Source organism: Triticum aestivum, chromosome 4A (genome assembly GCF_018294505.1).
Source record: "Triticum aestivum cultivar Chinese Spring chromosome 4A, IWGSC CS RefSeq v2.1, whole genome shotgun sequence".
Classification (NCBI taxonomy): domain Eukaryota; kingdom Viridiplantae; phylum Streptophyta; class Magnoliopsida; order Poales; family Poaceae; genus Triticum; species Triticum aestivum.
The window spans coordinates 16,372,601-16,444,689 of NC_057803.1; the positions used below are offsets into that span (position 1 = coordinate 16,372,601).

At 44.1% G+C, this 72,089-nt stretch overlaps 4 protein-coding genes across 5 annotated transcripts; 2 read left to right on the top strand and 2 right to left on the bottom strand.

Annotated features, from left to right (window-relative positions):
- The first annotated feature begins 17,418 nt into the window (after positions 1-17,418).
- Positions 17,419-20,995, top strand: LOC123084827 (mitochondrial fission 1 protein A). The gene is made up of 5 exons (XM_044506337.1): positions 17,419-17,627; positions 18,533-18,662; positions 19,455-19,576; positions 20,044-20,107; positions 20,663-20,995. Exons 1-5 carry the CDS (start codon positions 17,535-17,537, stop codon positions 20,761-20,763), a joined length of 510 nt encoding a protein of 169 aa, XP_044362272.1. The 5' UTR covers positions 17,419-17,534; the 3' UTR covers positions 20,764-20,995.
- Positions 20,996-21,094: 99 nt separating this feature from the next.
- On the bottom strand, positions 21,095-22,998 carry LOC123084826 (annexin D3). 2 transcript variants are annotated; one of them, XM_044506336.1, is made up of 5 exons: positions 22,639-22,998; positions 22,378-22,569; positions 22,086-22,301; positions 21,587-21,676; positions 21,095-21,466 (listed from the first exon to the last, which is right to left on the bottom strand). In XM_044506336.1, the coding sequence occupies exons 2-5, from the start codon at positions 22,561-22,563 to the stop codon at positions 21,266-21,268; spliced, it is 693 nt and encodes a 230-aa protein (XP_044362271.1). In that variant the 5' UTR covers positions 22,564-22,569; positions 22,639-22,998; the 3' UTR covers positions 21,095-21,265. The 2 variants fall into 2 exon arrangements, with proteins under 2 accessions (XP_044362271.1, XP_044362270.1); XM_044506335.1 differs by lacking the exon at positions 22,639-22,998 and having other exon boundaries at positions 22,378-22,615.
- A 2,506-nt stretch (positions 22,999-25,504) lies between these two features.
- Positions 25,505-26,916, top strand: LOC123081588 (annexin D4). The gene is made up of 2 exons (XM_044504145.1): positions 25,505-25,694; positions 25,812-26,916. The coding sequence occupies exons 1-2, from the start codon at positions 25,505-25,507 to the stop codon at positions 26,723-26,725; spliced, it is 1,104 nt and encodes a 367-aa protein (XP_044360080.1). The 3' UTR covers positions 26,726-26,916.
- Positions 26,917-28,772: 1,856 nt separating this feature from the next.
- Positions 28,773-35,426, bottom strand: LOC123084828 (histone-lysine N-methyltransferase, H3 lysine-9 specific SUVH1). The gene is made up of 3 exons (XM_044506338.1): positions 35,185-35,426; positions 29,740-32,386; positions 28,773-29,094 (listed from the first exon to the last, which is right to left on the bottom strand). Exon 2 carries the CDS (start codon positions 32,278-32,280, stop codon positions 29,776-29,778), a length of 2,505 nt encoding a protein of 834 aa, XP_044362273.1. The 5' UTR covers positions 32,281-32,386; positions 35,185-35,426; the 3' UTR covers positions 28,773-29,094; positions 29,740-29,775.
- Between the last annotated feature and the right edge of the window lie 36,663 nt (positions 35,427-72,089).

Sequence of the window (72,089 nt, forward strand, 5' to 3'; positions counted from 1 at the left end):
GCGAACCTCTCCTCCATCCAGGGGTCGCTCTCGCCGGCAGTTGCCGGCCTTGTTGTTTTCGCGAAGACGTCTCATGAGGCCTGGACCATCCTTGAGCGCACCTTTGCAGCGCAGTCCCAGGCTCGTGTCTCTGCACTCCGTCGTCAGCTTGGAGAGTGTCAGAAGCTTGACTCCACTGCCACTGAGTTCTACAACAAGGTCAAGGGCCTCGCCGACACATTGGCCTCCATTGGACAGCCCCTCACCGACTCCGAGTTCAACTCGTTTATTGTCAATGGTCTTGATGAGGAGTATGATGCCTTAGTCGAGATCATCAATGAGCGGGGCAACTCGACACCCATGCTGGCACACGAGGTTTTCTCTCGGCTCCTTCTCACTGAGCAACGGGTCGAGACTCGCCGCACCAGGGGCACTGGCTCCCTCTCGACCAACGCCGCCACCAAGGGTGGCCGCTCTTCTTCATCACCCCGGTCTCCCTTGGGGCTGCCACCGTCGCCCGCCTCGGCCCCCCCACCTACTGCGACCTTACCGGGGGCTGGCGGTCCACGTGTGTGTCAGCTTTGTGGCCGCGATGGGCACTGGGCCTCCAAGTGTCATAAGCGCTTCCAGCGAAGCTTCCTTGGTCTTGGCAATGATGGCAAAGATACACGCAACAATGCCCGTCAGGTTGCCATGGCTGATCATCCCGCGCCGCAGAAGCAACAGGGACACACTCAGTCCTACTCCATCGATCCACACTGGTACATGGACTCTGGGGCGACAGAGCATCTGACCAGCGAGATGGGGAAGCTTCACACTCGTGAACCCTATCATGGCTCCGACAAGAACCACACCACCGATGGAGCAGGTATGCACATCTCTCATATTGGTCAATCATCTCTTCTCACTAGACATGCCAATAGGAGTCTTCAGCTTCGCAATGTTCTTCGAGTTCCATCTGTGACCCGTAATCTTCTTTCAGTTCCTAAACTCACACATGATAATAATGTGCTTTGTGAATTTCACCCTTTTGATCTTTTTATTAAGGATCGGGGCACGAGGGACATTCTTCTTAGTGGGCGGTTGTGCCAGGGCCTCTACCGTCTGGAGCATCCTGGTGTCGCTCGTGTTTTCAGTGGAATTCGGGTCTCTCCGTCACAGTGGCATGCTCGCCTTGGTCACCCGGCCACACCTATTGTCCGTCATATTTTGCGTCGTCATGAGCTTCCTAGTTTGTCTAGTAATAAAGATGTAGCAGTGTGTGATGCTTGTCAGCAGGGGAAGAGTCATCAACTTCCTTTTTCGGAGTCCAGTCGTGAGGTGAAACATCCTTTAGAACTTGTGTTTTCAGATGTATGGGGTCCTGCTCAGACTTCTGTCAGTGGTCATAATTACTATATCAGTTTCGTTGATGCTTATAGTCGCTTTACCTGGCTTTACCTTATTAAACGCAAATCTGATGTGTTTGATATTTTTGTTCAGTTTCAAAAACATGTTGAACGTCTTCTCAAGCACAAAATTGTTCATGTCCAGTCGGACTGGGGGGGCGAGTATCGCAACCTCAACTCTTTCTTTCAGTCGCTTGGGATAGCTCATCGTTTAGCATGTCCACATACACATCAGCAGAATGGTTCAGTCGAACGTAAGCATCGTCATATTGTTGAAGCTGGTCTTACTCTTTTGGCCCATGCATCTGTTCCGTTTCGGTTTTTGGAGTGATGCTTTCACCACTGCATGCTTTCTCATCAACCGTACTCCTACTCGTGTTTTAAACATGAAGACTCCCATTGAGGTTCTTCTTAATGAACAACCTGATTATACCTTTCTCAAGGTATTTGGGTGTGCTTGCTGGCCGCATCTTCGTCCATATAACAAGCGCAAGCTTGAGTTTCGTTCTAAGAAGTGTGTTTTTCTTGGCTATAGCTCTCTTCATAAAGGTTACAAATGTCTTCATGTTCCCACTAATCGTGTCTATATATCTCGGGACGTCGTGTTTGATGAGCATGTTTTTCCCTTTGCCAACCTTCCTGTGTCCACTGTCGAACCACCATCCCTGCATTCATCCTCTGCTGCTTCTGACCAATTTGATGATGTTGCATACTCTCCTTTGCTGTTACCTAACCATGGTGCAGGAACCGGACGTGGAGCTCGTTTGGAGCTGTTGGAGGATTCACCATCATCATCATCGTCTTCTGGTGGGCACGTCGATCGCCCTATTTTGCATGGCATAGATTCGCGTGCCCATGCATGGTCACCCGACGAGCCCGTCGCGCCGAGCATCTCCACTGCTCGGTCCGTTTCGCCAGCGGCCGCCGAGTCGTCCGCGGCTCGGCCCGTCACGCCGTCTTCGCCTGCGGCTCGGCCCGTCACGCCGTCTTCGCCCGCGGCTCGGGTCCTCACGTCGCCTTCATCAGCGGATCGGCCCGCGACACCGGCCACGCCACGGCCCACTATGCCGAGCTCGCCATCGGCCCGGTCTGTGATGCCGGAGTCGCCAGCTGCTTCGTCTGCTCTACCGGTTTCGCCAGTGGGCCGGCCTTCTTCACCGACCGAGTCCGAGGCTACCGTGACTGGCTCCTCGTCACCGGCTGACTCGTCAACGTCGCCGTCCTCCAGCCCGTTGCAGGCTGCTCCGTCGACCTCGGTGGTTCCTGTGTCCCGACCACATACACGCAGTCGCAGTGGCATTTTCAAACCTAAGGAACGTAAGGATGGTACGGTTGCTTGGTTGGCTGCTTGTTTGGCTGCTGCTGTTGCGGATCCATCTTCCGAGCCTCGCTCATATCAGGCTGCCCTGCGCATTCCACATTGGCGAGAGGCTATGGAGCAGGAGTTTCATGCTCTTCTTCGTAACAAGACATGGACTCTCGTTCCTCCACCACCACGGGTAAATGTTATTGACTCAAAATGGGTATTCAAAGTGAAGAAGCATTCGGATGGATCTATTGAGCGTTACAAAGCGCGACTTGTTGCTCGCGGTTTTCGGCAGCGTCATGGTCTTGACTATGAGGACACCTTCAGTCCTGTCGTCAAGCCTACCACTATTCGGCTTCTTCTCTCCATTGTTGTTTCTCGTGGTTGGTCACTTCGTCAACTTGATGTGCAGAATGCTTTTCTACATGGATTTTTGGAGGAAGAGGTTTATATGAAACAGCCGCCTGGTTTCTCTGATCCTGATCGTCCTGACTATATCTGTCGTCTTTCCAAAGCACTATATGGTTTGAAGCAAGCTCCTCGTGCCTGGCATGCCCGCCTTGCCTCTGCCCTTCGTGCTCATGGGTTTGTGCCGTCCACTGCTGACACTTCATTATTTCTTCTACAGAAGCCAGAAGTCACTATGTATCTTTTGGTATATGTCGATGATATTATCCTTGTCAGCTCTTCTCAGTATGCTGCTGATGCTCTTGCCTGCTCTCTTGGTGCTGATTTTGCGGTCAAAGATCTTGGGAAGCTTCACTACTTTCTTGGAGTTGAGGTCACTTCTCGTGCTACTGGTCTTGTCCTTACGCAGAAGAAGTACTCCTTGGAGTTGTTACAAAGAGCTGGCATGCTGAAGTGCAAACCGACCACCACACCCATGTCGTCTACCGACAAGATAACAACTGTTGATGGTGAACTTTTGTCTCCTGCGGATGCCACAGAGTACAGGAGCATTGTTGGTGGACTTCAGTACTTGAAGATCACGAGACCAAATATCTCTTATGCTGTTAACAGGGTTTGTCAGTATCTTCAGGCTCCCAGAGATACTCATTGGGCTGCTGTTAAACGCATTCTTCGTTATGTTCAGTTCACCCTGACATTTGGTATGCATATTCGGCCGACTTCCTCTCGGGTCCTTTCGGCCTTCTCTGATGCAGATTGGGCTGGTAGCCCAGATGACAGGCCATCCACGGGGGGTTATGCAGTATTCTTTGGCTCTAATTTGATCGCCTGGAGTGCTCGGAAACAGGCTACTGTGTCACGTAGCAGTACTGAAGCTGAGTACAAGGCTGTGGCTAATGCTACTGCAGAGATTATTTGGGTGCAGTCTTTGCTTCAGGAGTTGGGTTTGTCTCAACCACAGCCTCCTATTCTTTGGTGTGATAACATCGGTGCTACATACCTTTCTGCAAATCCAATATTTCATGCCTGAATGAAACACATTGAAGTTGACTATCACTTTGTACGGGAACGTGTATCACAGAAGCAACTCCAGATCAAGTTTATCTCATCTAAGGATCAACTTGCAGATATCTTCACTAAGCCTTTACCGCTGCCACAGTTTGAGGCTTGTAGGCGCAATCTTACCCTTCTCAGTTCTTTAGAAAGTGGCTAAGATTGAGGGAGGGTGTTAGACTATGTATAGCTTCTGTACCTATGTATGTATATTGTACGTATTGTAACACAACCATTATATATAATGAGATAAGCCACCCCTAGAGGGTTGTGCTGGTTCCCCAAAACTTATTGTCTTACAATGGGAATCGAATGGTTAGCATGCCAGGCTTTCGCTCCTCTTCTTCTTGTGATGTGTGGAGTGTTCTTTTCTCTTTTTTTTGTTGAGAAACACATGTAATTTATTCGTACTTATAACAATTACAGGTACACTGATTTGGATCTAAAATCTAAGAAAATACAAAGCAACTCCTATGACTAAGAATTGCAATGAAATCACTTGGAAACATCATCTTCACCGTATCAATCTTTGCTGGAAGAAATACTCCAAAGACATCGGTAAAGAGGCTCAATTGGATTAGAGCAACGATGTTATCACCCTTACACCCGCACGGACATTACCAATAATGGTTTCCTAAAGCGCCTTGAGTCGTCCATCCAAAAAGATGGGAGGCCTTGATCGATGAACGTACTTGTGTCGGGGATGATCTCCTAGAAGTGCAGGACGTCGGATCATCATATCTTCACCATGATGTCGATGAAAGATTTCAACTTTACAAAAAATCAAAACAACAACAAAAGTTTGACACCACAACATAAACTCATCAGATCCGATTTGGATTTGTCAGGACAGAAAACTCTCTAATCTCATGACACCGCCAAATTAACGAGAGTAAATTTGCCCTCACAAAATACGATAATCATTAGACGATGACGAAGAACATAGAACTTTTGAAGATGTGAGGGCCCCCCACCTCTCAGCGTCAAGATGGCAGCCAGAGGCGAGGGGACCAAAAATTCCCTCGTGATGGTGGCGCCGGCTGCAGCTAACGAAACCCTATAAACTCTCGGTTGGTCTGGTTGTAGAGTGTTCTTCTTGATTAATGGACAATTGCACGCACAATATACTACTCCCTCCGTCCGAAAATACTTGTCATCAAAATGAACAAAAAAAGATGTATCTAGAACTAAAATACATCTAGATACATCCCCTTTTATTCATTTTGATGACAAGTATTTCCGGACGGAGGGAGTATTAGAATTATCGGGCCAAGTCCAATAACTACACTTGTATAGTTATCTATTTTTTCTTCGGACATTTTCTGTATTTTTTACTTCAAAATAATGAAAATACACAGCGGAAGAGAGCTCCTATGTGGCACCTTAGACCTCTCCCAATGCATTAGTGCTAAAGTGGGGTGCTAAATGCATTAAGATGCTTAGCAACTAATGTCCCTAATGCATCGGTGCTTAGATTTTGTAGCTAAGCCTTCTCTATTTAATTGTTTAATAATAAAACTCCTTCATGTATTGGTTGGTAGTCTTTTTGCCTAGATCCACGTGTTTAGCATTGATTTTTATTAGGGTCATTATAATGCTCTCTCTTCTTTTTAATTGCTTTGCCACATCATATTTCTTTCTATATGACACCCTTAGTACCTATACACCGTGGAGCAATGGAAAGGGTCTTATGCACCAATAGGATCAACTGGCGCTCACACGCTGCCTATGTGGGCCGACCCACCAACGCGAGCTGGTGGATAGCTCGGGTCGCTTCATTTACTATGTTTTTTAGTTGTCGGTTGACTTGACTAGGCTGCCATTGACTAGATGTATTGACCTTTGACCTGACTTTTTGCAAAGAGTATTACACACTCGAAAAGTTCATACATTTAGAAAAACTTCATGAATTTGCACAAAAAGTTTGTTGGTTCCAAAAAAAGTTCACGGATTTGAGGAAAAAAGTTCACAAAATATGAAAAAAGTTAGGGAAACGCCAACACTCTGCCGGCTGGTCGCGCGGAAAGTTCCGTCACCCAAGCAGTCGTTGGATCGCCCTTTATACACGTGTCCTTACACACACTTGCACATGTTCGTGATTTCACCTGCCAAGCACGTGCCCCTTACCTTATCTTGCAATAGCAGCAGTGTTGCAAACCACAATGGTCACAACTTAGACAAGCCTTTATAACATCTCTCTTGACAAAAATTTGCAACAAGATCTCTCTTGCAAAAAAGTTCTGCAACAAGAACTTCGTTGCAAAAAGATCCTACAACATAACCTATGTTGCGAAAAATCCACAACACAATCTCTATTGCAAGTGTTTCTGCAACAAGGTGTCAGTTGCAAAGTAGAGGAAAATGTTCAGCGCTAGATTGGGTCAAATCCAACGACTCGCAAGGCGGCGGATTTTTTAAAAAGATCCATCAACCGACGCGTAGCAGTCCCCAAAAAGTTAACGCACTTGAAAGAAATCCAAAAACTACAGAAATGTTTTTGAATTTGAAAAAATCACAAATTTAAGTAAAAAACATGAATATTAGAGAAAAAAATCACGTATTTAAGAAGAAAACAAATCAAGAATTTGAGGGGAAAACTTCAAAAAATCTGATAAAATTGTTAGTGAATTTGAAGAAATTTCACGAATTTCAGAAAAAATATCACAATTTTTAAACAAGTTCATGAATTTGAGGGCAAAAGTTCAGAAAATCTTGAAAAATCAGGAATTTAAGAAAAAAAGTTCAAAAAAATGAGAAGGAAATGCGAATTTATGAAAGTTTACGAATTTGAAAGAAAGCACGTATTTGAAAAAAAATGAAAGAGAAAAATATGGAAATGAAAAAACCGAAGAAAAGCTGGTCCGGAAAACTGAAAAAAGAAAAAACAACGGTCGAAAGCTTACAGAAGCTTCGTAAAACCAGCCCAAAAACGCGTCATCCCGCTCGTCTTACTTGGGCTAATCTGTTAAAATATATCGAAGGAGAATGGGTTTGCGCCAATTACCAAAATGGCCTATAACTGACGCTTAAGGCGGCAAATTGTTTCGAGAGATCCTATTCAGCGCTTGGAGCGTCGGGTGGCCGGCCCAACTGCGCGAGCAGTTCACGCACTCTATCGCTCCCCCGCGCTTCGTTCGCTCGGGTGACAGGTCAACCTTGTTGATTGGTCGACTTATAGGGAAAAAGAATCTAGAAACATTTGTAAGCTAGAAAAAATAAAAATAAAAATCTTGAATTTGATTATTATTATTTTAAAAAAGATCACAAAAATTGAAAAAAATCGTGGATCTAAAAAAGTTTATTGAATTGCAAAAAAAAAAATGGTTATTTTTAAAATTTTGAAAAATTTATGAATTTAAAAACTTTGTGGATTTTGAAAAAACGTGAATTTTAAAAAATCTCATCAATTTTCAAAAAATATCTTGAATTTTGTTATTTTGTAAATTCAGAAAATGTTTGTGGATCTGAATATATTTTGAAAAAAATCATGGATTTTTAAAAATGTTCAAAATTTTGAATTTTTCACGTGTTTTTTTTGCTAACTTAAAAAGAGTTCACTATTTTTTTAAAGGATCAGAAAAAGGTAAAAGATGAAAAGAATGTTGTCCAAGCCTGCTAGCACAGAACAAAACGAAACAATTGTTAAATACGTACCCACCCCCCCACACACACACACCCACCCACGCGCATGCGGTGAAGTTAACAGTTGCATAAGAACTTATTTATAGCCATCATTACCATTCATTGGCCAACACAAAAGGTAAAGAAAAGAACAAAACAAAACAAAACGAACTGAGTTCTTCTATGGACAACATCAACATTCCTTGACGGGCATAAAAATAATCAAAGAACAAAATGGAACAAAATAAATTTGATTTTCGTGTGACCTTTTGAAAGGAACTATCAAACACATGCAAAAAGAAGCTCATAAGGCACGCAGGAGGCATACTTGACGATATAGACAATCGGATAGAACCAGCGATGTCGAGTAGAAAGCAAACAACAAAGGGCCAAATCTAAGCAATGTTCATTAATTTGGCAGGCTCACCAGCTGGCCAGACCGCGCATACCACGATTGGACCATCCAATGTGGAACAGAGAAGGTCAACCAACACCCCAACAACGGATAATGAGCACATGCCCATCCGCTGAACAAACAAAGATGACCGCCAACAAGGCACAACAGTCGGATGGGATACACAAATGAACAAGGCAAATCGTAGCTATTACCCGGCACCGGCAGGCGAGAAAGCGCACACAAAACATAAATGCCCGCACGAGGCGTACCAGCTGGGTGGAGTACACAGACGACCCGACGACCAAAATGATGGACCAACGCAAAATACGTCGGACGACCAAGACCTGCGACCCACATGTCATGGACCGCCAAGCCACTTGGAACGGAAAGTGAGGTATGGTTACACGATTGGACGGCATAAGGGACACCACGCGGGCATCGAATGCGTCGCTGACGGATCGGACGGTGTGGAGGCCGCCACCCTAACAACGGGGCGCGGCGTGGATGGATCGGACGGCACGGAGGCGGATGCCCGGGGAGGCGGGTGCTCGAGCTCCGTTGTCGTGCCTCGCTTCGCTTGCTCGTGGCAACCGTGTGGCAACTCCGACTAGTTGGCCCATACCTTCCTTTCTACTCCCTCCGTCCGGAAATACTTGTCATCAAAATGGATTAAAGGAGATGTATCTAGACGTATTTTAGTTCTAGATACATCCCTTTCCATCCATTTTGATGACAATATTTTCGGACGGAGGGAGTACTTTTTGTTTTTTGTTTTGTTTTTTGAAGCTACCTTCCTTTCTACCTTAGCCACCAAGGCTCCATTCCCGTGACAAAGCAAAAAGAGGTAATAGCACCAGGAGTCCCTGAACTTGTCATGGATGTGATGTTTTGGTCCCAAACTTGCAAAATGCAACTATTGAGTCACACAACTTGCAGCCAATGTGCAAGTTTGGTCCCAGCCAATCAGAGCTCGACAAGTGGATCCTAGTCAGCACAGCCGTCAGCCCCAGCGCCTTTTGCATTTACCCCCCTGGACTTTGCACTAATCAACCCGCACTACACCGCACTTTTCACCTGAATTTATTGGTTCTCCCTCCCCTGGCCCAATCATTCGTCGCTCTCTCCCCCCTGTCCGTGACCGGCCGACAGGCCGTGCTGGCTGCGCTCGTGAGCCATGGCCTCGTCGCCGGACTTCACCGGCGGTGTGCCGCCGCCGCCTACCGCGCACCAAGTTCGGCCCTTCGCTGTCAACCCTTCGGATTATGGTTAGTTCTCTCTCTTCTGTTCCTCCTCTCTGCTCTGTTCCTCCTCTGTGTGCTCGATGTTGTCAACCCTCTCGGTCGGTGTTGTCTTCCTGGTTGGATCGACCAGTTTTGAGCTCGTTTTAGCCGCATTGGTTGGTAGTTTGTGGTTGTAGTGCTTCCCGCGACCTCATACTGGTTATTTGGTAGTCGATTGTAGCCGCCTAGGGTTTTGGGTGAAGTTGGGGATTTAGGCAAGAACCTAGGGTTCTTGTTTGTAATCCTTTTCGGCCAGACTTTAGGTTTGTGGCTAGTATGTACATACTGTTTTGCAAATACAAGTGCCAATTTGGCCTAGGGTTTGTGCTTAGGGGGCAGCATTTGCATTTTAAAAAATGTAAACTTTGTCTGGCCAATGTAGGCCAGTGTTTGAGGTAAGTAGTTTATGGTTTGTGCTTAGTACTTAGTTTGAACATTAGCCATGCTAAATCATCAGTTTGTTACTGCTTATGTTGAGTTAATTTGTAAGCTGTAGTTAACTGAATTTCTTCTGTTAACTGAACTCAGTTCCAATTTACAGTTAACTGAAAAAAGTTCAGTTAACTTAGTTCAATGTATTTATTCAGTTATTTTTATTGATGATTGTGCTTACATTCTGCACTGTGTTGTTGTAGTTTGTGATTCAGCAATGGGACTCAGTGTGGACACCCCTTTCTTCACATTGGAACTGGAACATGGTGGGATTTTCTGTGGACCAATCAATAACATGGAGTACTATAATCCTTCAGTGGAGGTGCTTGACTATGTTGATGCTGGCACATTCTCATATGCAGTCATTGAAGAGCACCTGCTTTGGTTGGGATATTCTGTCAGTGAGCACATCATTTATTGGTGCATGCCTGACAAAACAATTTCAGATGGTATGCTCAGAATCAGAGGTGATGAGGATGTGCAGAAAATGATAACAGCTAGTGCTCAGCATAAGGTTCTTACAATCATGGTTGATCATGCAGATTTCATCAGTAATTTCAGGCAAGATTTGATATGTACAGTGGGAACAGTAGAGAATCCTGTCAGAGTGGTAAACCCAAATGATGTTGCAGCCAGTGCAGCTAGTTCTCACAGCATCATTTCAGTCAATGCTGAACATCCAAATTCAGACTTTGCAACACAGGAGACAGAAGCTAACAATTTGCTGGTTAATCTTGCAGAAGAAGAGCTTTTGCTGACTGATGCTGCAGAAGGAGAGCACTTGCTGAATGATGTTGCACAAGGAGAGCAGTTGCTTTTTGATGTTGCAATAGCAGATGAGTTGCTGACTGATTTTGCTGAAGAAGATCACTTGCTGACTGATGTTGCAGAAGATGTAGTGCTTTCAGATACAGATTTCAGTGACAGTGATTATGACATAGATGATGGAGATGATGATCTTTATGAAGATAACATTGACTTTGATGTTGATGAAGTTGAGCAAGAGGAGGAAGAGGTGGAACCTGAGTATGAACTTGATGATGAAGATTTGAATCTGTCAAGAGAAGAAGAAGAGCAACTGATGTACAAGTTCAAAGCTTTCAATTCCAAGGTGGACATGAGAAACCCTGTATTTAAAGTAGGGATGGTCTTTGCTGATGTGGTTGAGCTGAGGAAAGCTATTACTTCATATTCAATAAAGAACAGAGTGCAAATCAAAAAGTTGAAAAATAACAAGATCAGATTTCATGCAGTTTGTCAGAGTGATTGTCCATGGCTGCTTAAGGCTGGCAATGACAACAGGACAGGAGGATTTGTCATTAAGGCCTACTATGGTGATCATATGTGTCAGAAGAAGTGGAGGCTCAAGGACATGACAGCTAAATTCCTTTGCAACTATTTCATAGAAGAATTCAGAGATGACCAGAAGATGTCACTTGGAACATTTTCAAGGAAAATAACAAAGGAGTTTAATTGCACCCCTAATAGATGGAAGTTAGCTAGGGCTAGGACAGCAGCACTGAAGGAGATCCATGGTGATGAAGAGGAGCAATTCAGTAGACTATGGGATTATGGACATGAATTAAGACAGAAGAACCCTGGCTCAACTTTTTTGCTGACAACTGGACTGGTCAGAGATACAAAATTTCCAATGGGCAGAAAATGTTTGAAAACACTGTATTGGTCATATGATGCCTGTAAGAGAGGATGGCTTAAGGGCTGCAGGCCTATTATCTTCATAGATGGTTGTCATATGAAAACTAGGTTTAAAGGTGTGCTGCTTAGTGCAGTTGGCATTGATCCTAATGACTGCATTTACCCCATTGCTATGGGCTGGGTGGAAGTAGAATGCACAAGTTCTTGGGAGTGGTTTCTCACAACTTTGAAAGATGATCTGAACATCACCAACACTGCTCCTTTCACACTTATGAGTGACAAGCAGAAAGGTCTGATAAATGCTGTCCACAAAGTTTGGCCAGATGCAGAGCACAGGTTTTGTGTTAGGCATATTTACCAAAATTTCAATGAGAAGCACAAAGGAGAGGTACTGAAGCAAGACCTGTGGGCCATTGCCAGATCACCAAACAAGTTGAAGTGGAGAGAGAACTGTGAAAAAATGGATGGTCACAGCTCAGCTGCTTTCCACTGGACTGAAAGACTTGAGTGGAAAACTTGGTGCAAAGCATTCTTCAGTGAATTTCCAAAATGTGACATCCTCCTGAACAATAACTCTGAAGTTTTTAACAGTTATATCCTAGAGGGTAGAGAAATGCCAGTGCTAAGCATGCTTGAGTACATTTTTTACAAGATAATGCATAGGATGGTGAGTAAGCAAAGAGAAGCTATAGAAAAGTGGGCAGGGCAGAGAATATGCCCAAAGATCAAGAAGAAATTGGACAAGAACACTGAATTTGCTGCTAACTGCCATGTATCTGAAGCTGGACAACAGATGTTCAGAGTTCAGTCAGGTAACAATAGCTACACAGTTGATCTTGGTTTGTACACATGTGATTGCAGGAGATGGCAGTTGTCAGGAGTACCATGTGGGCATTCAATAGCTTGTTGCAGGGAGGAGAGGATTGACCCAGAGACATTTGTGCATGAGTGCTACACTGTGAGGACATATCTGAAAGCATATGGATATACTCTTGTCCCTTTGGAAGACCCAAATGTGTGGGAGGTACAGAATGCTTACAAGGTGTATCCACCTGTGTTTACAAAACAGTTGGGAAGGCCCAAGAAAAACAGGAAGAAGACTCCTGAGGAGAAGATGAAGAATGGTGTTAGGGTTTTGAACAAGAAAGGTGTTACAATGCACTGCTCAATTTGTGGTAGAGCTGATCACAACAGGAAGGGCCATTACAGATGGCAGGAAGCTCTCATTGAAGAAGGTGTAGAGCTAGTTGATGAAAACTATGATGACCCCACATTTCTTCAGGCTACTGAATTTACTGCATTTTACTGTAGTTCTCTGAATTTACTGAAATCACTCTAGTGCTCTGAATTTAATGTAGTTCTCTGAATTTTGCTGTACATATCTCAATTGCTCAATGTTTTTGTGCAGAACATATTCCCTAGTCAGGCTGATCCTATACTGGATCCAATGCAGTCACCAACCAGTATGGTCTACAGCATGAGTCAAAGAGAACTTTTAAGAAGAGCTCCAAATAGAGTTCATGGCCCACTACCGGAGCAGTCTTCATTTGTTCTTGCTGCAGGTGCTGCAATACCTCAGCCAAGAGTCACTACAGAAATGAATGCAGGTAGGCAAACAAGGGCAAGGACAGTAGTTGAGAGAGGAGAAGGCTCTCAAGCTTCTGGTAGGGGAAGGGGGAGGAAAAGACAAAGGAACCCAGCTTCAGGCAGAGGAAAAGGAGAAGCAGCAGCTTCAGGCAGAGGAAGAGGAGCAGCAGCAGCTTCAGGCAGAGGAAGAGGAGCAGCAGCAGCTTCAGGCAGAGGAAGAGGGGCAGCAGCAGCTTCAGGCAGAGGAAGAGGAGCAGCAGCAGCTTCAGGCAGAGGAAGAGGGGGAAATGCAACTGCAGGTGGAGGGAGAGGAGCAACTCATGTTGCAGGAAGAGGAACAAGGTGGATTGGACAGGAAGAGGAACAAGGTGGAGGGAGAGGTATGCCAGATGATAGGGCATACTGGCTACTGTTTGGAGAGGACAGGAGAGTGGAGATTCCAGACCTGAATGATCCTCCTGAAGAATTTCTGGCTCCCGATCCCTGAGATTGTGGGACATTAAAGTTCCATCTTTTTGTAGAGGCCTAATGTGATGTAACACAATGACTGGCCTAACAGTGGCTTAAGGTGCCACTTTTTGATGGCAAAACATTTGCTTAAGTTGCCACTTTTTGATGGCAAATATTGGCATTAATTGCCTTTTTTGTAACTAAACTATGATGCAAAACTAGGGGATAAGTCAATGATGGATGGCAAATGAATGTTGGACTGAAAAAAGGCTTTTCAAATTTGCAGTGTGAACTGAATTTTACAGTGTCAAATGAATTTTAAACTGAATTTTACAGTGTCAACTGAATTTTGCTGCTTTAAACTGAATTTTACAGTGTCAACTGAATTTTGCTGCTTTGAACTGAAAAAAAAGATATAAAAAAAGTTTTGCAGTCAATAGTGTTGTTGTTAACTGACTAATCTGTTTTGGAGTGAACACTACTGTAGTTAATTAAAAATAATTAGAGAAAAAAAATTGTTTGCCCTGGGTATCGAACCCAGGACCTTTTGTTTGATAACTTGAACTCCTTGCCAGTGCGCTAGTACTAGTGATCTTGGTAGATACTCATTGCCACAGTTGTTATACAAAATAAACTGTATGTGCTAATCAGAGCGGTGCCGTTCGCTCTTCCACTCCAATTAAGAGGCCACCACCCACCGCCCACCGCCCCCAGTCACCACTTCCGTTTCACGATGCCTCGGGCTCTACGCTCCCCACCCCCCACTCCACCCCAAGAAAACCCTCGCCGGCCATCTCGACGCCGCCGCCGACGCCATGGACAACCACCCTGCATGGCAGAGGATGGTCGACGAGCTGGCAGGCGACGACGAGGTCGCGCGCGCGGAGCTCCAGGAGATAGGCCGGTGGTTCCCCAGCGTCGAAATGCTTGCGAACCACGCGCGGGGCCTCATCGACGTGATGACCAACGACGAGAAGAGGCGCGCTCTCGTGGACGGCCCAGGTACCCCTCCGGCCAACATCCTCCGCTTCGCAATGGCGGAGACGCGCTCCGATGATCCGAGGCAGCGCGCGCGTTGGTGGATGTACAGGTCCGCCACCACGCCACAGCCGCAGCCGGATCCGAAGCGCGTGTGGTCCAGGATGCAGCGCGTCCAGGACATGGTTCTTGCCATGCCTGCGCCGGCGCCCCTCGTCCACATCGACGACGACGACGTCTCTCTGTCGTCCGACTCGGAATACTGCAAGGTGAACTCCGACAACGACTCGGGCTACAGAGGAGATTCGGACTCCTCTGACTCGTATGCGTCGTCTGACATGGTCGAGATGTCGCTCGTTGTCCTGTCAGATGACGAAGAAGAGGCGGAGGAGGACGAGATCCAAATGGTCGCGCCAGTCCACAATGGCAGGGAGGGCGACAGAGACCTCCCGATTGATGTGGAGGTTCTCCCAGATGTGCCTGACATCGTCAAGCAGGAGCTGGTGGAGGAGGAGCCCAAGCAGGACTCGGCGGCGGAGCCGGCAAGGATCGGCAAGAAGAGATCTTCTCCAGTGGAGGTGCACCGCTCCGAGCGTCTCAAGCGACTGAAGATGTGAAGAACGACTGAAGAAGGAGCGAAGAAGAAGGTCAAGTAGTTAGGTATGCTGCTTATAAGTTCAGCATATAAGTTAGTGTAGTGCTATTTTGCGTTTAGTTAAGTTAGGTGTGCTGCTTATAAGTTCAGCACATAAGTTATTTGTAATCTGCTGTGGGAACTGGTGCAACGTTATGCTTGATCAGATGCTGAAACTTATGCTGCAATGCTGCTATGCTTGCTATTTTGTTCTGTTATTTTTGGTTACAATGCTGCTGTTGCTGTATTTGCCATGCTGCTGCTGCTGTGTTTGCTATGCTACTGCTGCTGTGTATGGCATGTTGCTGATGCTGCTGTGTTTCAATTGCTGTTGTAGGTTTCACTCTTTTTAGTTAACTGAAATAAATTCATAATCTTAACTGAATTTGCAATTCACTGAATATTCAGTAAACTGGATATTCAGATAACTGAATATTAACTGAATCTTCATTTAACATGTTAACTGACACATCTTAGGTTTAACACATGTTAACTGACACATCTTCAGTTAACTGAATCTTCAGTTTAACATGTTAACTGACACATCTTAGGTTTAACACATGTTAACTGACACATCTTCAGTTACACTGTCAATTCAACCAAGTTAACTAAAACTTCAGCCAAATTCAGAGCAGTCATACATAACTAAATCTTCAGTTAACTAAACATTAAATTAAGACAAATTCAGAGCAGTCATACATATAGGAAATAAGTTAACTTAGAGCAGTCATACATCATCAGTGCCATGGAAATTAACCAAGTTCACTACAGGAATACAACTAATTAAAAGGTCTTCTTCAACTAATTACTCAAATTCATCTAAGATCTCCTTCAACCTCCTTATCTTGCTCTTGTTCTCCTCCTTGTGCCTGAATAAATCACCAATCATGTACTCAAGTTTCTTCTTCTCCTTCTTCAGGTCATCCCTCTGTGACACAACTATGTCCAACTCTTCCTTCATGTTGTCCATCTGTTCCTTCATGTTGTCCATCTTTTGCTTCATGCTGTCCATCTTTTGCTTCATCTCATCCCTCTCTTTCTCTGCCTTAGCCCTAAAAACCTGATGAATGGTAGTGCTAGATTTATCAGACATCTTCTTCTTCTCAAGCTCTTGCTTCAGGTCAGAAACAACAAGTCTTGCATTGCCCAATTCAGTAATTGCCTGCTCCTTGTCAGCCACCATCTTAGCAAAATCTAGTTTAAAAAACCTCAGATCCTTTTCCATCTGTTCCTTCTCTTTCACAACCCTAAAATTCTCTTCAGCATTAACTACATTTTCCCTGAGCCTTAGCTTGTTCCCATCTTCATACATGCCCCAAACCCTGGCTAAACTCATCTTCAGAGTGGCAGGCCATTCAGGATCAATCCACTGCACAAAGTTGCATTTAGGTATTTCCTACAAAATAAGAAAGAAAACATTTTTAGATAAATGGCAAAGCTTGTACCACTATTGATCTACTAATACAACACTATCATAATTCTTAGCATAACCAAAACTTCAGTTGACTAAATACTGTTTTCTTAGTGAACTGATTTTGCTCAATAAACTATATTGATGCACTAATCCACAGTTAAATGCCACACTACAAGATTTGATGGCCTTAATTAGAGATCTGCTAACCTTTTGTGCACAAGCAAGATACCTCCTTCCACTGTCAACTGATTCAAAGGAAACTAACTTCTCACAGACACACTGATGTTCACATCTAGCTGCAAGATCTGGAGCCAGGCCTCTCCACTCAGAGCAGAAAATGACGGCAGGAGCAGGAGCCTATAAACAATTGTTGTCAGCAAAAATTCCCCATTGCTAACCCTAAATGCAAGTGAGTATGTTTATACTGGATCTGGAGCTAACCTCACTTGTGATAGAGTACCCTTCGGACGAAGAGCTGGATCCTTCACTCCAAGACACCATGGCGGCGAGCTAGACGGACGGCGGTGGCGAGCTGGACGGCGGCGACTAGCTGGACGGTGGCGACTACCTGGGGAGCAGGAGATGGTCGAGAGCAGAGAAAGGCGCTGGGGCAGCAGAATATCCCATGCAGCTGTAGTGCGGGTTGATTAGTGCAAAGTCCAGGGGGTAAATGCAAAAGGCGCTGGGGCTGACGGCTGTGCTGACTAGGATCCACTTGTCGAGCTCTGATTGGCTAGGACCAAACTTGCACATTGGCTGCAAGTTGTGTGACTCAATAGTTGTATTTTGCAAGTTTGGGACCAAAACATCACATCCATGACAAGTTCAGGGACTCCTGGTGCTATTACCTCAAGCAAAAACCTCCTATAAAACACGGCTCGCCCGACCAAGGATCAAACGGCCCCGGAAAAACACCCAAAAAAGGCGGCGGAAAGGGGAGAAGGGAAGAACATGGACGGGCACGTCGGCCAGTTCTTCCAGTCGGTCAGCTCGATCTTCCGCGGGAGCGACACCCTCCCCGTCTGCGACCGCGACATCATCGCCGTAAGCACCCCCTACCCCCCGCCCCTTCCTCGAGAAATCCCCACGGACGGCTCTGGCCCGGACCTTCTCTTACTCCGCTAGCTCTGTTGCTGCCCGTTTGTTTGGGGATCCCAATTTCCGCTGGAGCGTGCGGGGATTCACGAATTCGCCGCGTTTTGAGTGACAGTCCCTGTCGGCTTGTAGGTTCTAGCGCCAGGGGGAATTGCGTCCCATCATGGGGATTTTGTGTTTGGGCGGAATCGATACTGCTGCATGCTTTACTCTTCGTTCATCTAAATCGCTGTCTGTCAAGCTATTTTCGGTGGCGTTAAGGGATCATTCATGTTCAGCAACCAGACGTTTTGTGATTTTTTTTACTGTACTTGATTACTCAATTCCCATGCGCAACCTAGGGCAACCATTATCTGACTGATTGAGCCTGGCTTGATGTCTAATTGCCTTGCGTTTGCGGGCGAATTTCCGGGATGTGACTGAGTTTATCCAATCAGAAGCATTTGGACAACCCGTGCCAGTGCCACCATGCCACTCCTTGATTCTCAGCGGATTGCAGGGGAATTTGGGTGTCACCATGTGGATTTGGGGGTTTGCCGAATCCCCAGTTCATGCTGTGCTTTCGTGAGACGAGTCTTTGTTACTCCCTCTGTAACATAATATAAGACGTTTTTTGACACTGTCAGGAGGGAGTATTTCGTTGACTGTACGCATTTGATGTTACTTAACTGATCAATGGATTCTGAGACAAGATCTTTGTCTTCTGTTGAATCCTTTCCACCCTCGTGCCACTATATATGTGAAGCGTAGATGAACCTTTTTTTTTTGTATGCTTCCATATCCAATTGGATTGTGCTTGATCATGCACTCATTTGTGTTTGTCTAATCTACTATTGTACGTGCTTTTGTCTCAGGGTTGTGAGACAGAGGTTGCTGAGGCTGCAAATGAAGAACAGAAGAACGACAGCCTCATGAGGCTGTCATGGGCGCTTGTTCACTCTAGGCAGCCCGAGGATGTCAACCGTGGCATTGGAATGCTTGAAGGTGATGCATCCATTATGTATACTTAATAGTTTTATTATTCCGAATTTGTTAATGATAATAGGAATTGACTGACTTGAGTAGTACTTTACTACTTCCAAGATATGAGTGTTCATCGCATCTTCTGAAATATTCCTTGAAATAATGCATATTCCTTGGTGAACTAAATGGAGTCATGTAGTACTTGAGTTATTTGTGTGTTTGTTCCACATGTTCATTTTGATTTTCTTTCATATTGATATATTCTGATTCTTCAATTTTCAACGGTCGAGTGCCTTTTCTTAGAATCTATCACCTGAGAACATTTGTTAAGTTGGAGGGCCACACCCACATGACTGTCATGGCATGTTGGAATGCTGTAGATGTCTTGAATTTTGAGTTTTGATCTTCTCTTTTATGGATAGATCAGAGCATCATCTACTGTATTTGATTGTGCTGTTTTTCTCTCTTCTTAAAGCAGTAATGCATAAATCTTATTTGTGTTGTTGAAAAGATATAAAGGGTCCTGCCATGTGGATATCCATTTCAGTGGTCCTGTCAGTCTTCTAACAGCCCCATCATCTGGAAGACCCAGTTGTAGTGTCACTAATATGTGATTTCCATTGCTTAAAAAAAAGCATCCTACTTAGATGTAGGCTGTGCTCATGCTAGGCTTCCAGTCTTGCACATTCATTTGAATCAAGCCAATCCTGCTTATTGTAGCATTTTGTTTCTCACTTAACACTTGTACTTTTCCTATCTGAACTTTCTGCTTTCCCTGGGGCAGAACTCATGATTTGTGTTGGCATTTCTCAGCTTCTTTCGGCAAGTCTAACAGTCCGCTACAAACAAGGGAGAAGCTCTATTTGTTGGCCGTTGGACACTACAGAAATGGGGATTACACAAGAAGCCGTGAGCTTCTGGAAAGATGCTTAGAGGTTTGATTACTCAACATATCATTTCATTTCTCGCTACCATCATTACCATTATGGACAGCACTTGGTTTTACTTAATTTGGAAAGTTTCCGGGGTATTAATCAAGGCAATTGAGAGAGTTTAAATGTTATCTTAACATTGTGTTTTTATTTCCTTATTAGAAAGCTCAAATTAGGACTCATATATGGGTTATGAACTTATGATCATGTTTATTAATTTTCTGAAAAATGAAGGAATTACACTGGAAAACATGCCATTAGACAATTACTATCTGGAATTACTTCATTTTGTATAAACTGCTACCGAATTGGCTGAATGTAATGTAATTTTCTTTCTTTATTAAAGTTTTGGTAATGATAGTTTGACTCGTCATGTTTAGTCTATAGCTCCACTTTGTGTCCTTTATATGGCATGCTCCTGAATTTGAGGCTAAATTGCTAACCAATTTGCACTATCACGTTTTCTCCAGGTTCAACCTGACTGGAGGCAAGCTCTTACTTTGGAAAGGCTCCTTGAAGAGAAAACCAAAAGAGGTATAGGACATGTCATTGGACATGCAGTGTCCCATCTCAGACTATATGTGTAGTCCATTTGAAATGTCTAGAAAGACAAATGTTTGGGAATGGAGGGAGTACTATTTACTGTACATGTCAAATACACTACTGCAACAACAAAGCCTTTCAGTCCCAAACATATTGGGGTAGGCTAGAGTTGAAATCCATAAGATCTCGAAATCTAATCAAGGCACCCCTGTCCATTGCTGTTTCTTTCGTGATATTGCAGTCCTTCAGGTCTCTCTTTACGGACACATGTCAAATACACTAATCAAGGCAAATGTTCTTTAGTACCAAATGCTCTTCTAGTATACTGCAAGAATAGGATCCCCCGAAACCCATTCCTGCAGTGGGTGCCCAGTAAAGTTGAGAAGGATCGACAAATGACACGTTAAGAGTTATACGAAACTGTTTTCTCACATGCCACGAAATTAAATGTTGGGCCGTCCTCCAATTATTTGACATACCACTTGTGATCTGTACCACGTGGTTCCTTCGGAAGAATTAACATGACTGACTGATGTTTAAATGCAGATGGTATGATTGGCATGGCCATTGTGACCGGCGCCTTTGGACTTGTGGGGCTTGTTGCTGGTGGAATCATAGCTGCTGCTTCATCGTCCAGGAAGAAATGAGGCTCCGGTATGCGGTGAATAAGATGATTAGATGAGCAAGAACTTGATGTGAAGTTGCGTAATCTTACCTTGGCACTCTTGCGACCATGCATGTGCGCACTTATCCTTGTCCTGTCCTGTTTCCATGTTGGACCAACCTTAATCGCACTATTAGTAAATACGACATTTCAACTGTCGGATCGAAGAATGTATGTTAAGCTAATGCTAGATCATAGACTGTTGCATTGGTTCATATCATTCTGATAATCCATCTTACAAGCATAAGAGGAGCTGTATCTTATGCCAACGTAAGATCGATGTTGACGCGAAAATTTCAGAAGAGCATAAGATGGAAGGAAGAGAATTATTTTTGGTGTTTCCACATCTAATAAAGTTACGCTTTTATGATTTGTGGACACGATGTTCCCAAACAAACAACATGATCAGCTGTCTATTAGACGTTTATTTGATGCAAGCACCAATATCTTGTCTCGCAGTAGAAATGAAAAAAATATTTCAATCTTCACTCCTTCCCTACCAAGGCCAGCAAGATATCCATGTAATACCCCGAGGTATCACCGACGACATCGTCCGTCACCGTCGTCTTGAATCTTACCCTGTACTCTTGCTTGATCTTTTTCGTGTCGATGTCGGCCCTGGACACGATCGCCCTGGTGAGCGCGTCCTCGTCTGTTCCAAGTCCTAAGATGGAGTACCTGATAACCTGAACAACGAACACAGAGCGTATACATATCATCTCACAGTGAGGACTCGTCTCATCTCCCCCACCACATGATAAGTGAAGATTCCCACGTGTTTGATTGATCTGCGTGCCGTGACGTACCTCTGCAAAGTGCTTTTCAGGAGATGTGAGGCACCAGACAGCAATCTTGAGCATCCTCGCAAACTGGCTGCTGCTGTACTGCTTCATGTCCTGCAACAACAGCAGCAACAACGACAAGAACAAGTGCTTCAGTTCACCAAATTGTTCCAATCAGTTCACATCGAAGAGTAGTTATTAGTAGATATGAAAAGAGCTTAGGCGTCATTTGGTTCATAGGATAGAAATGTTGTAGGAATAGGAAAATCATAGGAAGTGAGATGATATACATCTCAATTCCTATAGAGAAAGAGATGTCATTTGATGCATAGGATAGAAATTTTTCCATTGAGTCTTAGCTCATGTTTTTTTTCTTCCAAAATGTGAAGGATTGATTTCTATCCTATATATGAATAGAAATTCATTCCTACAAACCAAAGGGCCTCAAAAGGAAATTTTTCTATGGAAATCCTATCCTATAGAAATCCTATGACATTCCTATAAACCAAAAGGATTAATAAACCTCTTCGATGTCGCTGCCATGTTGTTCCTTGTAGCACCGGAACGTGGCGGCGAGCTGCGGCTTGCTCCTGGTGCTCACGATCCGGACGACCTCGCCGCCGTGCGGCTGCTTCTTCCTCCGGATGGCCTCCGCCAGCTGCGCGGCCTCCTGCTTCGCCACGGCCATGTCCACGCTCCCCTCCGCGCACCGGTACGACCTCACCAGGCTCACCAGCAGCTGCAACAACCAAGAACATTATACAGTACATACTACTCTGGAATGGATTGCTCGGTTCTTCTCCTGGAGTAGTCACCTTCCTGAGCGGTTCTTGGAACGCAGGGCAGGCGGCGACGCCCACCTTCCTGAGGAGGTGGTCCGGCGTGGCGGCGCAGGCGGCCTCGATGAGCACCCACGCGTCCCTGTCGTCGCCCCGCCTGCCCAGGGCCTCCCTCGCCAGCTTCGCGTCCCTCTCCGCCGGCTCCGTCGCCAGCAGCACCATCGCTTTCTTCATTAGCGCAAGAACACATCGTCATCATAAGTACTGCAGCAAGCACAGATCATCGAGAGTACGTGCCTGGAAGTGGCCGGAGAGCTCGCCGTGGAGGCGGGTGAGGAGGGACTCCTTGTAGAGGCTGGGGTAGGCGCGGCGGATCTCGGCGCGCTGCGCGGCGGTGCGCCGGCCGAGGATCTCCACCAGGGCAAACTTGAGCGCTTGACACAGATCGCGCAGACATTAAAGAGACGTCCACCCTGCAGGCGGGTCGTATGCACGTTACCTTGCACGGCATTCCTGAGGCTCTCCGCGTCGGCGGCCGGGGATGGCAGGGGCGTCGGGACGGCGATGGTCGCCATCTCTCCCGCGCTGGCTGCTCTCTGCTCTCAGACGCACGCACAGAGGATGATGATTCGATGGAGGGAGCGAAAGAGGAAGGAGCTGCAAGTTTTTCTTGGTAGGTGGGAGCGTGCGGGCCGAGGGCGTGCGATAGGGACTCTGGATCGAACGGTTGGGCCCCGCGGTTCAGTTTTTCTTTCACCGTCTCTAATGTTTTCAAAGTGTGCATTGATCTTGTTTTTTGAATAACGTTCCCTTTGTCAATTTCGCAAGGCAAAGTTCCCTTTTCTGTTAGGCAAAACGCTTCGTCCAATATTACGTATGTTCTCCTCTCCCTTTCTTAGTTGGGGCGTGCTATGCACCAGCTGACTAATCTTTTTAAAAGATCGTCCGGGTCAGATCTAATGGATGAGCGGTCGAGCGGCGCCTCCATCAGTGCAACACGGGTCTTGTTGCATCTTTTCTTTGCAACATATGTCTTGTTGCAGATTTTTTTTTCAACAGAGGTGACGTTGCAAAAGCTTGTCTAATAAGTTGCCGCCATTGATCACCGTCTTTCACCGACGTCATTTTTGCAACACCACTACTATTGCAAAAAAGAAAAAAAAACACAACAAGATCCTTGTTGCAAAAAATCATATGTCGGGCGCCATGGCCATGGACAAGTTCAAGCACGGGGTTGGGCCCTTCCTTCTTGCCACCAGTCGATGGTGCCTGCACATAGGTCGCCGCACCAGCAAGGAGGGCTCCCTGGGTGCCAACAATGCCGATGGAGAGGTCGTGTGCCGCTAGAGCGGCGACCGGCCCGCGCGGAATTTTAGCATGGTCGGCGTCCCGGTCCAGATGCATGGGGAAGAGGCGTGCGACACCAGTGTGTGTTGCGGGACGGTCGGCTACCCGGTGTGAGCGGCGGCGGCGGACCACTGTCAGCGCCTTGTCAGATCTACTGCAGGGGATGAGAGATGCGAGAAGGGAAGGAGAGTCGTGGGGAAGACGATGCGGTTGGGCATTGTTTCAAGAATCATGAAAGGTGGAGACATGCATGGGCCCACAGGGACACATGTTAGAAGGCGCGGACGCGGGATGTCTTTCCAGTTGGTTCACGTTGAGCATTTCCCATCTTCGTTTTGATTAAACCCTTCCTAACTCCAGTTTTTCTCATCGATTTTCCTTGAAAACCGTCCTAATTGCCTCAGCTTTTTGTGACTTATCAAATAAAATTATGTTTTCTTAAGCCAATAAATTCTTACCAAATAAAATTCTTAAATTTACATAGGTTGGTAATCATGGATGGGATTCAATGAAAACGTTTATTTACACAATCACATTAGACATGGGCAAGTAAAACACGGGCTAACATAACATTTATATCCAATTGCAACACATAAACTGCCACACTGGCAGGGAGCAATGCTGCCTCTCAAATTTGAAAGGACAGTACCCAACTTGTCCTCCATTGTGACCCCTCAGGTAAGGCTCTTGAGCAATAAGAAGATTATCGGCCAGCTACAGCTCTACTAATCAATCAATCAACCAATATCTTTGCTGTTGTCAAAGCAACCAGATCGCACTGGTCTCCTCCTTAGTCCTTCACATGCAAGATGGGGTGAACCGATTGTTTTGTCAAAAATAGATCATCTGCCCTTAGTACACACTGCAACAAATGTCAAGAAAAATGGAGCGGTTGCATCCGGTGGATGGTGGAACGCACGACCAAAGCGCGTTTCCAAATCACTCGTTCTCTAATCTACTTATAATCTGCACATGGAAGCCACGAGCACGACGGAACATAATATATGCGTGTGCTTTCCATGAGGATTGGGAGATGATATTGATTGGTCTAACGGGATTGGTAATTCTCAGTTGACCGAGACTCTATATTCATGGAATCTTACGTGGAGATCCATGCAAAATTTTCTTTTTAGTTTTTCTTTTTTCTCTTTTACATGTTATGTCACTTGACTTAGACTTGGTTAAGTCTCAGTCGACTGAGATCTAACCACACTCTTGATCTAAATGAGAGATGAGAGTACCCGCAAAAAATAATGAGAGATGAGAGAAAGGGAAAAACGGACATTGTGATTTCTTCTTCTTCTTCTTCATTTTTATTAGCCAGGTGGACACATGCCAGCGCTGGATTGCTTTCCTAATGAACGGCAGTCCCATGTGTTGCCAATAAATTTAGCCGGGACGTTGAACTGATTAACTCATCGATCGTGCATGCCCACACCTGTCTGCCCATCTGTCGTCGTTCCTTGCTTACTGTGCAAGGAAACGTGCAGCACGAGTGGCCATCATGCACACCATGAATGCGATTTCCTCGGGTTGTTTTTCTATTAGCGACACACGGCAGGTCAGGGTCTGAATGAGATGGCGCGGAACGGCAATCAGCTAGTAATCTCCTGCAACGTTACCCTCTATCTGGATTGAATTGTAATCAAGTTGGTACGTAGAGTAACATGCATGCATGCACGAGAGACGTTGCAGGATCGATTCGATGGGCAAGGCGGTATAGTATTAGTACTCTAGTAGTATAAATTAACAAGCATTTGGGCCATGCCTGGATGGTGGACGCCTGCGTGCGTCCTCTGGTATAAAGGCCAGCCCGATGCAGCAGTTTCTTGCAGCACAGCCGAGCAGTAACGGCAGCACTGCAGCAGCAGCAGCAGCAGCTCCACCGTCGTCGCCGTCGCCCCTGCGTTCGAGGCCACCCAGGAGAGAGCAGCAGCAGCAGCAGAGCATCGTCAAGGAGGCCACCATGGCCGACGAGCACCAGGAACTCACCAAGGCCTTCTCAGGTACGTACGGCGAACCAAATTATTAACCACTGCACTGAAACTGAAAGGTGTTCTCTTCTTCTTCTTGATCGTTCGCTCACTTTGGGTTTCGGATGCTCCATGGAACGTCGGCTGCAGGGATGGGAGGTCTGGGCGTGGAGGAGACGGCGCTGGTGTCGGCGCTGGGGCGGTGGAGGAAGCAGCCGGAGAAGCGGGCGCAGTTCCGCAGGGGCTTCCCGGGCTTCTTCGCGCCGGCGGCGGCGGGGGCGGGGGCGGGGGCGATCGAGCGCTGCTCCGACGACTACGTGCGGCACCTCAAGACGGAGTTCGCCCGGTTCAAGACCCTCATGGTGCTGTGGGCGATGCACCCGTGGGAGCGCGACGCGCGCTGGGCGCACCGCGCGCTGCACAAGAAGCACCACCCGGTGGCCGTCCTCGTCGAGCTCGCCTGCACGCGCGCCGCCGACGAGCTCCTCGGCGCCCGCCGCGCCTACCACGCGCTCTACCACCGCTCCCTCGAGGAGGACGTCGCGTACCGCGTCAAGGACGCCGCCGCCAACCGCCTGCTGCTCGGGCTCGTTACCGCCTACCGCTACGAGGGCCCGCGCGTCGACGAGGAGCTCGCCAAGGAGGAGGCCGCGGCGCTCTCCGGCGCCGGAGCCAAGGCGGCCCAGAGCGAGCTCGTGGTGCGGGTGCTCGCCACCAGGAGCAAGCCGCAGCTCCGGGCGACCTTCAGGCTGTACAGGGAGCTCCACGGCAAGCCGCTGGAGGAGGAGTTCGGCGGCGAGGCGCCGTGCCTGCGGGAGGCCGTGAGGTGCCTCGAGTCGCCGGCCAGGTACTTCGGCGAGGTGATCGACGGGGCGTTCAAGGAGGGGGCGGACAAGCAGGCCAAGGCGGCGCTGACCCGCGTCGTCGTGTCCCGGTCCGACGCCGACATGGAGGAGATCAAGGAGGCCTACCTGAAACAGCACGGGGACAAGCTCGTGGACGCCGTCGCCAAGAACACCCACGGACATTACAGGGACGCGCTGCTCGCCATGATCGGGAAGTGATCCATTGAGGCTCGGTCAGCTGGAGCCGGTCAATTTGCTCTCCTTTTTTGCTATTTTACCTTAATTGATTAATCGCTTTTTTGCAGCGACAGATCGTGTTAATTATCTATTATCTACTGCTTATCTTACGTCCAAATGTATGGATATCTCCACTATCCCGCATGATTGAATAAAAATAATTTTCTTTCCAATGTAATGGCTCAACAAAATTTTATCGAGTCGTTTCTTGGAAGGTTGCATGCACGAATCCAGCACAACTATGCTGAACTCATTTGTCGAAAACAGATTCCTCAAGAAAAGAGATTCCTACGTGCACGGGAGGTCCGTGCCTCTACCGCGGTTGTTTCCCTTGAAGATCCGAGTGCATGCAAACGCCTTCGCTGTATGCGTGTATCATAGTACGTATACATGATTGTATAGTCATTCTTTCCCATGCATGTTGACCACTTTTTGTGCAGGCGGCTTTGGCAGAGGTCTAGAGCAAATAACATAGACCCACTCCACCATGCAACGCACCACACACCCATGACAGATTTTTCTGTGCAAGTGAAATTGTAAAAAAATTAAATGAGTGAAATAAGTTTTTTAATGAGAGAATTTATTTTCCTGAAGTTAAATCATTGTTTGAAATGAGTGGAATGTGCTTTTGAAATGGATGAAGCCAGATATTCAAACGAGTAAAATTTGTGTTTTGAAATGATGAGTGAAATAAGTCTTCTGAAACAAGTGAAATATGTTTTCTGAAATTGTCGAAATCAGATTTTTTTTTTCTTCTGTATGAGCAAATTTATATATTTTTTGAATGAGTGAAATAAGTCTTTTGGAATGAGTGAAATCTGTTTTTCGATTTGACTGAAATCAGTTGTTTGAAATGAGTGAAAACATTTTTCTGAATTGTGTGAAATGAGTGAAATCGCCTCTTTGAAATTAGTAACTTTTTTAGTTGTGTGGAATAAGTATTTTTGAACTAATGAAATCGATGATTTAGAAAAATATTGAATTGTGTTATTTGAAATGAGTGAAATATGTTGCTTTAAACAAGTGAAATCATTATTTTTGGAAATGATAAAAAAATGAATTGGGTGAAACAAGTCTTCTGAAATAAGTGAAAGTGTTTCCAAATGAGTGAAATCAGCGTTTTGAAATGAGTGAAATCAGTGTTTGGAATATATTCAACACCCGGTTTTAAAGAGACGAGTGAAACCTGTTTTTTAGAAATAAGTGAAATATGTTTCATGAATTCTAAAATTATTTAAAATATATTCAAATATTGTTTCAAAGATCTCAACATCGGAAATCCAAATATGTAAAAAGATTCAAAAATAGATTTTTTTTTCATAAGATACAAATGAATTAATATTTCATAGGAAAAAAAAGTATTAGCTTTTCTATGGGTGGAGAGATAATCAAGTGTCCATGCAGTCAATCTCACGCTCTCTCTCAGGCCTAAAGCTGACACATCTGAGCCCGTAAATTAGGCCATGCTCCTCCGAATAAATTAGGACAGTATTTTTGCTAAGAGTTTCTATACATGGTTTCTTTTGCTCTCTAAGCTATCTACTCTACAAGGAGCCAGAGTTACGGGCTCAATCATTTCAAACACTTCATTTTTTTAAACATGTCACAGATCACCATTTACATGCAAATGAGCTCCAAATCATTTGAAATACACATATATACCGAATGGACCAACTTGAAAAAAAGATTCAGTTCTTGTAGTCAAACCAACAAACACGTAAAAGGCACCAAATTACACAGCAAAGCCGAAAATCCCAGCGAGCCTATTCATAGGAGCAGGAGCACCATCCTCCACAAGAAATCTGATCAAGAACAGAAAAGGAAAGTTTCGAAAGAATAGGGGAAGAACAAGAACACGAGAGAAGAAAAAAGAAACACTTGAAAAACCGAAAGCTCCAAATCTACTCAATCAACCATCAAATCCATTCACCAAATCATAAAATAAAAATAGGGGGGCCGGCGCTCTCCCTGCCGTCTGCCCCCATCTTTTTTACCTCACGCACGAGCATGGGCAATCCCAGCTGGATCATTATGAATTTTGCCGTTCATTTGCTCTCCACGGCAATAACAGGGTGCATTTGATCCGCTAGGATTACAAATCGAAAACGATAGATTCACTGCGGCTCGAAACATCTTTGCAATGACAATGCATAAAATTCCACTGGTTGGTTTTAAACCCCGGAGCACTCAACTACAGCTAACAACACCATAGAAACATAGATGGCCCTTTATTACAACATCTAGTCCTTTGTACTCTACTGCGCATTCCAACCCCGGTTAGAGAGGGGCAGCAAGTTCTTCCAGTTGTGGCTGGAACACCTCACTCATAATGCCACGACCATCAGCTGCTTCTGTTCATCAAAGATAAAGTCATCAGAAAACGACCCACACGTACAATTAACAGCTTCTACAGGCGGATGAGCAACAAACAGTTTCAGCAGTTGCTGTGTTGAGCCTTATGCAAATTTCATCATAACTAAAATAAGCTCAGTGTTTCAAAATCAAGCGAGGGAGAAGTGTTCTGAAAATAACCCACATGTGGCATAAAACAACATTATCGGATATCCAAAACGGTGCTCGAGCACAGGTGAGCTATTTATCCTGGTTCTTGGTAGGCATGGAGACTGGTGTGCCAGAGTGTATATGGTGTTCAACATGTTCAGTATTTTCTCACTACGGTGTTTAAACAATTTCTGACCGACACTGCGGTGTTTAGACATGAAGGGATCCCACTGGCACATCTTTCTTGCTACCTTTCAGATTCCAAGCCAATGCAGTTAACATTAATACTGCATATGCCCCGTTTATATACTGTGACTCCTGACTTTGTAAAGGAGTGCAAACGAGCAATGCTCTACTGGAATATTTGCATCTATCAACATCTCAGAAAACATCACACCCTTGAAACTCCAATAGATAACACCAATAAAATGACAATATGACATCTTTTGAAAAAGTAATGTACAGAAAGGAAAAAATAATCAGAAATCACTAACCTTCAACTGGCAAATCATCCCTTAAAGGTTGATTATTTAGCCAAAGGAACCCCTGCACTTGCGAGACCAACATAAGCAACTTTTAGTCCTCCGACACCCAGAATTACCTTGGCTCTGACCATAATCATATGTAAGCTCTGTCATTGGAGGAATATGCTTAATTGCAAAGAAGGCAATGTGTGGATATCCCTCATCACCATGGTCATATAGAACTGGTTGCCAAAAAACATTAGGTGAGCAGCTGTGGTTCATGAAGCGAGCTATGTTACCAGTATGTTTTGCACTAATAATTATTGGCAACTGCTTAGATGATTCGTTTAAGTCAGAAAGACTAGGTTCACCCAGTAATTCTGGTGCATAGTTCCATCTTAAGTTCTGCTCCGAAGGAGGGGTCTCAAAGATATAATCATCTTCTGCATCAAGAGCATTCTTGTCAACAATTACACCTGCATATTCACAGATAAATGTGCCTGCTCGGATTGGATCCCAACTACGCAGGCCCCAACCTCGATCTCCCGTCTTAAACACTTCAAAGTGGATCTGGATACCTTTTTGTACAACCCGGTTCCGGCAATTATGTAAACAAGTGCATGAATCATTGCACTCGTATAACATAGGCATCCGACTAACAAGTATGCCTGAAGCACTGTAAGGAAGGTCACCAGCATTTCGATGCGTACAAGAACAGTTGTTATCACCGGGTAGGCATACGCTTGTGCATTTGCAGCCTTGCATCTTTCTCATTGAGCTTGGGGAATTCATGTAGTTAAGTTTAGTTGTATAGGTGAAGTGGCTAGGACCTTTCTCATCGTCAACCTCATTTACAAGGCAGATAGGCTTACTTTCCACACCGTATGATATGTCGTGCAATATAACACGATCTCTAGAGGATGGATTTTCCCTCCATTTTTCAGTCTTCTTCCACACTGCAATGCCATCAGGTTGTCCAGGTTCTCTGAGCAACTTGTGTTTAAACATATTGAAACCAGATTTCCCTTTCTCCACCCAGGCTTCTCTGATCTGGTAAAGGCCATCATATATGTATATCTTACCAGTTGAACAAGTCAAGTCTTTCACAGTGCGAACGACTCTAATGGGATTACCCCTATGCAAACTCCTCTCCAGTGCAAGATTACCTCTCTCAAGCTTTTGGTCATCCTTACCAGACATGCCATGTCCACTGTAAACCAGAACATCTGGATCATCATCTTCGGCATCCTCATACACACCAGCTGACACAATACTAATGGCCACGGGGTCCTCCTCGTTACCAAACTTAGCAGACATATAATCTATCCCTGCCATGCTCTGACTATTTAACCCTACCAGGCACATCTCGATTCTGAAGTAGAACATGTCACCAACCTCGACACCTGGAACCTCTCCAATCCTCTTGTTCTTATTGAGGCGAAGTTCAGCGTTCATCATGATACTCCCAGCCTTCAAGTTTTGCTGCTGCTTTGCTACTTGCTTCACCTCATCCAACTGCATGAGCCGTCGTCGCAGTGCATCAAACATCATAAGCACATTATCTGAGGACTCCCTGGGATCGTCTGAAAACAAAGACGGTAGGTGCAACAGGCTTGTGTCAATTTTTTTAGGCCGGCCACGTTTTGATGTGTCACCACTGTCAACATCTACTGAAAGGCCAGAATGACTTGAAGGAGTCACTGAACTATCAGGCACACGCTTCGGCCGCCCTCTCTTCCTCTTACCACCCTCCAATAAGGTGACTGCAGAAGGAGTCTGCATAAAGGGCTTACTCTCTTTTGAATGAACTGGAGGAGTTGAAGTATCTGGACTATCCTGCACAAGCTTGGGTCGCCGCCCCCTTTTCTTTGTAACAGATTCATGTACACTAGATGCAGGAGGTGTCTGTAAAATAGGTGTACCATCTGCTGCAGGCAATGGAGTTGGTAAGACAGAAACATCTGGCACACGCTTTGGTCGTCCCCTCTTCCTCTTACCAGATTCCTGTGTGACGGCTGAAGGAGGTGTCTGGAGAACAATATTATTAACTTCTGGAGGAGCTGAAGGAACTGAAGGAACCAAATGAACTGTAGGAACCATTGGAACCGGTTGAACTGGAGGAACCGTTGGAACCGGTTGAACTGGAGGAACCGAAGGAACAGTAGTGGTATCTTGCACACGCCTGGATCTCCCCCTCTTCTTCTTACCAGATTCCTGTATAGTGGGTGCTGGAGGAGTTTGCAACACAGGGGTAACCACTGTGTTGTTTGTAGTACCATTAGCATTAGAAGTTCCATTCATATGAGCCGTATATGGCTGCACCTGGTTGGGATCTGCAGGAGCGGACAGTGATGTTAACATTGGCGGAACACCACCAGGCATTCCCTGTTCGGTACCTCCAGCATATGGTCCAAATGGGGTGACACAGACAACTGAAGATGAGCTTTTAGGGGTGAAAGTGTGCATCCCAAGCGGTGCAGGGAACATGGGGGTCAGTGTGCGCAAGGGTTTGGCGTCGAGGACTGCTGCATAATCCAACACAACTGAAGCCGGCTGCTGATTTCCAGCCATTGTAAGCTGCCAACTGATCTTTCTCAAATGAAGACTTATGCCAGCAATTCCTTTGTGTCTTTGTCTACAGGTCTACACTAGTCCACAAGCCATACTTCAGAGAAAGCTGAAAAAAAAATCATTCAGTGCCTTGAGTGTAGAATTCATAAAGAACTTAAACTGTTATTTGTGAAATGCAGATAGTGAAGTATTACCGGCAGATCTAGAAAAAAAATTAAGTCTGATTGTTCATCAGATTACAATTAAAGACATGCAAAATTAATAGCATAATCATGACAAATAATTGTACTTTTGTAATATTGAGATTGCCCATCCAAAAATGGCATTAGTATTCGACACAATGCTTCCATGGTATTATTTTCGTTCCTAATTTATAAGCTATGGTACCCTAAAAAATAAAAATTATAAGCTATGGCAGCAAAGTATCTTAAAGCTTGTGTATTAGACAGCATGAAAAATCAAAAACAACATTTTTCTGGATTCAGATAGAGTAATACTTACTATTGAAAGTTTTATACACAAACAGTTCAACCATTTTTAGGCTACAAATGGCTCAGAGCTAAGCCAACTTCAAGGAGCGTAGCATGGAGAATGAGTTAAGCCAAAAGGACCTATTAGTAGGAAGCAAATATATGTTTGTTGCTTGCTGTTTGAATATGTGCGACAACAGAACTAAGATTAGACAATAACTTCCCATTTGTATAATATCAAGTCAGAAAAATGGCAAATTTAATACATAATAATTGATGGTGGATTGGTGGTACAAACACAGTTGCAAGTAAACAACCAAAAGTTCAGAATAGCTGGTAATGCATTGATGCTTTAAAATGATTACCCTACTGACAATTAAAAATGGTAACAATTAGTATAACTGACATTATGCCAACTGAAAATTTTATACACAAACAGTTCAGCCATTTTTACGCTACAAATGGCTTTGAGCTAAGACAACTTCAAGGAGCATAGGACGACGAATGAGTTAAGCAAAAAGGACCTATTAGTAGGAACTGATAGACTTGTTGTTTGCTGTTTGAATATGTACGACGACAGAACTAAGATTGGACAATGACTTCCCATTTGTACAACACCAAGTCGAAACGAGCAAATTTTACACATAATATTTGATATTGGTATGAAAACAGTTGCAGATAAACAAACAAAAGTTCAAAAAGAATAGCTGGCAATACATTGATGCTTTAAAATGCTTACCCTGCTGAGAATTAAAAATGGTAACAATTAGTATAACTTTGTGCCAATTGTCATCCATGGGATAAAGGAACTATCATCCCTCAAGCACCCGCATGGCCAAATACCAAGTATTGCAACATAGGATTACAGAGTAACAGCAACCACTACAATTAAACATGGGTGGACACATGTGCACATTGAAAATTGGTTGATTAACGATCAAAGGTAATAGCCAAGTCTTATTATATGCATTCATAGTACAAGACCCCGCAAAGATTGATCTTGTGCACAAGTACAGACTGAGCAAGATGGATCAGACTAGTACTCCACACCTAAACGGCCTGAAAGGAAAGCTTTGGATTTGATGGCTCACAGGAAAAGGAATTTAGGAAGGAGGATGACAGGGAAGAGGTCGCCGGCAACTCTGGAAGAGTTCAGACAGGCTTGTGTTAGGCACAAAGGCAGGGGAGGGGGGCTGCAACTTGTACGAAAAAGCTATTTTGAATTCACGCACCACGTTGTAGCAACACTTGAGCATGCAAGACGATCATGACACGCGGGCTCGAAGAGGCAGCGTATGTCCCCACTATGTGTGGCCATGTTCCCAGATCCACCGCAAGCAACATCTCACCGCTAGGCGCCAGCCCGCGCATCCTGCCAATGGTTGGCTGACTGACAGCTGTAAATCCACACCGCAGCACTACCATCTCGCCCAAGGTAGTACAAAAATTGCAACCTAGCTTCATTTTTTCAAATTTTAATTTAAATCCCTCACTCTTTATTTTTCTGAATTGTGAATTCTACAATGGGAGACAAAGAGTACACACATGATATAAAGTGATACATACATCACATGCTACGCATACCAAAAAGTGCAGTGCATATAAAGCTCAGTCCATCAAATATGCCATGTGAACAGATGAGGACAGTGCTATAGACCAATCACTCACCCAACAGTTGCAGTCTCACGTGTTGGCACAGAGCACTGTACAACACACGAGGAGAGAAAATTCCCTAAAATGAGTGGAGAAAACAAACCCTAGTCATGGCCAATGTGGTCATCGAACAGAGATGGGACGTAGCTGCGCATCTGAGGAGAGGGTTGCTAACAGAATCCCTGATTGTCTAACTACGCCCTTAACTCTTATATATAAGGGTCTAATCAGGTTTTTCAGTTTCTTATTGCTGTGATTTACAAATGGAGAGATAGACATCATTATGTTTTTAAGCAACATAAGTAATGCCCCCGAATCGGAGAGCAAAAAATGAAGCCAAGTAGTTTCTTGAATTGTACCAGACTACAATCATATCTCAGTTTAGCACAGTGGCTAATGATTTCAACCTATCCTCCATTTCTATCCCAGATTCACCGTGTGGTCTCCTCTTCCTTATCATAGCCGAACGAACAATTACAGCCATAGCTTAAAGACATAGCAGCGAGAGCCCCGAAAACAGCAGCTCCCCTAGTCATCTTTTTCCTCCCAACCATCCTCTTGGCATCTACAATGCGCGTACGCTATAAAAAAAATTCTACATCGCACAAGCGAAACAACTCCCATCAACAATCGTATGCGCAGCAAGATACATTCCAAGACCATGTTGATGTAAAACAAAACAAAAATCCGGAATCATGTGGACGGCGACATCGATCCACCCACAGCTAGGAAAACATTCTACGACCATGTAGTACGCGGGTAGCAGATCTCCGTTTCTTACCTTGATTAGGAGGGAGAGGAGAGGAGGGAGCCGAGCCCTGCCGTCGCTGATCCCCTGGCCGCTGGTCCCGTGAGCCGCGGCCGCCGGGCAGCCAAGGAATCGCGCCGCCGCGCCGCCACGGCAGGGGGGAGAGACGGAGGGGAAGAGCGGGGAAGATTTAGGGCTTTCTGTTCCCCTCTTTCTGTCGGGTGAGTTGGAGTGGAGTGAGCAGGATGAGATTTGCGTCACGTGCTGTCACGTGTCGCCTGAGCACGGTTAGCGGGGTGGGAGTGGGACGCGTCGGTTCGGCCGATTCGGCGAAATCACTAGCGGGGTGGGAGAAATAATTAGGCCATTGCTACAAATCAAGCAACTGATTACTTCACCTGGGCCGTCGGATCTGTTGCTCCCGAACCCTTCGATCGGTCAACGCAGCCAGCTGAACCGCAGCAGCCGCACCCCCCTCATCAGCGGACCGACCGTTGCACTGCAGCTCCGTCGTCGGGCATTGTAGCTCTACCCTGTCCACCGGCGTGTTGCACCGCAGGTCCGTCACTCCACCGACATTTCGCACGCTGCGTGGAAACATCCCTCGCCGCCGACGAGATCCAGGGATTGCGCGCTCCTCCTCCGCAACACCGGCGGCGTTGCATCGACTTGCTCGACAACCCCAACCGCAGCCAATGGCCGACGGTGCCGACGCTGCGGCCGCTCCCGCCATTGGTGCGCCAGCAAGCCGTGCAGTTGCAACGTCGGCGACAGCAGCCACTGTCACGCACTAGATTGCAGCAGCCCGCCGGTTACAGCATCAACTACCCCAGTTGCAGCGCCCCGGCGAGATTCCTCGATTGCAATGCCGGTGAACGCTACCGCGAGCGGCGCACCCATGGCCTGTAGCGCCGACGAGATTCAAGAGATTGGCCGAAGTGGTTTGTGGTCAAGTGTAATGTATAGGGAGAAAAAGACGTGTGGTCGAGAGCTTCCTCGGTTGGGATAAGAACGAGGTGTGGGTGAAGGAAATATGCCCTAGAGGCAATAATAAAGTTATTATTTATTTCCTTATAATCATGATAAATGTTTAGTATTCATGCTAGAATTGTATTAACCGGAAACATAATACATGTGTGGATACATAGACAAACAAAGTGTCACTAGTATGCCTCTACTTGACTAGCTCGTTAATCAAAGATGATTATGTTTCCTAACCATGAACAATGAGTTGTTATTTGATTAACGGGATCACATCATTAAGAGAATGATCTGATTGACATGACCCATTCCATTAGCTTAGCACCCGATCGTTTAGTATGTTGCTATTGCTTTCTTCATGACTTATACATGTTCCTATAACTATGAGATTATGCAACTCCCGTTTACCGGAGGAACACTTTGGGTACTAGCAAATGTCACAACGTAACTGGGTGATTATAAAGGAGTACTACAGATGTCTCCAAAGGTACATGTTGGGTTGGCGTATTTCGAGATTAGGATTTGTCACTCCGATTGTCAGAGAGGTATCTCTGGGCCCTCTCGGTAATGCACATCACTTAAGCCTTGCAAGCATTGCAACTAATAAGTTAGTTGTGGGATGATGTATTAAGAATGAGTAAAGAGACTTGCCGGTAACGAGATTGAACTAGGTATTTGGAATACCGACGATCGAATCTCGGGCAAGTAACATACCGGTGACAAAGGGAACGACGTATGTTGTTATGCGGTCTGACCGATAAAGATCTTCGTAGAATATGTAGGAGCCAATATGGGCATCCAGGTCCCGCTATTGGTTATTGACCGGAGACGTGTCTCAGTCATGTCTACATTGTTCTCGAACCCGTAGGGTCCGCACGCTTAAGGTTACGATGACAGTTATATTATGAGTTTATGCATTTTGATGTACTGAAGTTGTTCGGAGTCCCGGATGTGATCACGGACATGATGAGGAGTCTCGAAATGGTCGATACATAAATATTGATATATTGGAAGCCTATGTTTGGATATCGGAAATGTTCCGGGTGAAATCGGGATTTTACCGGAGTACCGGGAGGTTACCGGAACCCCCCGGGAGCTATATGGGCCTTAGTGGGCTTTAGTGGAAAAGAGAAGGGGCAGCCCAAGATGGGCCGCGCGCCTCCCCCCTCCCCTAGTCCTATTAGGACAAGGAGAGGTGGCCGCCCCCCCTCTCTCTTTTCCCCCTCCGCGAATCCTATTCCAACTAGGATTGGGGGGGGGGATCCTACTCCCAGAGGGAGTAGGACTCTCCTAGCGCACCCTCCTTGGCCGGCCAGCCTCCCCCCTTAGTCCTTTATATACAGAGGCAGGGGCACCCCAGAGACACACAAGTTGATCCACGTGATCTATTACTTAGCCGTGTCCGGCGCCCCCAGCCACCATAGTCCTCGATAATATTGTAGCGGTGCTTAGGCGAAGCCCTCAGCAGTAGCACGTCAAGATCGTCACCACGCCGTCGTGCTGACGGAACTCTTCCCCGACACTTTGCTGGATCGGAGTCCGGGGATCGTCATCGAGCTGAACCTGTGCTAGAACTCGGAGGTGCCGTAGTTTCGGTGCTTGACCGGTCGGATCGTGAAGACGTACGACTACATCAACCAAATGCTTCCGTTGTCGATCTACTAGGTATGTAGATCATACACTCCCCTCTCGTTGCTATGCATCACATGATCTTGCGTGTGCGTAGGAAAAATTTTGAAATTACTACGAAACCCAACAGTGGTATCAGAGCCTAGGTTTTATATGTTGATGTTATATGCATGAGTAGAACACAAGTGAGTTGTGGGCGATATAAGTCATACTGCCTACCAGCATGTCATACTTTGGTTCAGCGGTATTGTTGGACGAGACGACCCGGACCAACATTACGCGTACGCTTACGCGAGACCGGTTCCCCCGACATGCTTTGCACATAGGTGGCTTGCGGGCGACTGTCTCTCCAACTTTAGTTGAACCGAGTATGGCTACGCCCGGTCCTTGCGAAGGTTAAAACAGAGTCAAATTGACAAACTATCGTTGTGGTTTTGATGCGTAGGTGAGATTGGTTCTTACTTAAACCCGTAGCAGCCACGTAAAACTTGCAACAACAAAGTAGAGGACGTCTAACTTGTTTTTGCAGGGCATGTTGTGATGTGATATGGTCAAGGCATGATGCTGAATTTTATTATATGAGATGATCATGTTTTGTAACCAAGTTATCGGCAACTGGCAGGAGCCATATGGTTGTCGCTTTATTGTATGCAATGCAATCGCGATGTAATGCTTTACTTTATCACTAAACGGTAGTGATAGTCGTGGAAGCATAAGCTTGGCGAGACGACAACGATGCTACGATGGAGATCAAGGTGTCACGCCGATGACGATGGTGATCACGACGGTGCTTCGGAGATGGAGATCACAAGCACAAGATGATGATGGCCATATCATATCACTTATATTGATTGCATGTGATGTTTATCTTTTATGCATCTTATCTTGCTTTGATTGACGGTAGCATTATAAGATGATCTCTCACTAAATTATCAAGTAGTGTTCTCCCTGAGTATGCACCGTTGCGAAAGTTCTTCGTGCTGAGACACCACGTGATGATCGGGTGTGATAGGTTCTACGTTCAAATACAACGGGTGCAAAACAGTTGCACACGCGGAATACTCGGGTTAAACTTGACGAGCCAAGCATATACAGATATGGCCTCAGAACATGGAGACCGAAAGGTCGAGCGTGAATCATATAGTAGATATGATCAACATAAAGATGTTCACCAATGAAATTGTGCCATCTCACGTGATGATCGGACATGGTTTAGTTGATTTGGATCACGTGATCACTTAGAGGATTAGAGGGATGTCTATCTAAGTGGGAGTTCTTAAGTAATATGATTAATTGAACCTAAATTTATCATGAACTTAGTCCCTGATAGTATCTTGCTTGTTTATGTTGATTGTAGATAGATGGCTCATGCTGTTGTTCCGTTGAATTTTAATGCGTTCCTTGAGAAAGCAAAGTTGAAAGATGATGATAGCAATTACACGGATTGGGTCCGTAACTTGAGGATTATCCTCATTGCTGCACAGAAGAATTACGTCCTGGAAGCACCGCTGGGTGCCAGGCCTGCTGCTGGAGCAACACCAGATGTTATGAACGTCTGGCAGAGCAAAGCTGATGACTACTCGATAGTTCAGTGTGCCATGCTTTACGGCTTAGAATCGGGACTTCAACGACGTTTTGAACGTCATGGAGCATATGAGATGTTCCAAGAGTTGAAGTTAATATTTCAAGCAAATGCCCGGATTGAGAGATATGAAGTCTCCAATAAGTTCTATAGCTGCAAGATGGAGGAGAACAGTTATGTCAGTGAGCATATACTCAAAATGTCTGGGTATAATAATCACTTGATTCAATTGGGAGTTAATCTTCCAGATGATTGCGTCATTGACAGAATTCTCCAATCACTGCCACCAAGCTACAAGAGCTTCGTGATGAACTATAATATGCAAGGGATGAACAAGACTATTCCCGAGCTCTTCGCGATGCTAAAAGCTGCGGAGGTAGAAATCAAGAAGGAGCATCAAGTGTTGATGGTCAACAAGACCACTAGTTTCAAGAAAAAGGGCAAAGGGAAGAAGAAGGGGAACTTCAAAAAGAACGGCAAGCAAGTTGCTACTCAAGAGAAGAAACCCAAACCTGGACCTAAGCCTGAAACTGAGTGCTTCTATTGCAAGCAGACTGGTCACTGGAAGCGGAACTGCCCCAACTATTTGGCGGATAAGAAGGATGGCAAGGTGAACAAAGGTATATGTGATATACATGTTATTGATGTGTACCTTACCAATGCTCGCAGTAGCACCTGGGTATTTGATACTGGTTCTGTTGCTAATATTTGCAACTCGAAACAGGAACTACGGATTAAGCGAAGATTGGCTAAGGACGAGGTGGCGATGCGCGTGGGGAACGGTTCCAAAGTCGATGTGATCGCGGTCGGCACGCTACCTCTACATCTACCTTCGGGATTAGTATTAGACCTAAATAATTGTTATTTGGTGCCAGCGTTAAGCATGAACATTATATCTGGATCTTGTTTAATGCGAGACGGTTATTCATTTAAATCAGAGAATAATGGTTGTTCTATTTATATGAGTAATATCTTTTATGGTCATGCACCCTTAAAGAGTGGTCTATTCTTATTGAATCTCGAGAGTAATGATACACATATTCATAATGTTGAAGCCAAAAGATGCAGAGTTGATAATGATAGTGCAACTTATTTGTGGCACTGCCGTTTAGGTCATATCGGTGTAAAGCGCATGAAGAAACTCCATACTGATGGGCTTTTGGAACCACTTGATTATGAATCGCTTGGTACTTGCGAACCGTGCCTCATGGGCAAGATGACTAAAACACCGTTCTCCGGTACTATGGAGAGAGCAACAGATTTGTTGGAAATCATACATACAGATGTATGTGGTCTGATGAATATTGAAGCTCATGGCGGATATCGTTATTTTCTCACCTTCACAGATGATTTGAGCAGATACGGGTATATCTACTTAATGAAACATAAGTCTGAAACATTTGAAAAGTTCAAAGAATTTCAGAGTGAAGTGGAAAATCATCGTAACAAGAAAATAAAGTTTCTATGATCTGATCGTGGAGGAGAATATTTGAGTTACGAGTTTGGTGTACATTTGAAAAATTGTGGAATAGTTTCGCAACTCACGCCACCCGGAACACCACAGCGTAATGGTGTGTCCGAACATCGTAATCGTACTTTACTAGATATGGTGCGATCATGATGTCTCTTACTGATTTACCGCTATCGTTTTGGGGATACGCTGTAGAGACAGCTGCATTCACGTTAAATAGTGCACCATCAAAATCCGTTGAGACGACGCCTTATGAACTGTGGTTTGGCAAGAAACCAAAGTTGTCGTTTCTAAAAGTTTGGGGCTGCGATGCTTATGTGAAAAAGCTTCAACCTGATAAGCTCGAACCCAAACCGGAGAAATGTGTCTTCATAGGATATCCAAAGGAAACTATTGGATACACCTTCTATCACAGATCCCAAGGCAAGACTTTTGTTGCTAAATTTGGAAACTTTCTGGAGAAGGAGTTTCTCTCGAAAGAAGTGAGTGGGAGGAAAGTAGAACTTGACGAGGTAACTGTACCTACTCCCTTATTGGAAAGTAGTACATCACAGAAAACTGTTTCTGTGACACCTACACCAGTTAGCGAGGAAGCTAATGATGATGATCATGAAACTTCAGAACAAGATACTACTGAACCTCGTAGATCAACCAGAGTAAGATCCGCGCCAGAGTGGTACGGTAATCCTGTTCTGGAAGTCATGCTACTAGATCATGATGAACCTACGAACTATGAAGAAGCGATGGTAAGCCCAGATTCCGCAAAGTGGCTTGAAGCCATGAAATCTGAGATGGGATCCATGTATGAGAACAAAGTATGGACTTTGGTTGACTTGCCCGATGATCGGCAAGCAATTGAGAATAAATGGATCTTCAAGAAGAAGACTGACGCTGACGGTAATATTACTGTCTACAAAGCTCGACTTGTCGCAAAAGGTCTTCGGCAAGTTCAAGGGATTGACTATGATGAGACCTTCTCACCCGTAGCGATGCTTAAGTCTGTCCGAATCATGTTAGCAATTGCCGCATTTTATGATTATGAAATTTGGCAGATGGATGTCAAAACTGCATTCCTGAATGGATTTCTGGAAGAAGAGTTGTATATGATGCAACCAGAAGGTTTTGTCGATCCAAAGGGAGCTAACAAAGTGTGCAAGCTCCAGCAATCCATTTATGGACTGGTGCAAGCCTCTCGAAGTTGGAATAAACGTTTTGATAGTGTGATCAAAGCATTTGGTTTTATACAGACTTTTGGAGAAGCCTGTATTTACAAGAAAGTGAGTGGGAGCTCTGTAGCATTTCTGATATTATATGTGGATGACATATTACCAATTGGAAATGATGTAGAATTTCTGGATAGCATAAAGGGATACTTAAATAAAAGTTTTTCTATGAAAGACCTCGGTGAACCTGCTTACATAGTAGGCATTAAGATCTATAGAGATAGATCAAGACGCTTAATTGGACTTTCACAAACCACATACCTTGACAAAATTTTGAAGAAGTTCAAAATGGATCAAGCAAAGAAAGGGTTCTTGCCTGTGTTACAAGGTGTGAAGTTGAGTAAGATTCAATGCCCGACCACTGCAGAAGATAGAGAGAATATGAAAGATGTTCCCTATGCATCAGCCATAGGATCTATCATGTATGCAATGCTGTGTACCAGACCTGATGTGTGACTTGCTATAAGTCTAGCAGGGAGGTACCAAAGTAATCCAGGAGTGGATCACTGGACAGCGGTCAAGAACATCCTGAAATACCTGAAAAGGACTAAGGATATGTTTCTCATATATGGAGGTGACAAAGAACTCATCGTAAAAGGTTACGTTGATGCAAGCTTTGACACTGATCCAGACGATTCTAAATCGCAAACCGGATACGTGTTTACATTAAACGGTGGGGCTGTAAGTTGGTGCAGTTCTAAACAAAGCATTGTAGCGGGATCTACATGTGAAGCGGAGTACATAGCTGCTTCGGAAGCAGCAAATGAAAGAGTCTGGATGAAGGAGTTCATTTCCGATCTAGGTGTCATACCTAGTGCATCGGATCCAATGAAAATCTTTTGTGACAATACTGGTGCAATTGCCTTGGCAAAGGAATCCAGATTTCACAAGAGAACCAAGCACATCAAGAGACGCTTCAATTCCATCCGGGATCTAGTCCAGGTGGGAGACATAGAGATTTGCAAGATACATACGGATCTGAATATTGCAAACCCGTTGACTAAGCCTCTTCCACGAGCAAAACATGATCAACACCAAGGCTCCATGGGTGTTAGAATCATTACTATGTAATCTAGATTATTGACTCTAGTGCAAGTGGGAGACTGAAGGAAATATGCCCTAGAGGCAATAATAAAGTTATTATTTATTTCCTTATAATCATGATAAATGTTTATTATTCATGCTAGAATTGTATTAACCGGAAACATAATACATGTGTGAATACATAGACAAACAAAGTGTCACTAGTATGCCTCTACTTGACTAGCTCGTTAATCAAAGATGGTTATGTTTCCTAACCATGAACAATGAGTTGTTATTTGATTAACGGGATCACATCATTAAGAGAATGATCTGATTGACATGACCCATTCCATTAGCTTAGCACCCGATCGTTTAGTATGTTGCTATTGCTTTCTTCATGACTTATACATGTTCCTATAACTATGAGATTATGCAACTCCCGTTTACCGGAGGAACACTTTGGGTACTACCAAACGTCACAACGTAACTGGGTGATTATAAAGGAGTACTACAGGTGTATCCAAAGGTACATGTTGGGTTGGCGTATTTCGAGATTAGGATTTGTCACTCCGATTGTCGGAGAGGTATCTCTGGGCCCTCTCGGTAATGCACATCACTTAAGCCTTGCAAGCATTGCAACTAATAAGTTAGTTGCGGGATGATGTATTACAGAACGAGTAAAGAGACTTGCCGGTAACGAGATTGAACTAGGTATTTGTAATACCGACGATCGAATCTCGGGCAAGTAACATACCGATGACAAAGGGAACGACGTATGTTGTTATGCGGTCTGACCGATAAAGATATTCGTAGAATATGTAGGAGCCAATATGGGCATCCAGGTCCCGCTATTGGTTATTGACCGGAGACGTGTCTCAGTCATGTCTACATTGTTCTCGAACCCGTAGGGTCCGCACGCTTAAGGTTGCGATGACAGTTATATTATGAGTTTATGCATTTTGATGTACCGAAGGCTGTTTGGAGTCCCGGATGTGATCACGGACATGATGAGGAGTCTCGAAATGGTCGAGACATAAAGATTGATATATTGGAAGCCTATGTTTGGATATTGGAAATGTTCCGGGTGAAATCGGGATTTTACCGGAGTACCGGGAGGTTACCGGAACCCCCCGGGAGCTATATGGGCCTTAGTGGGCTTTAGTGGAAAAGAGAAGGGGCACCCCAAGATGGGCCGCGTGCCTCCCCCCTCCCCTAGTCCTATTAGGACAAGGAGAGGTGGCCGCCCCCCCCCCTCTCTTTTCCCCCTCCGCGAATCCTATTCCAACTAGGATTGGGGGGGGGGGGGAATCCTACTCCCAGAGGGAGTAGGACTCTCCTGGCGCACCCTCCTTGGCCGGCCAGCCTCCCCCCTTAGTCCTTTATATACAGAGGCAGGGGCACCCCAGAGACACACAAGTTGATCCACGTGATCTATTACTTAGCCGTGTGCGGCGCCCCCAGCCACCATAGTCCTCGATAATATTGTAGCGGTGCTTAGGCGAAGCCCTGCAGCCGTAGCACGTCAAGATCGTCACCACGCCGTCGTGCTGACGGAACTCTTCCCCGACACTTTGCTGGATCGGAGTCCGGGGATCGTCATCGAGCTGAACGCGTGCTAGAACTCGGAGGTGTTGTAGTTTCGGTGCTTGATCGGTCGGATCGTGAAGACGTACGACTACATCAACCAAACGCTTCCGTTGTCGATCTACTAGGTATGTAGATCATACTCTCCCCTCTCGTTGCTATGCATCACATGATCTTGTGTGTGCGTAGGAATTTTTGTGAAATTACTACGAAACCCAACAGTGGGGAGCTATGATGCGCGGTCCCCCCAAGACGCGTGGCAAGTGTTAGACGAGGCTTACGTTCGAGATAGATCAGTCGGTTGATCTAGATAGTTTTCCTAATAATTAAGGTTACTATTTGCAAAGATCACTTCCACCCGCCACATTGCGATAAGTGGCGCACTGCATGTGCGCTACTTGTCGCAATCTGGGGTTTTTCCTTTTTCATATATTCGTTTATTCAAGACGTTTTATCTTTTAAACCGTGCGTTCAAATTTCAAATCATTTTCACCGTTGAATTCCTCGCATTGAGATCTTCAAAATTAGATCCACTCTTGATAGGTTTTGCCGGAATTTTTTCCACAAAAAAAAGACGGACGGGAAAACCGAACCGGGAGCACGTTTTTTCCTTTGTGCCTCTCGCAAAAGCAAATCCGTGTCTCCACGAGAAATAAATGTGTGTCGGGGATATTTTTGGTATTTTTGAAAAAAATAGCGATACTAATAAAAGCAAAATAAAAGAAAGTAAAAAATAGGGCAAGCAAATGATATGGTGTATGAAGGGACCATGAGCTGTTTGATGAAATTGTCTCAGCAACGGTGCCAGAAATTCTTCTTCCTACTTGTGATATGCATTGGGATTTCTCTAAAGAGGAATGGTGAGGTAGTACAGTAGCAGAAAGTATTTCACTCAGTAAAGAACCAAGGTTTATCGAACCAATAGGAGATTCATGCAAACAACATTTAGCAGTACGTACACACACAAGAGCAAATACTTGCACCCAATGCGGGCAAGAGGGTTGTCAATCTCTTTGGACTCGTTAGTTGCAAGGATAAAATTTGATAGTAGGAGATATATAAATTACAAAAGTAAATAAATTACAGGAAGATATTTAGGGTTTTAGTAATATGATTTAAATGGGCCCAAGGGCCATAGCTTTCACTAGAGGCATCTCTCTTAAGAACATAACAAACGTTGAGTGAACAAATCACTGTTGAGCAATTGGTAGAACAATGCATAGTTATGATGTTATTCATGGCATGATCGGTACATATGCATTACATCCGTGACAAGTAGACCGTTAAACTTAGTGACGTCTACTACTATTACTCCACTTCAGCGGCGCTTCTATGCTTGCCTCTCTAGGTATTAAGTTCGTAACAAACAGAGTAATGCATTAAGTATGATGACATAATGTAGATGAAATAAGATCAACTAATATGAGCAAACTCCATCGTTTTATACTTAGTAGTAACAATACAAATATGTGTCTCGCTACCCCTTCCGTCACGAGGTGAGGACACGGCAAGATTTAACCTACTACTATGCACCACTTGCACTGAAGATCTAATCATCAACTTGGCCAAAGATAACTCATAGATCGGAAAGCATTACATAGCTATAACAATCACACATAATAAAATTCATAAATAACTCAATTACTTTCGATGATTAATCTAATTATAAACCCACAATTCATCGGATCCCAACAAACACACTGCATAAAAGTATTACATCATATCGATCTTCGAAGGGAACATTGTATTCAAGATCAAAGAGAGAGAGAGAGAGAGAGATCTAGTTACTGCTATGGACCCATAGGTCCGGTGAGGAACTACTCACACATTACCGAAGGTGCAGCAAGGTTGATGTAGGGGCCTTCCGTGATCGATCCCCCCTTCGGCAGAGTACCGACGAAGGCCTCCAGATGGGATCGCGGAAGAATAAAGGCCTGCGGCGGCGGAATAATTATTTCGGGTCTCTCTCTCTGGTGGTTTCTGGATTTTAGAAAATTTATGGGTCTGGAATTAGGTCAAACGGAGTTGTGAGGGGGCCTCAAACTGAGACACCCCCCCCTGGGGGGCGCGTCGTGTGAGCTTGTGCCTCTCTCGTGGAGCGTTTGGTCTCCCCCAAGCTTCTATGGTCCCTTCTGGTCCAGAAAAAATCACTGTAAAGTTTCATCGTGTTTGGACTTTGTTTGGTGTGGTTTTTCTGTGAAACAATAAAATGGGCAAAAACAGGAACTGGCACTGGGCACTAGGTTAATAAGTTAGTTCTCAAAAATGATATAAAATTGCATATAAAGCATACAAGATTGATGATATAATAACATGAAATAATCAAATTTTATAGATATGTTGGAGACGTATCAGCGCCCCCTCCCCCCACAGCTTGTTGGACAAGCTTGGGGCCCGAATTGGAGTGGGAGGACTTCTCCTCCCCTAGGCTAACACACTAAGGAGGGGAGTCCTCCCATAGGTGGTGTCCCCTCCCCTCTCCCGACACCTATATATACTAGAGGATTTGCCCCAAAGCAACATGCAAGTTCTATTGTTTACAGCCTCCTCTCACTACCAAAAAACAATTATGTGATGATACGTGTTTGTCACAATAGGTCACGTTTTCTGTCATGCATGTACATCCATGATGATTTTATGGCAGAATCAAGATAGTCGTACATGTGTTGTTGTAGAAGTGTTCCATCACAATACTCAAATTTGAAGGAAATATGCCCTAGAGGCAATAATAAAGTTATTATTTATTTCCTTATATCATGATAAAAGTTTATTATTCATGCTAGAATTGTATTAATCGGAAACATAATACATGTGTGAATACATAGACAAACAGAGTGTCACTAGTATGCCTCTACTTGACTAGCTCGTTAATCAAAGATGGTTATGTTTCCTAACCATGGACAAAGAGTTGTCATTTGATTAACGGGATCACATCATTAGTTGAATGATCTGATTGACATGACCCATTCCATTAGCTTAGCACCCGATCATTTAGTATGTTGCTATTGCTTTCTTCATGACTTATACATGTTCCTATGACTATGAGATTATGCAACTCCCGTTTGCCGGAGGAACACTTTGTGTGCTACCAAACGTCACAACGTAACTGGGTGATTATAAAGGAGCTCTACAGGTGTCTCCAAAGGTACATGTTGGGTTGGCGTATTTCGAGATTAGGATTTGTCACTCCGATTGTCGGAGAGGTATCTCTGGGCCCTCTCGGTAATGCACATCACTGAAGCCTTGCAAGCATTGCAACTAATGAGTTAGTTGCGGGATGATGTATTACGGAACGAGTAAAGAGACTTGCCGGTAACGAGATTGAACTAGGTATTGGATACCGACGATCGAATCTCGGGCAAGTAACATACCGATGACAAAGGGAACAACGTATGTTGTTATGCGGTCTGACCAATAAAAGATCTTTGTAGAATATGTAGGAGCCAATATGAGCATCCAGGTTCCGCTATTGGTTATTGACTGGAGACGTGTCTCGGTCATGTCTACATTGTTCTCGAACCCGTAGGGTCCGCACGCTTAAGGTTACGGTGACAGTTATATTATGAGTTTATCCATTTTGATGTACCGAAGTTTGTTCAGAGTCTCGGATGTGATCACGGACATGACGAGGAGTCTCGAAATGGTCGAGACATAAAGATTGATATATTGAAAGCCTATATTTGGATATCGGAAGTGTTCCGGGTGAAATCGGGATTTTACCGGATTACCGGGAGGTTACAGAAACCCCCCGGGAGGTATATGGGCCTTAGTGGGCCTTAGTGGAAGAGAGGAGAGGTGGCCAGAGATGGGCCGCACGCCCCTCCCCCCTTTGGTCCGAATAGGACAAGGATAGGGGGCCGGCCCCCCTTCCTCCTCTCTCTCCTCTTTTCCCCCCTCCGCGAATCCTATTCCAACTAGGAAAGGGGGAGAGTCCTACTCCCGGAAGGAGTAGGACTCCTCCTGGCGCGCCACCTCTTGGCCAGCCAGCCCCCCCTTTGAGCCTTTATATACGGAGACAAGGGGCACCCCTAGAGACACAAGTTGATCCACGTGATCATATTCTTAGCCGTGTGCGGTGCCCCCTTCCACCATAGTCCTCGATAATATTGTAGCGGTGCTTAGGCGAAGCCCTACGACGGTAGTACATCAAGATCATCACCACGCCGTCGTGCTGACGGAACTCTTCCCCGACACTTTGCTGGATCGGAGGCCGGGGATCGTCATCGAGCTGAACGTGTGCTAGAACTCGAAGGTGCCGTAGTTTCGGTGCTTGATCGGTCGGGCCGTGGAGACGTACCACTACATCAACCAAGTTAACGCTTCCGTTGTCGATCTACAAGGGTACGTAGATCACACTCTCCCCCTCTCGTTGCTATGCATCACCATGATCTTGCGTGTGCGTAGGAATTTTTTTGAAATTACTACGAAACCCAACAGTGGCATCCGAGCCTAGGTTTTATGTGTTGATGTTATATGCACGAGTAGAACACAAGTGAGTTGTGGGCGATATAAGTCATACTGCTTACCAGCATGTCATACTTTGGTTCGGCGGTATTGTTGGACGAAGCGGCCCGGACCGACATTACGCGTACGCTTACGCGAGACCGGTTCTCCCGACGTGCTTTGCACAAAGGTGGCTAGCGGGTGACAGTTTCTCCAACTTTAGTTGAACCGAGTGTGGCTACGCCTGGTCCTTGCGAAGGTTAAAACAGCACCAACTTGACAAACTATCGTTGTGGTTTTGATGCGTAGGTAAGATTGGTTCTTGCTTAAGCCCGTAGCAGCCACGTAAAACTTGCAACAACAAAGTAGAGGACGTCTAACTTGTTTTTGCAGGGCATGTTGTGATGTGATATGGTCAAGACATGATGCTAAATTTTATTGTATGAGATGATCATGTTTTGTAACCGAGTTATCGGCAACTGGCAGGAGCCATATGGTTGTCGCTTTATTGTATGCAATGCAATCGCGCTGTAATGCTTTACTTTATCACTAAGCGGTAGTGATAGTCGTGGAAGCATGAGATTGGCGAGATGACAATGATGCTATGATGGAGATCAAGGTGTCGCGCCGGTGACGATGGTGATCACGACGGTGCTTCGAGGATGGAGATCACAAGCACAAGATGATGATGGCCATTTCATATCACTTATATTGATTGCATGTGATGTTTATCTTTTATGCATCTTATCTTGCTTTGATTGACGGTAGCATTATAAGATGATCTCTCATAATTATCAAGAAGTGTTCTCCCTGAGTATGCACCGTTGCGAAAGTTCTTCGTGCTGAGACACCACGTGATGATCGGGTGTGATAGGCTCTACGTTCAAATACAACGGGTGCAAAACAGTTGCACACGCAGAATACTCAGGTTATACTTGACGAGCGAAGCATATACATATATGGCCTCGGAACACGGAGATCGAAAGGTCGAGCGTGAATCATATAGTAGATATGATCAACATAGTGATGTTCACCAATGAAACTACTCCATCTCACGTGATGATCGGACATGGTTTAGTTGACTTGGATCACGTAATCACTTAGAGGATTAGAGGGATGTCTATCTAAGTGGGAGTTCTTTAAGTAATATGATTAATTGAACCTAAATTTATCATGAACTTAGTACCTGATAGTATCTTGCTTATGTATGTTTGATTGTAGATAGATGGCCCGTGCTGTTGTTCCGTTGAATTTTAATGCGTTCCTTGAGAAAGCAAAGTTGAAAGATGATGGTAGCAATTACACGGACTGGGTCCGTAACTTGAGGATTATCCTCATTGCTGCACAGAAGAATTACGTCCTGGAAGCACCGCTGGGTGCCAGGCCTGCTGCTGGAGCAACACCAGATGTTATGAACGTCTGGCAAAGCAAAGCTGATGACTACTCGATAGTTCAATGTGCCATGCTTTACGGCTTAGAACCGGGACTTCAACGACGTTTTGAACGTCAAGGGGCATATGAGATGTTCCAGGAGTTGAAGTTAATATTTCAAGCAAATGCCCGGATTGAGAGATATGAAGTCTCCAATAAGTTCTATAGCTGCAAGATGGAGGAGAACAGTTCTGTCAGTGAGCATATACTCAAGATGTCTGGGTATTGTAATCACTTGATTCAACCAGGAGTTAATCTTCCGGATGATAGCATCATTGACAGAATTCTCCAATCACTTCCACCAAGCTACAAGAGCTTCGTGATGAACTATAATATGCAAGGGATGAATAAGACTATTCCCGAGCTCTTCGCAATGCTGAAAGCTGCGGAGGTAGAAATCAAGAAGGAGCATCAAGTGTTGATGGTCAAGAAGACCACTAGTTTAAAGAAAAAGGGCAAAGGGAAGAAGAAGGGGAACTTCAAGAAGAACAGCAAGCAAGTTGCTGCTCAAGAGAAGAAACCCAAGTCTGGACCTAAGCCTGAAACTGAGTGCTTCTACTACAAGCAGACTGGTCACTAGAAGCGGAACTGCCCCAAGTATTTGGCGGATAAGAAGGATGGCAAGGTGAACAAAGGTATATGTGATATACATGTTATTGATGTGTACCTTACTAATGCTCGCAGTAGCACCTGGGTATTTGATACTGGTTCTGTTGCTAATATTTGCAACTCGAAACAGGGACTACGGATTAAGCGAAGATTGGCTAAGGACGAGGTGATGATGCGCGTGGGAAATGGTTCCGAAGTCGATGTGATCGCAGTCGGCGCGCTACCTCTACATCTACCTTCGGGATTAATATTAGACCTAAATAATTGTTATTTGGTGCCAGCGTTAAGCATGAACATTATATCTGGATCTTGTTTGATGCGAGACAGTTATTCATTTAAATCAGAGAATAATGGTTGTTCTATTTATATGAGTAATATCTTTTATGGTCATGCACCCTTGAAGAATGGTCTATTCTTATTGAATCTCGATAGTAGTGACACACATATTCATAATGTTGAAGCCAAAAGATGCAGAGTTGATAATGATAGTGCAACTTATTTGTGGCACTGCCGTTTAGGTCATATCGGTGTAAAGCGCATGAAGAAACTCCATACTGATGGACTTTTGGAACCACTTGATTATGAATCACTTGGGACTTGCAAACCGTGCCTCATGGGCAAGATGACTAAAACGCCGTTCTCCGGTACTATGGAGAGAGCAACAGATTTGTTGGAAATCATACATACAGATGTATATGGTCCGATGAATATTGAGGCTCGTGGCGGATATTGTTATTTTCTCACCTCCACAGATGACTTAAGCAGATATGGGTATATCTACTTAATGAAACATAAGTCTGAAACGTTTGAAAAGTTCAAAGAATTTCAGAGTGAAGTTGAAAATCATCGTAACAAGAAAATAAAGTTTCTACGATCTGATCGTGGAGGAGAATATTTGAGTTACGAGTTTGGTGTACATTTGAAACAATGCGGAATAGTTTCGCAACTCACGCCAGCCGGAACACCACAGCGTAATGGTGTGTCCGAACATCACAATCGTACTTTACTAGATATGGTGCAATCTATGATGTCTCTTACTGATTTACCGCTATCATTTTGGGGTTATGCTTTGGAGACGGCCGCATTCACGTTAAATAGGGCACCATCAAAATCCATTGAGATGACGCCTTATGAACTATGGTTTGGCAAGAAACCAAAGTTGTAGTTTATGAAAGTTTGGGGCTGCGATGCTTATGTCAAAAAGCATCAGGCTTCAACCTGATAAGCTCGAACCCAAATCGGAGAAATGTGTCTTCATAGGATATCCAAAGGAGACTATTGGATACACCTTCTATAACAGATCCGAAGGCAAGACTTTTGTTGCTAAGTTCGGAAACTTTCTGGCGAAGGAGTTTCTCTCGAAAGAAGTGAGTGGGAGGAAAGTAGAACTTGACGAGGTAACTGTACCTGCTCCCTTATTGGAAAGTGGTGCATCACAGAAAACTGTTTCTGTTACACCTACACCAATTAGTGAGGAAGCTAATGATAATGATCATGAAACTTCAGAACAAGACACTACTGAACCTCGTAGATCAACCATAGTGAGATCCGCGCCAGAGTGGTACGGTAATCCTGTTCTGGAAGTCATGCTACTAGATCATGATGAACCTACGAACTATGAAGAAGCGATGGTGAGACCAGATTCCGCAAAATGGCTTGAAGCCATGAAATCTGAGATGGGATCCATGTATGAGAACAAAGTATGGACTTTGGTTGACTTGCCCAATGATCGGCAAGCAATTGAGAATAAATGGATCTTCAAGAAGAAGACTGACGCCGACGGTAATATTACTGTCTACAAAGCTCGACTTGTCGCAAAAGGGTTTCGGCAAGTTCAAGGGATTGACTACAATGAGACCTTCTCACCCGTAGCGATGCTTAAGTCTGTCCGAATCATGTTAGCAATTGCCGCATTTTATGATTAAGAAATTTGGCAGATGGATGTCAAAACTGCATTCCTGAATGGATTTCTGGAAGAAGAGTTGTATATGATGCAACTAGAGGGTTTTGTCGATCCAAAGGGAGCTAACAAAGTGTGCAAGCTCCAGCGATCCATTTATGGACTGGTGCAAGCCTCTCGGAGTTGGAATAAACGCTTTGATAGTGTGATCAAAGCATTTGGTTTTATACAGACTTTCGGAGAAGCCTGTATTTACAAGAAAGTGAGTGGGAGCTCTGTAGCATTTCTGATATTATATGTGGATGACATATTACTGATTGGAAATGATATAGAATTTCTGGATAACATAAAGGGATACTTGAATAAGAGTTTTTCAATGAAAGACCTCGGTGAAGCTGCTTATATATTAGGCATTAAGATCTATAGAGATAGATCAAGACGCTTAATTGGACTTTCACAAAGCACATACCTTGACAAAGTTTTGAAGAAGTTCAAAATGGATCAAGCAAAGAAAGGGTTCTTGCCTGTGTTACAAGGTGTGAAGTTGAGTCAGACTCAATGCCCGACCACTGCAGAAGATAGAGAGAAAATGAAAGATGTTCCCTATGCTTCAGCCATAGGCTCTATCATGTATGCAATGCTGTGTAGCAAACCTGATGTGTGCCTTGCTATAAGTCTAGCAGGGAGGCACCAAAGTAATCCAGGAGTGGATCACTGGACAGCGGTCAAGAACATCCTGAAGTACCTTAAAAGGACTAAGGATATGTTTCTCGTATATGGAGGTGACAAAGAGCTCATCGTAAACGGTTACGTGGATGCAAGCTTTGACACTGATCCAGACGATTCTAAATCGCAGACCGGATACATGTTTACATTAAACAGTGGAGCTGTCAGTTGGTGCAGTTCTAAACAAAGCGTCGTGGCGGGATCTACATGTGAAGCGGAGTACATAGCTGCTTCGGAAGCAGCAAACGAAGGAGTCTGGATGAAGGAGTTCATATCCGATCTAGGTGTCATACCTAGTGCTTCGGGTCCAATGAAAATCTTTTGTGACAATACTGGTGCAATTGCCTTGGCGAAGGAATCCAGATTTCACAAGAGAACCAAGCACATCAAGAGACGCTTCAATTCCATCCGGGATCTAGTCCAGGTGGGAGACATAGAGATTTGCAAGATACATACGGATCTGAATATTGCAGACCCGTTGACTAAGCCTCTTCCACGAGCAAAACATGATCAACACCAAGGCTCCATGGGTGTTAGAATCATTACTATGTAATCTAGATTATTGACTCTAGTGCAAGTGGGAGACTGAAGGAAATATGCCCTAGAGGCAATAATAAAGTTATTATTTATTTCCTTATAATCATGATAAATGTTTATTATTCATGCTAGAATTGTATTAACCGGAAACATAATACATGTGTGAATACATAGACAAACAAAGTGTCACTAGTATGCCTCTACTTGACCAGCTCGTTAATCAAAGATGGTTATGTTTCCTAACCATGAACAATGAGTTGTTATTTGATTAATGGGATCACATCATTAAGAGAATGATCTGATTGACATGACCCATTCCATTAGCTTAGCACCCGATCGTTTAGTATGTTGCTATTGCTTTCTTCATGACTTATACATGTTCCTATGACTATGAGATTATGCAACTCCCGTTTGCCAGCCCCCCCTTTGAGCCTTTATATACGGAGACAAGGGGCACCCCTAGAGACACAAGTTGATCCACGTGATCATATTCTTAGCCGTGTGCGGTGCCCCCTTCCACCATAGTCCTCGATAATATTGTAGAGGTGCTTAGGCGAAGCCCTGCGACGGTAGTACATCAAGATCGTCACCACGCCGTCGTGCTAACGGAACTCTTCCCCGACACTTTGCTGGATCGGATGCCGAGGATCATCATCGAGCTGAATGTGTGCTAGAACTCGGAGGTGCCGTAGTTTCGGTGCTTGATCGGTCGGGCCGTGGAGACGTACAACTACATCAACCAAGTTAACGCTTCCGTTGTCGATCTACAAGGGTACGTAGATCACACTCTCCCCCTCTCGTTGCTATGCATCACCATGATCTTGCGTCTGCATAGGAAATTTTTTGAAATTACTACGAAACCCAACAAAATTATCATCACGTAAGTGTCCACTTCCATGACGATAAATGGCACCATGGAAGTGATTTCATCAAGGGTAACTGATAACCCACAAGTATAGGGGATCGCAACAGTTTTCGAGGGTAGAGTATTCAACCCAAATTTATTGATTCGACACAAGGGGAGCCAAAGAATATTCTCAAGTATTAACAGTTGAGTTGCCAATTCAACCGCACCTGAAAGACTTAATATCTGTAGCAAAGTATTTAGTAGCAAAGTAATATGGAAGTAGCGGTAACGGTGGCAAAAGTAACACTATTGGTTTTGTAGTGATTGTAACAGTGGCAATGGAAAAGTAACTAAGCAAAGAACAATATGTGAAAAGCTCGTAGGTAATGGATCAGTGATGGATAATTATGTCGAATGCGATTCCTCATGCAACAGTTATAACATAGGGTGACACAAAACTAGCTCCAGTTCATCAATGTAATGTAGGCATGTATACCAAATATAGTCATACATGCTTATGGAAAAGAACTTGCATGACATCTTTTGTCCTACCCTCCCGTGGCAGCGGGGTCCTATTGGAAACTAAGGAACATTAAGGCCTCCTTTTAATAGAGTACCGGAACAAAGCATTACTCCCTCTTTTTCGGTTTATAGGGCTTATCTCAAAATTTTAGTTTTTCCATTTTATAAGGCTCAATTTGGTTGTTCCCCATCAAATGTTCATATTCCAAGGTGCATTAAATCATTGCATGCAAGTATTAAGAGAAAATTGACCAATGCATGTACTTTATGCATGTATGCATTGCAATTAATGCATTGATAAACATAGTTTTTTGAGGAAAACAAGAGCATTAATTGGGTGCTTTTGCAAACTACAAAAAGTATTCCACCACTCACCATCTACCTTGGTTGGTGAGATTTTTGAATTGATCCCTATAAACCGGAAAGGAGGGAGTAACACTTAGTGAATACATGAACTCCTCAAACTACAGTCATCACCGGGAGTGGTCCCGATTATTGTCACTTCGGGGTTACCGGATCATAACGCGTAATAGGTGACTATTGACTTGCAAGATAGGATCAAGAACTCACATATATTCATGAAAACATAAGGTTCAGATCTGAAATCATGGCACTCGGGCCCTAGTGACAAGCATTAAGCATAGCAAAGTCATAGCAACATCAATCTCGGAACATAATGGATACTAGGGATCAAACCCTAACAAAACCAACTCGATTACATGATAAATCTCATCCAAACCATCACCGTCCAGCAAGCCTACGATGGAATTACTCACGCACGGCGGTGAGCATCATGAAATTGGTGATGGAGGAAGGTTGATGATGACGATGGCGACGGATTCCCCTCTGCGGAGCCCCGAACAGACTCCGGATCAGCCCTCCCGAGAGAGATTAGGGCTTGGCGGCGGCTCCGTATCGTAAAACGCGATGAATCCTTCTCCCTTATTTTTTTCTCCCTGAATGTGAATATATAGAGTTGGAGTTGAGGTCGGTGGAGCCTCAGGGGGGCCACGAGACAAGGGGCGCGCCCCAGGGGGTGGGCGCACCCCCCACCCTCGTGGACAGGGTGTGGGCCCCCTGGTGTTGATTCTTTTGCCAGTATTTTTTATAAATTCCAAAAATATCTCCGTGAAGTTTCAGGTCATTCCGAGGACTTTTATTTCTGCACAAAAATAACACCATGGCAATTCTGCTGAAAACAACGTCAGTCTGGGTTAGTTTCATTCAAATCATGCATGTTAGAGTCCAAAACAAGGTCAAAAGTGTTTGGAAAAGTAGATATGATGGAGACGTATCAACTCCCCCAAGCTCAAACCTTTGCTTGTCCTCAAGCAATTCAGTTGACAAACTGAAAGTGATAAAGAAAAACTTTTACAAACTCCGTTTGATCTTGTTGTTGTAAATATGTAAAGCCAACATTCAAGTTTTCAGCAAAGATTAAAAACTAACCATATTCACAATAACACTTAGGTCTCATGTTTACTCGTATCAATGGCATAATCAACTAGCGAGCAATAATAGTAAATCTCGGATGACAACACTTTCTCAAAACAATCATACTATGATATAACAAGATGGTATCTCGCTAGCCCTTTCTAAGACCGCAAAACATAAATGTAGAACACCTCTGAAGTTCAAGGACTGACTAAACATTGTAATTCATGGTAAAAGAGATCCAGTCACAGTCATACTCAATGTAAACTAATAGTAATGCATGCAGATGACAGCGATGCTCTCCAACTGGTGCTTTTTAATAAGAGGGTGATGACTCAACATAAAAGTAAATAGATAGGCCCTTCGCGGAGGGAAGCAGGCATTTGTAGAGGTGCCAGAGCTCGATTTTTGAAATAGAGATAAATAATTTTTTGAGTGGCATATTTTTATTGTCAACATAACAACTGAGAGATTTTGATATCTTCCATGCTACACACATTATAGGCGGTTCCCAAACAGAATGGTAAAGTTTATACTCCCCCACCACCAACAAACATCAATCCATGGCTTGTCCGAAACAATGGGTGCCTCCAACTAACAACAATCCTGGGGGAGTTTTGTTTGCAATTATTTTAATTTAAGCATGGGACTGGGCATCCCGGTTACCAGCCATTTTCTCGTGAATGAGGAGCAGAGTCCACTCCTCGTGAGAATAACCCACCTAGCATGGAAGATATAGACATCCCTGGTTGATACATGAGCTATTCGAGCATACAAAACATAATTTCATTTGAAGGTTTAGAGTTTGGCACATACAAATTTACTTGGATCGGCAGGTAGATACTGCATATAGGAAGGTATGGTGGACTCATATGGAATAACTTTTGGGGTTTATGGAAGTGGATGCACAAGCAATATTCCCACTTAGTACAAGTGAAGGCTAGAAAGAGACTGGGAAGCGACCAGCTAGAGAGCGACAACAATCATGAACATGCATTAAAATTAATCAACACTGAGTGTAAGTATGAGTATTCACCATGAACATAAATATTGTGGAGGCTATGTTGATTTTGTTTCAACTACATGTGTGAACATGTGCCAAGTCAAGCCACTCGAATCGTTCAAAGGAGGATACCACCCTATCATACCACATCACAACTATTTTAATAGCATGTTGGCATGCAAGGTAAACCATTATAAACTCCTAGATAATTAAGCATGGCATGAGCAACTATAATCTCTAATTGTCATTGCAAACATGTTTCATTCATAATAGGCTGAATCAGGAACGATGAACTAATCATATTTACAAAAACAAGATAGGTTGAGTTCATACCAGCTTCTCTCATCTCAATCAATCCATCATATATCGTCATTATTGCCTTTCACTTGCACGACCGAACGGTGTGGATAATAATAATAGTGCACGTGCATTGGACTAAGCTGGAATCTGCAAGCATTCAATACAAGGGAGAAGACAATGTAATATGGGCTCTTGATTAGATCAACTATAATGCATATGAGAGCCACTCAATATTTTTATCATGGTCTTCTCCTCTCGACCCCCAAAGAAAAGAAGAAAAACAAAAGTATTTACATGGGAAAGCTCCCAACAAGCAAAAGAAGAACGAGAAATCTTTTTGGGTTTTCTTTTAATTATTACTACTACAGGCATGGAAAGTAAACTTAGCTAAAAGCTACAACTATTTTTTTTGTTTTTTCTTAAGGTTTTTCAAACACACAAGAAGAATGCTGGAAAAGAAAATAAACTAGCATGAATAGTACAATTAAAAAGTATGAGCACCGACAACTGGAATAAGTGTGTGAACATGAATGTAATGTCGGTAAGAAATACGTACTCCCCCAAGCTTAGGATTTTGGCCTAAGTTGGTCTAGGGCCATGGCTCAAAGCCGCCCTCTCCGGTGTACGGAGGAGTGTCCTCTAGGTGCCACTGGTTGGCGATCTCCTTCGGATCCCACTGATAAACAGACTGTCGATAAGGGTCAAGGGATGGCTCTGGCTCAGGCTCTGGAGCTGGTGTCAGGCTCCAGTATGCATGAACGGCCTCCGGCAAAACGAGGTATATGCCTGAAAATATGTTAAACAAAGGGGGCGCAGGTAAGGTAATAATCTCATAGTAATTTTTATCAAATATCAATTTATACTTAAGCATCTTCTTCTTATCTTTAACAATGAAATCATGTGCTACCATACTCTTATAATCTAGAGAAATAGGGGCAACAACTTTTCCTCTTTCTCATAGTGCCTAATAGGTATCCCAAAGTGTGCAGCAAGGCGCGAAGCAAAGATGCCTCCAAAGATGGGGCCCTTTGTATGGTTCAGATTTAATCATTTAGCAACAATAGCGCCTAAACTGAAAGTGGTATCACGAAACAAGGCATGGCTCAAAATAACAATATCAGGAGCACTGAGATTTCCATTGTTCCCACGACCAATTAAGCATCTACTAGCAAATATTGCAAAGTAACGTAGAATAGGAAAATGTATGCTAGTAATGCTTGCATCGAAAACTTTCCTCGTTTCCCCTAGAACAATTGTATCAATAAACCCCTCCACATCATTACGATGCGGTTCCTCTATGCTGCCCGCAAAGGGTATCTTACAGACCCGACAAAAATCATATAGTGACATCTCCTTAACCTCATCATATAAATGAAATTCCACTGAAGGCGGTGATTTCTTAGCATGAAAGTAAAAGTTTTGCATGGAAATATTAGTGAGGAGAAGATACTGTTCACGCTGGTCGCGGAGGAAGTTGATGAGGTATGCATTCTCAGCCAAATAATAGAAGTCCTCATTAATCTCGGCTGCTCTCAAGAACTCATCACAAGGCCATTCGCAAGGCCGAACCTCCGCAGTGCGAGGGAGATTATATTTGGGCTTCTTATTCTCTTCACTTTGCTTATCCTTCGAGCTTCGGCTCGAACAGCCCCTCAACAACCTCTTCATCATTTTCTTTCTCTGAAAAATTTCTGAAATTTTTAGTGACTCAAAATAAAAGTGAAGCAAACTTAACAAGATTGATAGCAACTACTCCCATAAGTGCCTAGAGGCCATATCATGCATTAAAACTACTTTTGACCACATAAATTTGACATGCAAGCTCAAGAACAGGGTCACCTAAGCAGCAAAAATTTACAATAAATAAAGAACTAGAACAAAAACTAATTGGACCATTGGAGGAGTTACATACCGAAGAACAATCCCCAAAGCAGTTTTGTGAATGGAGCTTTGAGCAAGGAGATCGAAAATGGCAGCAAGATGAGCTAGAACTCGGGTTTGAACTGTGGGATGATTTTTTCTGGAGGAAGATGAAGTGTGTGGGTGCAGGAATAAGTGGAGGGGGGTCACGTGGGGTCCAAGAGGCAGGGGCACGCCCTAGGGGGGCGGGCGCGCCCTGGACCCTCGTGGCCAGGTGGTGTGGCCCCCTGGTGTGTTCTCAGTGCCAATAATTCTTAAATATCCTACAAAAAATCTTATAAAATTTTCAGGGCATTTGGAGAACTTTTATTTTTGGGGTATTTTTTTATTACAAGGATAATTTAGAAAACAGACATAAAATACTAATTTTGCTTTATTTAATCTAAATAACAGAAAGTAAAAGGAGGGTACAGAGAGTTGTGCTTTCTAACTTCATCCATCTCATGCTCATCAAAAGGAATCCACTAACAAGGTTGATCAAGTCTTGTTAACAAACTCTTTCCGAGTCGCATGAAACTGGAGAATTTTCGAATAACACTAGGTTACCTCAACGGGGATATGCACATCCCCAACAATAAGAATATCATATTTCTTATTTACAGTAGAAAGAGGGAATGCAAAACCTCCAATAGTAATTGTTGAAGTTTTTCCAATAGAATTTATACCGTGGACTTGAGGTTGTTTCCTCGAAAAGTGTATTGTATGCTCATTACCATTAATATGAAAAGTGACATTGCCTTTGTTGCAATCAATAACAGCCCCTGCAGTATTCAAAAAGGGTCCACCAAGAATAATAGGCATACTATCTGAAGGAAATATGCCCTAGAGGCAATAATAACGTTATTATTTATTTCCTTATAATCATGATAAAAGGTTTATTATTCATGCTAGAATTGTATTAACCGGAAACATAATACATGTGTGAATACATAGACAAACAAAGTGTCACTAGTATGCCTCTACTTGACTAGCTCGTTAATCAAAGATGGTTATGTTTCCTAACCATGAACAATGAGTTGTTATTTGATTAACGGGATCACATCATTAAGAGAATGATCTGATTGACATGACCCATTCCATTAGCTTAGCACCCGATCGTTTAGTATGTTGCTATTGCTTTCTTCATGACTTATACATGTTCCTGTAACTATGAGATTATGCAATTCCCGTTTACCGGAGGAACACTTGGGGTACTACCAAACGTCAGAACGTAACTGGGTGATTATAAAGGAGTACTACAGGTGTCTCCAAAGGTACATGTTGGGTTGGCGTATTTCGAGATTAGGTTTTGTCACTCCGATTGTCGGAGAGGTATCTCTGGGCCCTCTCGGTAATGCACATCACATAAGCCTTGCAAGCATTGCAACTAATGAGTTAGTTGCAAGATGATGTATTACGAAACGAGTAAAGAGACTTGCCTGCAACGAGATTGAACTAGGTATGGGATACCGACGATCGAATCTCGGGCAAGTAACATACCGATGAAAAAGGGAACAACGTATGTTGTTATGCGGTCTGACCGATAAAGATCTTCGTAGAATATGTAGGAGCCAATATGGGCATCCAGGTCCCGCTATTGGTTATTGACCGGAGACATGTCTCGGTCATGTCTACATTGTTCTCGAACCCGTAGGGTCCGCACGCTTAAGGTTACAATGACAGTTATATTATGAGTTTATGCATTTTGATGTACCGAAGGTTGTTTGGAGTCCCGGATGTGATCACGGACACGACGAGGAGTCTCGAAATGGTCGAGACATAAAGATTGATATATTGGAAGCCTATGTTTGGATATCGGAAGTGTTCCGGGTGAAATCGGGATTTTACCGGATTACCGGGAAGGTTATCGGAACCCCCCGGGAGCTAAATGGGCCATGATGGGCTTTAGTGGAAAAGAGAAGAGGCAGCCCTACATGGGCTGCGCGCCTCCCCCTTCCCCTAGTCCTATTAGGACTAGGAGAGGTGGCCGGCCCCCTCTCTCTCTTTTCCCCCTCCGCGAATCCTATTCCAACTAGGATTGGGGGGGGGGGAATCCTACTCCCAGAGGGAGTAGGACTCTCCTGGCGCGCCAAGCTTGGCCGGCCAGCCTCCCCCCTCTAGTCCTTTATATACTGAGGCAGAGGCACCCCAGAAACACACAAGTTGATCCACGTGATCTATTCCTTAGCCGTGTGCGGTGCCCCTAGCCACCATAGTCCTCGATAATACTGTAGCGGAGTTTAGGCGAAGCCCTGCTGCTGTAGTACATCAAGATCGTCACCACGCCATCGTGCTGACGGAACTCTTCCCCGACACTTTGCTGGATCGGAGTCCGGGGATCGTCATCGAGCTGAACGTGTGCTCGAACTCGGAGGTGCCGTAGTTTCGGTGCTTGATCGGTTGGATCGTGAAGACGTACGACTACTTCCTCTATGTTGTGTCAACGCTTCCGCAGTCGGTCTGCGAGGGTACGTAGACAACACTGTCCCCTCTCGTTGCTGTGCATCACATGATCTTGCGTGTGCGTAGGAATTTTGTTGAAATTACTATGAAACCCAACAGTGGCATCCAAGCCTAGGTTATTTATGTTGATGTTATATGCACAAGTAGAACACAAGTGAGTTGTGGGCGATATAAGTCATACTGCCTACCAGCATGTCATACCTTGGTTCGGCGGCATTGTTGGACGAGACGACCCGGACCAACATTACGCGTACGCTTACGCGAGACCGGTTCCCCCGACGTGCTTTGCACATAGGTGGCTTGCGGGCGACTATCTCCCCAACTTTAGTTGAACCAAGTGTGGCTACGCCCGGTCCTTGCGAAGGTTAAAACGGAGTCTATTTGACAAACTATCGTTGTGGTTTTGATGCGTAGGTGAGATTGGTTCTTGCTTAAGCCCGTAGCAGCCACGTAAAACTTGCAACAACAAAGTAGAGGATGTCTAACTTGTTTTTGCAGGGCATGTTGTGATGTGATATGGTCAAGACATGGTGCTGAATTTTATTGTATGAGATGATCATGTTTTGTAACCGAGTTATCGGCAACTGGCAGGAGCCATATGGTTGTCGCTTTATTGTATGCAATGCAATCGCGATGTAGTGCTTTACTTTATTACTAAGCGGTAGTGATAGTCGTAGAAGCATAAGCTTGGCGAGACGACAACGATGCTACGATGGAGATCAAGGTGTCACGCCGGTGACAATGGTGATCACGACGGTGCTTCGGAGATGGAGATCACAAGCACAAGATGATGATGGCCATATCATATCACTTATATTGATTGCATGTGATGTTTATCCTTTTATGCATCTTATCTTGCTTTGATTGACGGTAGCATTATAAGATGATCTCTCACTAAATTATCAAGAAGTGTTCTCCCTGAGTATGCACCGTTGCGAAAGTTCTTCGTGCTGAGACACCACGTGATGATCGGGTGTGATAGGTTCTATGTTCAAATACAACGGGTGCAAAACAGTTGCACACGCGGAATACTCAGGTTATACTTGACGAGTCAAGCATATACAGATATGGCCTCAGAACACGGAGACCGAAAGGTCGAGCGTGAATCATATAGTAGATATGATCAACATAACGATGTTCACCATTGAAAACTACTCCATCTCACGTGATGATCGGTTATGGTTTAGTTGATTTGGATCACGTAATCACTTAGAGGATTAGAGGGATGTCTATCTAAGTGGGAGTTCTTTAATTAATTTGATTAACTGAACTTAAATTTATCATGAAACTTAGTACCTGATTAGTATCTTGCTTGTTTATGTTTGATTGTAGATAGATGGCTCGTGCTGTTGTTCCGTTGAATTTTAATGCGTTCCTTGAGAAAGCAAATTTGAAAGATGATGGTAGCAATTACACGGACTGGGTCCGTAACTTGAGGATTATCCTCATTGCTGCACAGAAGAATTACGTCCTAGAAGCACCGTTGGGTGCCAGGCCTGCTGCAGGAGCAACACCGGATGTTATGAACATCTGGCAGAGCAAAGCTGATGACTACTCGATAGTTCAGTGTGCCATGCTTTACGGCTTAGAATCGGGACTTCAATGATGTTTTGAACGTCATGGAGCATTTGAGATGTTCCAGGAGTTGAAGTTAATATTTCAAGCAAATGCCCGGATTGAGAGATATGAAGTCTCCAATAAGTTCTATAGCTGCAAGATGGAGGAGAACAGTTCTGTCAGTGAGCATATACTCAAAATGTCTGGGTATAATAATCACTTGATTCAATTGGGAGTTAATCTTCCAAATGATTGCGTCATTGACAGAATTCTTCAATCACTGCCACCAAGCTACAAGAGCTTCGTGATGAACTATAATATGCAAGGGATGAACAAGACTATTCCCGAGCTCTTCGCGATGCTGAAAGCTGCGGAGGTAGAAATCAAGAAGGAGCATCAAGTGTTGATGGTCAACAAGACCACTAGTTTCAAGAAAAAGGGCAAAGGGAAGAAGAAGGGGAACTTCAAAAAGAACGGCAAGCAAGTTGCTACTCAAGAGAAGAAACCCAAACCTGGACCTAAGCCTAAAACTGAGTGCTTCTATTGCAAGCAGACTGGTCACTGGAAGCGGAACTGCCCCAAGTATTTGGCAGATAAGAAGGATGGCAAGGTGAACAAAGGTATATGTGATATACATGTTATTGATGTGTACCTTACTAATGCTCGCAGTAGCACCTGGGTATTTGATACTGGTTTTGTTGCTAATATTTGCAACTCGAAACAGGGACTACGGATCAAGCGAAGATTGGTTAAGGACGAGGTGACGATGCGCGTGGGAAACGGTTCCAAAGTCGATGTGATCGCAGTGGGCACGCTACCTCTACATCTACCTTCGGGATTAGTATTAGACCTAAATAATTGTTATTTGGTGCCAGCGTTAAGCATGAACATTATATCTGGATCTTGTTTGATGCGAGACGGTTATTCATTTAAATCAGAGAATAATGGTTGTTCTATTTATATGAGTAATATCTTTTATGGTCATGCACCCTTGAAGAGTGGTCTATTCTTGTTGAATCTCAATAGTAGTAACACACATATTCATAATGTTGAAGCCAAAAGATGCAGAGTTGATAATGAGAGTGCAACTTATTTGTGGCACTACCGTTTAGGTCATATCGGTGTAAAGCGCATGAAGAAACTCCATTCTGATGGACTTTTGGAACCACTTGATTATGAATCACTTGGTACTTGCGAACCGTGCCTCATGGGCAAGATGACCAAAACACCGTTCTCCGGTACTATGGAGAGAGCAACAGATTTGTTGGAAATCATACATACAGATGTATGTGGTCCGATGAATATTGAGGCTCATGGCGGATATCGTTATTTTCTCACCTTCACAGATGACTTAAGCAGATATGGGTATATCTACTTAATGAAACATAAGTCTGAAACATTTGAAAAGTTCAAGGAATTTCAGAGTGAAGTTGAAAATCATCGTAACAAGAAAATAAATTTCTACGATCTCATTGTGGAGGAGAATATTTGAGTTACGAGTTTGGTGTACATTTGAAAAATTGTGGAATAGTTTCGCAACTCACGCCACCCGGAACACCACGGCGTAATGGTGTGTCCGAACGTTGTAATCGTACTTTACTAGATATGGTGCGATCTATGATGTCTCTTACTGATTTACCGCTATCGTTTTGGGGATACGCTCTAGAGACGGCCGCATTCACGTTAAATAGGGCACCATCAAAATCCGTTGAGACGACGCCTTATGAACTGTGGTTTGGCAAGAAACCAAAGTTGTCGTTTCTAAAAGTTTGGGGCTGCGATGCTTATGTGAAAAAGCTTCAACCTGATAAGCTCAAACCCAAATCGGAGAAATGTGTCTTTATAGGATATCCAAAGGAAACTATTGGATACACCTTCTATCACATATCCGAAGGCAAGACTTTTGTTGCTAAATTCGGAAACTTTCTAGAGAAGGAGTTTCTCTCGAAAGAAGTGAGTGGGAGGAAAGTAGAACTTGACGAGGTAACTGTACCTGCTCCCTTACTGGAAAGTAGTACATCACAGAAAACTGTTCCAGTGACACCTACACCAGTTAGTGAGGAAACTAATGATAATGATCATGAAATTTCAGATCAAGATACTACTGAACCTCGTAGATCAACCAGAGTAAGATCCGCGCTAGAGTGGTACGGTAATCCTGTTCTGGAAGTCATGCTACTAGATCATGATGAACCTACGAACTATGAAGAAGCGATGGTAAGCCCAGATTCCGCAAAGTGGCTTGAAGCCATGAAATCTGAGATGGGATCCATGTATGAGAACAAAGTATGGACTTTGGTTGACTTGCCCGATGATCGGCAAGCAATTGAGAATAAATGGATCTTCAAGAAGAAGACTGACGCTGACGGTAATATTACTGTCTACAAAGCTCGACTTGTCGCAAAAGGTTTTCGGCAAGTTCAAGGGATTGACTACGATGAGACCTTCTCACCCGTAGCGATGCTTAAGTCTGTCCGAATCATGTTAGCAATTGCCGCATTTTATGATTATGAAATTTGGCAGATGGATGTCAAAACTGCATTCCTGAATGGATTTCTGGAAGAAGAGTTGTATATGATGCAACCAGAAGGTTTTGTCGATCCAAAGGGAGCTAACAAAGTGTCCAAGCTCCAGGGATCCATTTATGGACTGGTGCAAGCCTCTCGGAGTTGGAATAAACGCTTTGATAGTGTGATCAAATCATTTGGTTTTATACAGACTTTCGGTGAAGCCTGTATTTACAAGAAAGTGAGTGGGAGCTCTGTAGCATTTCTGATATTATATGTGGATGACATATTACTGATTGGAAATGATATAGAATTTCTGGATAGCATAAAGGGATACTTGAATAAGAGTTTTTCAATGAAAGACCTCGGTGAAGCTGCTTACATATTAGGCATAAAGATCTATAGAGACAGATCAAAACGCTTAATTGAACTTTCACAAACAACATACCTTGACAAAATTTTGAAGAAGTTCAAAATGGATCAAGCAAAGAAAGGATTCTTGCCTGTGTTACAAGGTGTGAAATTGAGTAAGACTCAGTGCCCGACCACTGCAGAAGATAGAGAGAATATGAAAGATGTTCCCTATGCATCAGCGATAGGATCTATCATGTATGCAATGCTGTATACCAGACCTGATGTGTGCCTTGCTATAAGTCTAGCAGGGAGGTACCAAAGTAATCCAGGAGTGGATCACTGGACAGCGGTCAAGAACATCCTGAAATACCTGAAAAGGACTAAGGATATGTTTCTCGTATATGGAGGTGACAAAGAGCTTGTCGTAAAAGGTTATGTTGATGCAAGCTTTGACACTGATCCGGACGATTCTAAATCACAAACCGGATATGTGTTTACATTAAACGGTGGAGCTGTCAGTTGGTGCAGTTCTAAACAAAGCGTCGTAGCGGGATCTACATGTGAAGCGGAGTACATAGCTGCTTCGGAAGCAGCAAACGAAGGAGTCTGGATGAAGGAGTTCATATCTGATCTAGGTGTCATACCTAGTGCATCGGGTCCAATGAAAATCTTTTGTGACAATACTGGTGCAATTGCCTTGGCAAAGGAATCCAGATTTCACAAGAGAACCAAGCACATCAAGAGACGCTTCAATTCCATCCGGGATCTAGTCCAGGTGGGAGACACAGAGATTTGCAAGATACATACGGATCTGAATGTAGCAGACCCGTTGACTAAGCCTCTACCACGAGCAAAACATGATCAGCACCAAGGCTCCATGGGTGTTAGAATCATTATGGTGTAATCTAGATTATTGACTCTAGTGCAAGTGGGAGACTGAAGGAAATATGCCCTAGAGGCAATAATAAAGTTATTATTTATTTCCTTATAATCATGATAAAAGGTTTATTATTCATGCGAGAATTGTATTAACCGGAAACATAATACATGTGTGAATACATAGACAAACAAAGTGTCACTAGTATGCCTCTACTTGACTAGCTCGTTAATCAAAGATGGTTATGTTTCCTAACCATGAACAATGAGTTGTTATTTGATTAACGGGATCACATCATTAAGAGAATGATCTGATTGACATGACCCATTCCATTAGCTTAGCACCCGATCGTTTAGTATGTTGTTATTGCTTTCTTCATGACTTATACATGTTCCTGTAACTATGAGATTATGCAACTCCCATTTACCGGAGGAACACTTTGGGTACTACCAAACGTCACAACGTAACTGGGTGATTATAAAGGAGTACTACAGGTGTCTCCAAAGGTACATGTTGGGTTGGCGTATTTCGAGATTAGGTTTTGTCACTCCGATTGTTGGAGAGGTATCTCTGGGCCCTCTCGGTAATGCACATCACACAAGCCTTGCAAGCATTGCAACTAATGAGTTAGTTGCGAGATGATGTATTACGGAACGAGTAAGGAGACTTGCCGGCAACAAGATTGAACTAGGTATGGGATACAGACGATCGAATCTCGGGCAAGTAACATACCGATGACAAAGGGAACAACGTATGTTGTTTTGCGGTCAGACCGTGAAACCAATATGGGCATCCAGGTCCCGCTATTGGTTATTGACCGGAGACATGTCTCGGTCATGTCTACATTGTTCTCGAACCCGTAGGGTCCGCACGCTTAAGGTTACGATGACAGTTATATTATGAGTTTATGCATTTTGATGTACCGAAGGTTGTTCGGAGTCCCGGATGTAATCACGGACATGACGAGGAGTCTCGAAATGGTCGAGACGTAAAGATTGATATATTGGAAGCCTATGTTTGGATATCAGAAGTGTTCCGGGTGAAATCGGGATTTTACCGGATTACCGGGAAGGTTACCGGAACCCCCCGGGAGCTAAATGGGCCATGATGGGCTTTAGTGGAAAAGAGAAGAGGCAGCCCTACATGGGCTGCGCGCCTCCCCCTTCCCCTAGTCCTATTAGGACTGGGAGAGGTGGCCGGACCCCTCTCTCTCTTTTCCCCCTCTGCGAATCCTATTCCAACTAGGATTGGGGGGGGGGGAATCCTACTCCTAGAGGGAGTAGGACTCTCCTGGCACGCCAAGCTTGGCCGGCCAGCCTCCCCCCTCTAGTCCTTTATATACTGAGGCAGAGGCACCCCAGAAACACATAAGTTGATCCACGTGATCTATTCCTTAGCCGTGTGCGGTGCCCCCAGCCACCATAGTCCTCGATAATACTGTAGCGGAGTTTAGGCGAAGCCCTGCTGCTGTAGTACATCAAGATCGTCACCACGCCATCGTGCTGACGGAACTCTTCCCTGACACTTTGCTGGATCGGAGTCCGGGGATCGTCATCGAGCTGAACGTGTGCTCGAACTCGGAGGTGCCGTAGTTTCGGTGCTTGATCGGTTGGATCATGAAGACGTACGACTACTTCCTCTACGTTGTGTCAACGCTTCCGCAGTCGGTCTGCGAGGGTACGTAGACAACACTCTCCCCTATCGTTGCTATGCATTACATGATCTTGCATGTGCGTAGGAATTTTTTTGAAATTACTACGAAACCCAACACTATCGTCCTCGGGAATATCAAGAATAACAGAGTCCGTTAAAATAGTAACGTTTGCAACCACAACAGGCACATCCTCACAAATATTGATAGATATAGCAGTTGATTTATCAGCCATTTGCAATGACTAGTTGATTGTCCGTGCGTTGCCACGGGGTATCGAATTTATATATACTCAAAACATAAATACACCATTGTAATCCTCAAAACATAAAGGCATGGACCAAAACTTTGACCTCAATTAAAAAAAATGGATTCTGAATTTGTTGTAATCCGAATTTTTAGCATGCAATACGGAATCATTGGTTGTTTCCTCAACTAAAAAGAATGTGTTGCATGCTAAGTCAGTCGGGTGTCATTCATCTCTGACATAAAATTCAGAGTGCCGAGCCAGTAATTAAGTAATCAACCGTTATGGACAGCCACACTCCAAATTAGAAAAAAGAGGGGGAAATGTAGCATCAATGTTAGTTAATGGAGTAGACCCACAAATCAAAATAGGAGAGAAGTGATGCAAATTTTCCTCAAACGCAGTATTACATCACCCATGCAGTGGTGAAAAAAAACAGTAGAAAATACATGAGAAAAAACACAAGCGCACATCATCTACGGGAACCATCTCTAGCCGTAACTCTTAATCAGACTAACCCAACAGGAGCATACCTGCAACCAATGGGGAGATCAGAAGAATAGCATTCCCCGGGCTTATTCATCGCCCCAGCCCGGGTGCAGCCGGATTGACCTCGTCGTTAGTAGCAGGATGGACGCTCAGGTCCACATCGCATGGTCATCTCCTCCATACACCATACTGGATGACTCCGTCCAGCTGAAGTCGATGTCTCACCAATTAACCGCGATCTCCATGTGGCTCCTTCGCGTTGTGCTTGGCCCTGGTTCATCATGGACTAATGCACATTGTAGAATTCATAACAAAATTCTAACCGTAATTCATATCTGGTGCATAGTATCTAATTCCTTACTCGTATAAATAATTGAAAATGTCATTCGTCATGAATCAACATCTTTTACAGACACATATTACATAAATCATAAAAAAAATTCTAACCTAATTTCACATCAAGTGCATAGCATCTAATTCCTTACTCGTACAAATGATTGAAAATATCTTCATGAATCAACATGCCGCTTGAATACAGATATCATGCATCTTTGTATACATTGCATCACTTATATAATCTCCGGTCTAAAATCACACTCCAATGTATAGTTCCCTGAAAGATTCTCCATAATTGCATGTTAGATGAATTCTAGCATATGAACAAAGTGCAGCCTTGTTGCCCTTCTCATGTTCTGCGGAATCGGAAGTTTGAAATCATTTCCTAAGCATAGAATGTAAAGGCAGCCCTTTTGACCCTTCTCACTGTAGTATAACCTGTAGGTAGATAGGTGGTTGTTTGGTAGTAGCAAAAGAAAACTCACAGATCACGACTTCGTTACTTAAGAAACCATTTCAAGTCTGAGCTATATATCCTCTCACACTCGATCACCTCTTGTTATATCCAAATTTTGAAACCTCATTATCATTTCCACCAAATAAATTCATAACCCTGATGGCCATTAGGATTCTTCAAATGGACTGGCCCAACAGAAAACAAAAATAATATATAGGCATGAGAGTCTGACACATATTGCATTTCAGATCTAGTGAAATGAAGAGTTGTGAACACGGACAGTGTATAGTGTAAGGAGATGCAATGTGTGCCCAGCTCACAGTGTTGACCTTTGTATATGTATAGTATAAGTATCTTAGCCTCTTCCCATGAAGACATGCAAACGGACAAATCAGATAGTAAGGTAAAAGAAACAGTGCCTTTGCACATGATAATATTATACATGAATGAATTCTTAAGCATATAACATGATCATGCTTAATAAATAGGCAGTATTCCAACTCACAAGGATCACACTAAGCCAACATATCAATATTTAGTAACAGAAACTTAGAAGTTCCCTTTTACTCTAACCTGTTTCAAGAAGACTTTCTATCAGATACCTCTTCTCTTTTATTATATTGCTTGCCTGCATATACTTCTCTTCAAGGATTGCTAGGGCGCATTCAGTTTCCTGTATCTTTTTTTGGAAAAGAATGAAAAAAGAATACAAATGATCATTCAGTCATTCGACAAGCGTATGGCAAGAAAACATGTGCACCTGCAATGTCTGAAGCTTTTCGCTTAAGTCTGCACTTAACACTTTCTGAGAATTGTACAGTCCTTAGAGCTCTTCCAATTGCTATTACAATTATAA

Coding starts and splice junctions, on each gene's coding strand:
- LOC123084827 (XM_044506337.1), top strand. CDS start 17,535: ATGGACGGGCACGTCGGCCAGTTCTTCCAGTCGGTCAGCTCGATCTTC. Junction 18,663..19,454: donor TGGCATTGGAATGCTTGAAG/GTGATGCATCCA, acceptor GGCATTTCTCAG/CTTCTTTCGGCAAGTCTAAC. Junction 20,108..20,662: donor TGAAGAGAAAACCAAAAGAG/GTATAGGACATG, acceptor GTTTAAATGCAG/ATGGTATGATTGGCATGGCC.
- LOC123084826 (XM_044506335.1), bottom strand. CDS start 22,575: ATGAAGAAAGCGATGGTGCTGCTGGCGACGGAGCCGGCGGAGAGGGAC. Junction 22,302..22,377: donor TCCAAGAACCGCTCAGGAAG/GTGACTACTCCA, acceptor TGGTTGTTGCAG/CTGCTGGTGAGCCTGGTGAG. Junction 21,467..21,586: donor CTGAAAAGCACTTTGCAGAG/GTACGTCACGGC, acceptor TTCGTTGTTCAG/GTTATCAGGTACTCCATCTT.
- LOC123081588 (XM_044504145.1), top strand. CDS start 25,505: ATGCAGCAGTTTCTTGCAGCACAGCCGAGCAGTAACGGCAGCACTGCA. Junction 25,695..25,811: donor ACTCACCAAGGCCTTCTCAG/GTACGTACGGCG, acceptor CGTCGGCTGCAG/GGATGGGAGGTCTGGGCGTG.
- LOC123084828 (XM_044506338.1), bottom strand. CDS start 32,280: ATGGCTGGAAATCAGCAGCCGGCTTCAGTTGTGTTGGATTATGCAGCA.